A 72,089-nucleotide genomic window follows, 5' to 3' on the forward strand; every position below is an offset into this window, starting at 1 on the left:
ATTGAAACTTCAACCACCTGGCCGGGCTCATTCCCCAACACCAGGTCCAGTATAGCCCCTTCCCGAGTTGGACTATTTACATACTGCTCTAGAAAACCCTCCTGGATGCTCCTTACAAATTCTGCTCCATCTGGACCTCTAACACTAAGTGAATCCCAGTCAATGTTGGGAAAATTAAAACCTCCTATAACCACCACCCTGTTGCTCCTACATCTTTCCATAATCTGTTTACATATTTGTACCTCTATCTCACACTCGCTGTTGGGAGGCCTGTAGTACAGCCCCAACATTGTTACCGCACCCTTCCTATTTCTGAGTTCTGCCCATATTGCCTCACTGCTCGAGTCCTCCATAGTGCCTTCCTTCAGCACAGCTGTGATATCCTCTTTGACCAGTAATGCAACTCCTCCACCCCTTTTACCTCCCTCTCTATCCTGCCTGAAGCATCGATATCCTGGGATATTTAGTTGCCAATCGTGCCCTTCCCTCAACCAAGTCTCAGTAATAGCAATAATATCATACTCCCAGGTACTAATCCAAGTCCTAAGTTCATCTGCCTTACCTACTACACTTCTTGCATTAAAACAAATGCGCCTCAGACCACCAGTCCCTTTGCTTTCATCATCTGCTCCCTGTCTACTCTTCCCCTTAGTCACACTGACTTCATTATCTAGTTCCTTACAGGCTTTAGTTACTACCTCCTTACTGTCCACTGACCTCCTCATTTGGTTCCCATCCCCCTGCCACATTAGTTTAAACCCTCCCCAACAGCGTTAGCAAAAGCACCCCCAAGGACATTGGTTCCAGTCCGGCCCAGGTGTAGACCGTCCAAATTGTAATCGTCCCACCTCCCCCAGTACCGGTCCCAATGTCCCAAAAATCTGAACCCCTCCCTCCTGCACCATCTCTCAAGCCACGCATTCATCCTGACTATTCTTTCATTTCTACTCTGACTAGCACGTGGCACTGATAGCAATCCTGAGATTACTACCTCTGAGGTCCTACTTTTTAACTTGGCTCCTAACTCCCTAAATTCTGCTTGTAGGACCTCATCCTATTTTTTACCTATATCATTGGTGCCTATGTGCACAATGACAACTGGCTGTTCACCCTCCTCCTTCAGAATGTTCTGCAGCCGATCTGAGACATCCCTGACCCGTGCACCTGGGAGGCAACATACCATTCGGGAGTCTCGTTTTCGACCACAGAACCGCCTATCTACTCCCCTTACAATCGAATCCCCTATGACTATAGCCCTTCCACTCTTTTTCCCGCCCTTCTGAACAGCAGAGCCAGCCACGGTGCCATGAACCTGGCTACTCCTGCCTTCCCCTGATGAGCCATCTCACTCAACAGTATCCAAAACGGTATACCTGTTTTGGAGGGAGATGGCCGCAGGGGACACCTACGCTGCCTTCCTGCTCTTTCTCTGCCTTTTGGTCACCCATTTTCTTTCTCCCTCAGCAATCCTAATCTGCGGTGTGACCAATTCGCTAAACGTGCTATCCACGACCTCCTCAGCGTCGCGGATGCTCCAAAGTGAGTCCATCCGCAGCTCTAGAGCCGTCATGCGGTCTAACAAGAGCTGCAGCTGGACACACTTCCAGCACGTGAAGGAGTCAGGGACATCAGCCGTGTCCCTGAGCTCCCACATTGAGCAAGCGGAGCATAACACGGGTCTGAGATCTCCTGCCATTTTTAATCTTAAGCTTAACTTAGTCTTAACTTAGATAAATGAAAAAGGAACGAAAAGTTTTTACCAATCACTGAAAGCAGCCAGAAGCGCTGCGCAAATAACTGCTGGCAACACCTATGCAGTCATATTCAGCTGGCCTCTGACACCGGAAACATCAGAGGAATGTATGATGGCATTAAGAGAGCTTTTGGGCCAACCATCAGGAAGATCGCCTCCCTCAAGTCTAAATCAGGGGACACAATCACTGACCAACACAAGCAAATGGACTGCTGGGTGGAGCACTACCTAGAACTGTACTCCAGGGAGAATGTTGTCACTGAGACCGCCCTCAATGCAGCCCAGTCTCTGCCAGTCATGGATGAGTTGGACGAACAGTCAACAAAATCGGAACTCAGTGATGCCATTGATTCTCTAGCCAGTGGAAAGCCCCTGGGAAGGACGTCATTAACCCTGAAATAGTCAACAGTGCCAAGCCTGCTATACTTTCAGTACTCTACAAACTGCTTTGTCTGTGCTGGGATGAGGGAGCAGTACCACAGGACATGCGCGATGCCAATATCATCACCCTCCATAAGAACGTGGGTAACCGCGGTGACTGCAACAACTACCGTGGAATCTCCCTGCTCAGCATAGTGGGGAAAGTCTTCGCTCGAGTCGCTTTAAACAGGCTCCAGAAGCTGGCCGAGCACGTCTACCCTGAGGCACAGTGTGGCCTTCGAGCAGAGAAATCGACCATTGACATGCTGTTCTCCCTTCGCCAGCTACAGGAGAAATGCCATGAATAACAGATGCCCCTCTACGTTGCTTTCATTGATCTCACCAAAGCCTTTGACCTCGTCAGCAGACGTGGTCTCTTCAGACTACTAGCAAAGATCGGATGTCCACCAAAACTACTAAGTATCATCACCTCATTCCATGACAATATGAAAGGCACAATTCAGCATAGCGGTGCCTCATCAGACCCCTTTCCTATCCTGAGTGGCGTGAAACAGGGCTGTGTTCTTGCACCTACACTGTTTGGGATCTTCTTCTCCCTGCTGCTCTCACATGCATTCAAGTCTTCAGAAGAAGGAATTTTCCTCCACACAAGATCAGATGGCAGGTTGTTCAACCTTGCCCGTCTTGGAGCGAAGACCAAAGTATGGAAAGTCCTCTTCAGGGAACTCCTCTTTGCTGAGGAGGCTGCATTAACATCTCACACTGAAGAGTGTCTGCAGAGACTCATCAACAGGATTGTGGCTGCCTGCAATGAATTTGGCCTAACCATCAGCCTCAAGAAAACAAACATCATGGGACAGGACGTCAGAAATGCTCCATCCATCAATATCGGCGACCACGCTCTGGAAGTGGTTCAAGAGTTCACCTACCTAGGCTCAACTATCACCAGTAACCTGTCTCTCAATGCAGAAATCAACAAGCGCATGGGAAAGGCTTCCACTGCTATGTCCAGACTGGCCAAGAGAGTGTGGGAAAATGGTGCACTGACACGGAACACAAACGTCCGAATGTATCAAGCCTGTGTCCTCAGTAGCTTGCTCTACGGCAGCGAGGCCTGGACAACGTATGTCAGCCAAGAGCCACGTCTCAATTCATTCCATCTTCGCAACCTCCGGAGAATCCTTGGTATCAGTTAGCAGGACCGTATCTCCAACACAGAAATCCTCGAGGCGGCCAACATCCCCAGCATATACACCCTACTGAGCCAACGGCGCTTGAGATGGCTTGGCCATGTGAGCCGCATGGAAGATGGCAGGATCCCCAAGGACACATTGTAGAGCGAGCTCGCCACTGGTACCAGACTCACCGGCCGTCCATGTCTCCACTTTAAAGACGTCTGCAAACGCGACATGAAGTCCTGTGACGTTGATCACAAGTCGTGGGAGTCAGTTGCCAGTGATCACCAGAGCTAGCGGACAGCCATAAAGGTGGGGCTAAAGTGTGGCGAGTCGAAGAGACTTAGCTGTTGGCAGTAAAAAAGACAGAAGCGCAAGGAGAGAGCCAACTGTGTAACAGCCCCGACAACCAATTTTATCCGCAGCACCTGTGGAAGAGTCTGTCACTCTAGAATTGGTCTTTATAGCCACTCCAGGTGCTGCTTCACAAACCACTAACCACCTCTCGCCATTTACCCATTGTCTCTCGAGACAAGGAGGCCAAAGAAGAAGAAGAAGTCACTTTACAGCCAACAAAGTAATTTGACGGGTAGAAAATACAGAAACCAATTTGAGCACAGTAAAATCCCACTTTATAATTGCAAGTTCAAATCTGGAACACTCTCCCTCAAAAAGATTGTGGATGCTAGGGGATAGTTGGAGCTTCCAATTAAGAGATCGATAGAAGGGGCTGAGAAAGAGTTGATAGATAAGGACCTATTTCCCTTAGCACAGAGGTCAAAACCGGGGGTCATAGATTTAAATTGGTAGAAGGATTAGAGTGGAGTTGAGGAAAAACTTTTCACCCAGAGGGTGGTGGGCATCTGGATCTCACTATCTGAAAGAGTGCTAGAGACAGAAACCCTAATCGCATCTAAAAAATACTTGGATATGCACTTGAGATGTCATAACCTATAGGGCTACAGACCAAGAGCTGGAAGGTGGGATTAGGTTGGATAGCTCCTTTCTGGCCAGCATGGATACAATGGGCTGAATGGTCTCCTTCTGTGGTGTAACTCTTTCTATGTTTCTAAGTTGCTGTGGTCTGGAATGCACTGCCTGTAAGGCTGGTGGAAGCAGATTCAATAGTAACTTTCAAAGGGGATTGGATATATATAAGGCGGTGGGGTGGGGTGGGGAGGTGACGGGGAGGGGGGGAGGTGACGGGGAGGGGGGGAGGTGACGGGGGTGGGGGGGAGGTGACGGGGAGGGGGGGAGGTGACGGGGAGGGGGGGAGGGTGGGGGAGGTGACGGGGAGGGGGGGAGGTGACGGGGAGGTGATGGGGTAATTTCTAAGCTTGTTCAGGAGAATTTTCTTGATTAGTATGTTTCCAGCCCAATGAGGAAGGAGGCATTGCTGGATCTGGTCTGGAGATTGAGGTGGGTCAAGTGGATCAAGTGTCAGTAGGGGAACATTTAGGGAACAATGATCATAGTATTATAAAATTTAGGCTAGCCACGGGAGAGGACAAGGAACAATCTAGACTAAAAATACTTAATTGGAGGAGAGCCAGTTGCAGTGGGGTGAGATTGGAGCTGGCCCAGATGAATCGGGATCAAAGATTGTCAGGTAAAACTGTAATAGGACAATGGGCTTCCTTTAAAGAGGAGAAAGTTCGGGTACAGTCGAGGTACATTTCCAAGAGAGGGAAATGTGTGGCTGTCAAGCCAGAACTGTCTGAATGATGAAAGAGATAGAGAGTAAGGTGAAGCAGAAAAGGGTGCACATGACAGATGTCATGTTGCTAATACAATGAGAGCCAGGTTGAAAAGAGAAAGTTCAAAGGGGAAGTGTAAAAGTAAATAAGAGAGTCAAAGAGAGAGTATGAGAAGAGACTGGCAGCCAACATAAAAGGAAATCTTAGAGACTTATATTGGAATATAAATAGTAAGAGGAGAGGTGGGACTGATTAGGGACCAAAAAGGAATCTACGTGTTGAGGCAGAGGATTTGGCTGAGGTACTAAATATACATGAAAAGAAATAAGTGACAGGAGTATGGGGAAAGAGCTGGGGGTATGGAACAAATTGGCTAGCTCCTTTGAAGAGCTGGCACAGGCATGAAAGGCTGAATGGCCTGCTTTGGTGCTGTATGATTCTATCAGTGGTTTAAGGAAAGGGGGACAAAGGGATACGGCAACAGGATGGGATTAGATCTACATCTTATGTGGAGAACAAATCGCAAATTTTAAAAATTAATTCATGTGTTGTGAGTATTGCTGGCAATGTCAATATTTATTGCCCATCCCTAATTGCCCTTGAGAAGGTGGTGGTGAGCTGTCTTCTTGAACCACTGCAGTCCATGTGAGCTAGGTACACCCACAGTGCTGTTAGGAAGGGAATTCCAGGATTTTGACCCAGCGACAGTGAAGGAACGGCGATATAGTTCCAAGTCAGGATGGTGTGTGACTTGGACGGGAACTTGCAGGTGGTGGTGTTCCCATGCATCTGCTGCTCTTGTCCTTCGTGGTGGTAGAGGTCATGGGTTTGGAAGGTGCTGTCTAAGGAGTCTTGGTGCATTGTTGCAGTGCATCTTGTAGATGGTACACTCTGCTGCCACTGTGTGTCGGTGGTGGAGGGAGTGAATGTTTGTGGATGGGGTACTAATCAAGCGGGCTGCTTTGTCCTAGATGGTGTCGAGCTTCTTGAATGTTGTTGGAGCTGCACCCATCCAGGCAAGTGGAGAATATTCCATCACACTCCTGACCTGTGCCTTGTAGATGGTGGGCAGGCTTTGGGGAGTCAGGAGGTGAGTTACTTGCTGCAGAATTCCCAGCATCTGACCTGCTCTTGTAGCTACAGTATTTATATGGCTACTCTGGTTCAGTTTCTGGTTAATGGTAACTCCCAGGATGTTGATAGTGAGGAATTCAGTGATGGTAATGCCATTGAACACCAAGGGGAGATTTGATTCTCTCTTGTTGCAGATGGTCATTGCCTGGCACTTGTGTGGCACGAATGTTACTTGCCGCTTATAAGCTCAAGCCTGAATGTTGTCCAGGTCTTTCTGCATGCATGCGTGGACTGCTCAGTATCTGAGGAATCGCAAATGGTACTGATCACTGTGCAATCATCAGCAAACATCTCTACTTCTGCCCTTATGTTGGAGGGAAGGTCTTTGATGAAGCAGCTGTAATGGTTGGGCCTAGGACACTACCCTGAGGAATTCCTGCAGTGATGTCCTGGGGCTGAGATACTGGGTCTCCAATAACCACAACCACATTTCTTTGTGCTCGATATGACTCCAACCAGCGGAGCGTTTTCCCCCTGATTCCCATTGACTTCAGTCCTGCTAGGTCTCCTTGTTACCATACTCGGTCAAATGCTGACTGGATGGGCTGAGATTTATGGTGCCTCTGCTGTAATCGACTGTGGACGTAAACAATCGTGTTCTGTCCTTGTGAACCGCATGTTGTGGAGCCACCGCGTTATTCAGAGCGGCGACTCATTTAAATGGCCGGGCAGACAGCTCACCCCGATGACATGGAGGGGGTGAGCTGTCCGACCCGCCAATGGTATCAGCAGCCTTTGCCCAGGCACTGATGCTATTTTTAAAGGGCTTCGAGCCCTTCCATTTTATGTAAATATTTAAAGAGGTTACAAAAAATGTTAAAAACATTTAATTTGCCCCTCTCCCACCCTCCCAATAACCATGCAATGCGTTACTTGCCCTCTCCCCGCCCCCCCCAAAACACTTTCCCTGCCCACCTGACCTTCCCTGCCCAAAGTTCATAAACTGTGCACTGTAACCCCTACACCAATCAGATAAGTTTGACCCCGCTCCCCCCATACCTGCACAGGCAAACGTACCTGCTCCCCCCTCCCCATCAGTGTTCTGCCCCAGATCCCCGGACTGAAATCCGAAGGCACAGGAGTGCCAGCCACCGGCACCAATATCACTCCGGGAATGACGGCGGGGGTGTGACATGCATTAATTTGGGTATTTAAATTAATTTTTATATATAGAAATTGGGCTCCCGTCGCCAAGTGGCAGGTGGGGGGGGGGGGGGGGTTGCGGTTGGTGGGGGGGCTGCCACCACAAGGCCTAGCTGATGCCACCAATATGGGGCTGGGCCTTCTCGGCATCGAGGTCCATGGCGGGCCTCTCCAGGACACATTTTCCGCCTCCCCCCCCCCCCACAACTGCCGTGACCCCCAATGTCAGGGGTCTGTAAAATTCAGCCCGATGACACAGGCAGTCACTCTCACCTCACCCCTGGAATTCAGCTCTTTTGTCCATGTTTGGAACAAGGCTGTTTCCAATCCAACAAGTAAGCTAGACCTGTTTCTTGGGAATGAGGTGGGCCAAGTGGATCAAATTTCAGTAGGGCAACATTTTGGGAACAGTGATCATTGTATCATAAGGTTTAGATTGGCTACAGAAGAGGACAAGGAACAATCCAGAGTAAGAAGAGTTAACTGGGAGAAAGCCAAGTTCAATGGGGTAAGAATGGATCTGACCCAGATGAACTGGAATCAAATGTTGACAGGAAAAACAGAACAGAACAATGGGCTGCCTTTAAACAAGAGATCCTCGGGCACAGTACAGCTATATTTCCACAAAGGGGAACAGTAGGGCAAACAAATCCAGATCTCCCTGGATGACGAAAGAGATTAAGATGAAGATGAATAAAAGCGTGTTTACGACAGATGTCAGGTGGCTAATAGAACCAAGAACCAGGCTGAATATTGAAGGTTCAGAGGGGAAGTGAAAAAGCAAATAAGAGAAGCAAAGAAAGAAAATGAAAAGAGACTGGCAGCTAACATAAAAGTGAATCCCAAAGTCTTCTATAGGCATATAAATAATAAAAGGGTGGTAAAAGGAGGACTGGGGCCGATTAGGGACCAAAAAGGGGATTTACGCATGGAGTCAGGGGGTATGGCTGAGATACAATGAATACTTTGCATCTGTCTTTACCGAGGAAGAAGACGCTCTGCAGGTCAAGGTGAAAGAGGAGGTAGTTCAGACACTTGAAAGGTTTAAAACTGATAAGGAGAAGGTATTGGATAGGCTGTCTGCACTTAAAGCTGATAAGGCACTTAGACTAGATGAGATGCATCCAAGGATACTGAGGGAAGTGAGAGTGGAAATTGCAGAGGCACTGGCCATAATTTTCCAGTCTTCCTTAAACTCAGGGTGGTGCCAGAGGACTGGAGAATTGCAAATGTTACACTCTTGTTCAAAAATCGGTGTAAAGATAAGCTCAGCAAACTATAGGCCAGTCAGTTTAACCTCGGTGGTGGGGAAGCTTCTGGAAATTATAATTTGGGACAAGATTAATAGTCACTTGGGCAAATGTGAGTTAATTAAGAAAATCCAGCACAAATTTTTTAAGGGCAAATTGTGTTCAATTAACATGCTAGAGTTTTTTGATCAGGTAACAGAGAGGGTTGATGAGGGCAATGCTGTTGATGTGGTGTACATGGACTTCCAAAAGACATTTGATACAGTGCCACACAACAGACTTGTGAGCAAAGTTATAGCTTATGGAAATAAAAGGTACAGTAGCAACATGGATTGACTGAGTGACAGGAAACAGAGAGTAGTGGGTAATGCATGTTTTTCAGACTGGAAGCAGCCTTACGGTGGAGTTCTCCAGGGGTCACAGAGTCATAGAGTTTTACAGCACAGAAACAAGCCCTTCAGCCCAATGCGCCTGCACCGACTATCAAGCACCCGTCCTAACGTCCCGCACTTGGCCCGTAGCCTTGTATGTTATGGCGTTTCAAGTGCTCATCTAAATACGTCTTGAATGTCGTGAGGGTTCCTGCCTCTACCACCCCTTCAGGCAGTGCGTTCCAGATTCCAACCACCCTCTGTGTGAAAAAATATTTTCCTCGACTCCCCTCTAAACCTCCTGCCCCTCACCTTAAATCCATGCCCCCTGGTTATTGACCCCTCTGCTAAGGGAAAAAGTTTTTTCCTATCTATCCTATCAATGCCCCTCATAATTTTGTATACCTCAATCAGGTCCCCCCTCAGCCTTCTCTGCTCTAAGGAAAACAACCTCAGCCTTTCTAGTCTCTCTTCATAACTGAAATGCTCCAGCCCAGGCAACATCCTGGTGAATCTCCTCTGCACCCTCTCCATTGCAATCACATCCTTCCTATAGTGTGGTGATCAGAACTGTACACAGTACTCCAGCTGCGGCCTAACCAGCATTTTATACAGCTCCATCATAACCTCCCTGCTCTTATATTCTATGCCTCGGCTAATGAAGACAAGTATCCCATATGCCTTCCTAACCAACTTATCTACCTGTGCTACTGCCTTCAGTGATCTATGGACAAACACCCCAAGGTCCCTCTGACCCTCTGTACTCCCTAGGGTCCTACCATCCAGTGTATGTTCCCTTGCCTTGTTAGTCCTCCCAAAGTGCACCACCTCACAATTCTCAGGATTAAATTCCATTTGCCACTGCTCCACCCATCTTACCAGCCCATCTATATCGTCCTGTAATCTAAGGCTTTCCTCCTCACTATTTATGACACCACCAATTTTCGTGTCATCTGCGAACTTACTGATCATACCTCCTATATTCACGTCTAAATCATTAATGTACACTACAAACAGTAAGGGTTCCAGCACCGATCCCTGTGGTACACCACTGGTCACAGGCTTCCATTCACAAAAACAACCCTCGAGCATCACCCTCTGCCTCCTTCCACTAAGCCAATTTTGGATCCAATTTGCCAAATGACCCTGGATCCCATGGGCTCTTACCTTCGTAACCAATCTCCCATGCGGGACCTTATCAAAAGCTTTACTGAAGTTCATGTAGACAACATCAACTGCTTTACCCTCATCTACACATCTAGTCACCTCCTTGAAAAATTCAATCAAATTTGTTAGACATGATCTCCCCCTGACAAATTCATGCTGACTATCCCTGATTAATCCCTGCCTCTCCAAGTGGAGAGTAATCCTGTCTCGCAGAATTTTTTCCAATAATTTCCCTACCACTGCCATTAGTCTAACAGGCTTATAATTACCTGGTTTATCCCTGCTACCCTTCTTGAATAATGGTACCACATTCGCTGTCCTCCAGTCCTCTGGTACCTCTCCTGTGGTCAGAGAGGATTTGAAAATTTGTGTCAGAGCCCCTGTTATCTCCTCCCTTGCCTCACATAACAGCCTGGGCTACATCTCATCTGGGCCCAGGGATTTATCCACTTTTAAGCCCACTAAAACTGCTAATACTTCCTCCCTTTCAATGCTACTTTGATCATGTATATCACAATCCCCCTCCCTGATCACTACACCTACATCGCCCCTCTCCATAGTGAACACAGATGAAAAGTAATCAATCAAAACCTCACCGATGTCCCCCGGCTCCACACACAGATTGCCTCTTTCATCCCTAATGGGCCCCAGTTTTTCCCTGGTTATCCTCTTGCCCTTAACATACTCATAAAAGTGTAGGACAATTGCTTTTTGTGACATATATTAATGGCCTCCTAGACCTTGGTGAACAGGGAACAATTTCAAAATTTGTGAATGATATGAAACTTGGAAGCATTGTGACATGTGAGGAGGATAGTGTAGAACTTCAGCAGGACATAGACATGTTAGTGGAATGGGCAGACATGTGGCAGATGAAATCGCATGCAGAGAAGTGTGAAGTAATTCATTTTGGGGATCTCATAGAAACCTATAAAATTCTAACAGGACTTGACAGGGTAGATGCAGGAAGGATGTTCCCGATGGTGGGGGAGTCCAGAACCAGGGGTCATAGTCTAAGGATATGGGGTAAACCTTTCAGGACTGAGATGAGGAGAAATCTCTTCACCCAGAGAGTGGTGAGCCTGTGGAATTCGCTACCACAGAAAGCAGTTGAGGCCAAAACATTGTATGTTTTCAAGAAGGAGTTAGATATAGTTCTTGGGGCGAAAGGGATCAAAGGATATGGGGGGAAAGCGGGAACAGGTTACTGAGTTGGATGATCAGCCATGATCATAATGAAAGGCTGAGCAGGTTTGGCCGAATGGCCTACTCCTGCTCCTATTTTCTATGTTTCTATGTTTACGAACGCAGAGAGACAATATAAAATACAATTCTAAAGGGGGTGCAGGAGCAGAGGGACCTGGGTGTATATGTGCATAAATCATTGAAGGTGGCAAGACAGGTTGAGAGTGTGGTTAATAAAGCATACAGCATCCTAGGCTTTATTAATAGGGGCATAGAGTACAAGAGCAAGGCAGTTATGTTAAACTTGTATAGAATACTTGTTCAGCCTCAACTGGGGTATTGCGTTCAGTTCTGGGGGCCACACTTTCGGAAAGATGTGAAGGCATTAGGGAGAGTGCAGAAGAAAATCCAGGAGAATGGTAAAAGCAAAATACTGCAGATGCTGGAAATCTGAAATAAAAAACAAAAATTGCTGGAAATACTCAGCAGGTCTGGCAGCATCTGTGGAGAGAGAAGCAGAGTTAACGTTTCAGGTCAGTGACCTTTCATCAGAACTGGCAAAGGTTAGAAATGTAATAGGTTTTAAGCAAATAAAGCGGAGGTGGGGCAAAAGATAACAAAAGGGAAGGTGTTGATAGGACAGAGAATAACTGACCAGAAGGTCATGGAACAAAGGGTGTGTTAATGGTGTGCTGAAAGACAAAGCGTTAGTGCAGAGAGGGTGTTAAATGACAGAATAATGAACAGCCCTGGCCAAAAGCACAATCATGGGAAAAAAACAGTGGGCAGGCACATGGTAAAAAAAAGTGAATGATGAAGAAAACTAAACTAAAATAAAAAATAAATAAATAAATAAAAAAGGGGGGCCAGTCATGCTCTGAAACTATTGAACTCAGTGTTCAGTCCGGTAGGCTGTAGTGTGCCTAATTGGTAAATGAGATGCTGTTCCTTGAGCTTGATGTTCACTGGAACACTGCAGCAATCCCGGACAAGAGATGTGGGCATGAGAGTGGGAGGTGGGTGGGGAGGGGGGTGTTGAAATGGCCAGCAACCGGAAGCTCGGGGTCATGCTTACGGACTGAGCGGAGGTGTTCCGCAAAGCGGTCACCCAGTCTGCGTTTGGTCTCCCCAGTGTAGCGGAGACCACATTGTGAGCAGCGAATACAGTATACTAAATTGAAAGAAGTACAAGTAAATCGCTGCTTCACCTGAAAGGAGTGTTTGTGGCCTTGAATAGTAAGGAGACAGGAGGTAAACAGGCCGGTATTACACATCCTGCTATTGCAAGGGAAGGTGCCATGGGAAGGGGATGAGGTGTCTGGGGTAATAGAGGAGTGGACCAGGGTATCGCGGAGAGAACAGTCCCTTCGGAATGCTGACGGGAGGGGAGAGGAAGATGTGTTTGGTAGTGGCATCATGCTGGACGTGGCAGAAATGGTGGAGGATGATCATTTGGATGTGGAGGCAGGTGGGGTGGAAAGTGAGGACAGGGGAAACCCTGTCGCGGTTCTGGGAGGGAGTGGAAGGGGTGAGATGAGGTGCGGGAAATGAGCCGGACATGGTTCAGGCTAACTAATTTGATTGAGTTTTTTGAGGAAGTGACAAAGATGATTGATGAAGGAAGGGCAGTGGATGTTACCTATATGGACTTCAGTAAAGCCTTTGACGGTCCCTCATGGCAGACTGGTACAAAAGGTGAAGTCACACGGGATCAGTGGTGAGCTGGCAAGATGGATACAGAACTGGCTCGGTCATAGAAGACAGAGGGTAGCAGTGGAAGGGTGCTTTTCTGAATGGAGGGATGTGACTAGTAGTGTTCCGCAGGGATCAGTGCTGGGACCTTTGCTGTTTGTAGTATATATATGTGATTTGGAGGAAAATGTAGCTGGTCTGATTAGTAAGTTTGCGGACGACACAAAGGTTGGTGGAGTTGCGGATAGTGATGAAGATTGTCAAAGGATACAGCAGGATATAGATCGGTTGGAGACTTGGGCACAGAAATGGCAGATGGAGTTTAATCCAGACAAATGTGAGGTAATGCATTTTGGAAGGTCTAATGCAGGTGGGAAGTATACAGTAAATGGCAGAACCCTTCGGAGTATTAACAGGCAGAGGGATCTGGGCGTACAGGTCCACAGGTCACTGAAAGTGGCAACGCAGGTGGATAAGGGAGTCAAGAAGGCATACGGCCTGCTTGCCTTCATCGGTCGGGGCATAGAGTATAAAAATTGGCAAGTCAAGCTGCAGCTGTATGGAACTTTAGTTAGGCCACACTTAGAATATTGCGTACAATTCTGGTTGCCACACTACCAGAAGGACGTGGAGGCTTTGGAGAGGGTACAAAAGAGGTTTACCAGGATGTTGCCTGGTCTGGAGGGCATTAGCTATGAGGAGAGGTTGGATAAACTCGGATTGTTTTCACTGGAACGACGGAGGTGGAGGGGCGACATGATAGAGGTTTACAAAGTTATGAGCGGCATGGACAGAGTGGATAGTCAGAAGCTTTTTCCCAGGGTGACATAGGTTTAAGGTGAGAGGGGCAAAGTTTAGAGAGGATGTGCGAGGAAAGTTCTTTACACAGAGGGTGGTGAGTGCCTGGAACTTGCTGCCGGGGGAGGTGGTGGAAGCAGGTACAATAGTAACGTTTAAGAGGCATCTTGACAAATACATGAATAGGATGGGGATAGAGGGATACGGTCCCTGGAAGTGCACAAGGTTTTAGTTTAGGCAGGCATCAAGATCGGCGCAGGCTTGGAGGGCCGAATGGCCTGTTCCTGTGCTGTATTGTTCTTTGTTCTTGAGGGCCCTGTCAACCACAGGGGGTGCAATCCTCGGTTAACGAAAAAGGAAGACTTCTCAAAAGCGCTGTTTGTTTCATCATTCATTTTGTTACCATGTGCCCGTCCACTGTTTTTTTTCATGTTTGTGCTTTTGGCCAGGGCTGTTCATTATTCCATCATTTACCACCTTCTCTGCACTAATGCTTTGTCTTTCATCACACCATTAACACACCCTTTGCCTTTGCTCCATGACCTTCTGGTCAGTTATTCTCTGTGACCTTGTCCTATCAACACCATCTCTTTTGTTATCTTTTGCCCCATCCCTGTTTTATTTGCTTCAAACCTATTACATTTCTAACCTTTGCCAGTTCTGATGAAGGGTCACTGACCTGAAACGTTTACTCTGCTTCTCTCTCCACAGATGCTGCCAGACCTACTGGGTATTTCCAGCATGTTTTGTTTTTATTCCATGAGAATGGTTCCAGGGATGAGGAACTTTCATCACGTTGATGGATTGGAGAAGTTGGGACTGTTTTCTATAGAGAACAGAAGGTTGAGAGGAGATTTGATAGAGGTATTCAAAATCATGAAGGGGTCTGGGCAGAGTAGAAAAGGAAAAACTGTTCCCATTGGTGGAAGGATTAAGAACAAAAGGGCACAAATTTAAGGTTAATTGTACAAATGGCGACATGAGGAAAAACATTTTTACTCAGCAAACGGTTCGGATTGGGAATGCATTGCCTGAGAGTGTGGTGGAGGCAGATTCAATCCAGGCATTCAAGAGGGAATTGGATTATATCTGAAAAGGAAGAATGTGCAGGACAACAGGGAGAAGGCGGGGGAGTGGCACGAGGTAAATTGCTCTTTCAGAGTGCCAGCACAAACAGGACGGGCCGAAAGGCCTCCTTCTATGCTGTTATGTCTGGAGCCGAGTGGCATGGGCAGGACACAGAAGCCAGAAGGGTCTCAAGTCAGCCAGAAGCTGTAATAATGCAGCAGTTCCCGGAAGTGCGGGTGGGGGCAGCAGAGAGCACGGGGGGGGGGGGGGGGGGGGGAGCTACCCCTATTACGTCTGTCTGATGTGATTGACGTTTATCCCAGCCATACAAAGCCTCGGTTGGGCGCACGGTCACCCAATGGTGGCGTTTCGGAGGCGGGACCCTGTCGGAAGAGGGCGGGGCGAGGGTTGGGCCTTGCGAGGGGTCCCCGCCCTATCCTGTCAGCTGTTGGCTTGGAGAGGTGGGCTTAGCGGGGGAGAGGGAGCGAGAGATCGGCGGGGGGTACGATGTTGTGATCGTGGGTCTTGTCGAGATATTAATCGGGTGGCGGGGCCGTGTGCTTCCCTCCCGGGGGTTTATGAAGGGAGAATAGGCGGAGGCCTCAGGCGGACATGGAGCCGCTGGAGAGCCAGGCCTGGGGCCGCCTCAGCCGCATCGATAGGGAGAGCGAGAGCCACATCCTCCTGGTGAACAGCGAGTGGACCATCGGCAGGAAAAAGGGTGAGTAGGCCTCGGAGAATGGGGCTGGAGGCAGGCCGGCCCACAGCAGCTGCTCCCTGGGGGGAGGTTTGGATCTGGACTCGGGGAGGCTGGAAGTGGCTTCATTGTCCCCCCTGGCAAAGGGAGGAGTGGGGAAAGAGTTCATTTGAAGTGATTACTGACTAAGTTCTGTGAAGAAAAATTCCCCAAATTACAGAAGTTTGTTTTTAAATTACATATTTTTTCAATTAAAAATCTACTTTAAGTTTCAGTTGTTCCTCTGTTACTGTTCAGAGGGAAAGAGGAAATATATTTCTACAGTACTCTGGGTAAGGAGAGTAAGATTTCAGTTTTCCTATTGTTACCTCCTTTTAAAGACAATACATTACTTTGTTTGCTGGGTAGGGTTTTTGCAGCTTCTCATTTCTCTCTTGTTATCTTGTTGAAGACTTGTGTGAGTTTAGATGGTGAACTGCTCAATGTTTGCTCAACTATGTCTTCCTTTTTCCTCAACCGAGGATCTTCCCCCCCCCCCCCCTTCCTCCACACTATGGTTGACAGGGCCCTCAACTGTGTCCGGCCCGTTTCCCGCACCTCTACCCTCACCCTTTCCCCTCCCTCCCAGAACCGCGACACAGTTCCCCTTGTGCTCACTTTCCACTCCACCAGCCTCCGCATCCAAAGGATCATCCACTGCCACTTCCGCCATGTGCAGCGTGATGCCACTACCAAAAGCATCTTCCCCCTCCCCTGCCCTGTCCGAAGGGATCGTTCCCTCCACAACCTCCAACGCCTCGTTCCCCTTCCCACAGCACCTTCCCTTGCAATCATCGGATGTGTAATACCCGCCCTTTTACCTCCTCTCTCCTCACTATTCAAGGCCCGTAACACTCCTTTCAGGTGAAGGAACAATTTACTTGTACTTCTTTCACTATAGTATACTGTAGAGTCGTAGAGTCATACAGCGCAGAAGCAGGCCCTTCGGCCTATCGTGTCTGTGCCGGCTATCAAGCACCTACTTATTCTAATCCCATTTTCCAGCACTTGGCCCGTAGCCTTGTATGCTATGGCATTTCAAGTGCTCATTTAAATACTTCTTAAATGTTGTGATGGTTCCTGCCTCTACCACCTCTTCAGGCAGTGCATTCCAGATTCCAACCAGCCTCTGGGTGAAAATATTTTTCCTCAAATCCCCTCCAAACCTCCTGCCCCTTACCTTAAATCTATGCCCCCTGGTTATTGACCCCTCCTCTAAGGGAAAACGTTTCTTCCTATCTAATCTATCAATGCCCCTCATAATTTTGTATACCTCAAACATGTCCCCCCTCAGCCTTCTCTGCTCTAAGGAAAACAACCGTAGCCTTTTCAGTCTGTCTTCATAGCTGAAACGCTCCAGCCCAGGCAACATCCTGGTGAATCTCCTCTGCACCCTCTCCAGTGCAATCTCATCCTTTATTGTGGTGCCCAGAACCATACACAGTACACCTGCTGTGGCCTAACTAGCGTTTTATACAGCTCTATCATAACCTCCCCGCTTTTCTATTCGCCGCTCACAATGCGGTCTCTACATTGGGAGATCAAACGCGGATTGGGTGACAGCTTTGCAGAACACCTCTGCTCAGTCCGCAAACATGACCCCGAGCTTCCTGTCACTTGCGACTTCAACACATCCCCCTGCTCTCATGCCCACGTATGTGTCCTGATATTGCTGAAATGTTCCAGTGAACATCAACGCAAGCTCGAGAAACAGCACCTCATTTACCAAATAGGCACGCTACAGCCTACTGGATTGAACATGGAGTTCAGTAATTTCAGAGCTTGACTGTCCCCCTTTTTTTAGTTTTACTTTGTATTTTTTATTTGTATTTTATTTTGTTTCATCATAACACTTTTTTATAACCATGTGCCTGCCCACTTTATTTTTTTTTCATGGTTTTGCTTGTGGCTGGGGCTTTCATTATTCGGTCATTTAACACCCTCTTAGCACTAACGCTTTGTATTTCACCACACCATTAACACATTCTTTGTCTTTGCCCCATGACCTCCTTGTCAGTTATTCTCTGTGACCCTCTGTCCTATCACCACCTTCCCATTTATTCTCTTTTTTCCCCCACCCACTTTATTTGCTTAAAACCTATTACATTTCTAACCTTTGCCAGTTCTGATGACAGGTCTGACTCTGCTTCTCTCTCCACAGATGCAGCCAGACCTGCTGAGTATTTCCATCACTTCTTTGGTTTTATTTCAACCTCTGGGGTCTTGGACACAGCTGAGCCTGATCCTGTAAATAAAGAAAGAACTTGCATTTCTATAGTGCCTTTCATGACCTCAGGATGTACCAAAGCACTTCACAACCAATGACATACTTTTTCTGAAGTGCAGTCAGCATTGGAATGTAGGAAGCGTTGCTAACAGTTTGCACACCAGGAAGCTCCCAGAAACAACAATGTGATAATGACGAATTAATCGTTTTTTATTGATGTTGATTCAGGGATAAATATTAGCCAGGACACTAGGGAGAACCCCTCTCTCCTTCAGATAGTGCGATGGGATCTTTTACGTCCACCTGAAGGATAGATCGTGCCTTGGTTTAGCATCTCATCCATAAGACGGCACTTCTGACAGTGTAGCACTCTCTCAGTACTGTAGTGCCCAGTCTTTGGTCTGAGGCCTGAAGCCACAACCTTCTAACTAGGACAAGAATGCTTCCATTGATGCTTGTTGGAAGAATTTCTTCATGGTATGTTTAACATGTACAGCTGTGCTAATTCCTGCTTCCACATTGTTCCTCTGACTGTTAGTTCCTGTATTCTTCTCAATGACCTCGTTCCCCCACTTCATGAAAATTTTAAAATTTCTTTTGCTTCCATGCATCCCTTGAGATTTTCTTGTTGATCTGTTTTGCAGCTACTTGGCAATCCTCAAGTTGTATCTTTGCTGTATCTTCAAAATGGTTTTTAGTTGGGTACATTAAGTTAGTGTTCATGGTGTTGGACTAGCAGAGGTCAGTAGTTCAAACTCCACCATTGAGCCTGCTCCGCCATTCAGTACGATCATGGCTGATTTGGGCTTCACCTCCACTTTCCTGTCCATTCACCATATCCCTTGATTCCCTGAGATACCAAAAATCTGTCTATCCCAACCTTAAATATATTCAATGCTGGTGCATCCACAGCCCTCTGGGGTAAACAGTTCAAAAGATTCACAACCCTTCTCCTCATCTCAGTCCTAAAGGATCAGCCCCTAATCCTGAGACTGTGCCGCTGTGTTTTAGATTCCTTGACCGGCGGAAACAATCTCTGTGTCTACCCTATCCAGCCCCTTCAGAATCTTGTATGTTTCAATGAGATCACCTCTCATTCTTCTAAACTCCAGAGAATATAGGCCTAATTTACTCAGCCTCTCATCGTAGGACAACTCCCTCATCCCGGGGATCAATTTAGTGATCCTTCGCTATGCTGCCACCAATGCAAGTATATTCTTTCTTAAATGTGGAGACCAAAACCGCACACAGTATTCCAGATGTGGTTTCACCAAACCGCTGTACAATTCTAGCAAGACTTCTTTATTCCTTTACTCCAATCCCCTTGAAATAAAGGCTAACATGCCATTTGCCTTCCTAATTGCTTGCTGTACCTGCATTCTAACTTTCTGCATTCCTTGTACTAGCACACCCAAGTCTCCATGCTGCAATGACATGTTGTGAAATGGGATTCAATAAATCTGTTCCTGGATGAGCTCGCATCAGACAAAAATAATCAGAAAAGCTGTTGGACTGTCCTAAAAACCTAACTGGTTCACTAGTGTCTGTTAGGGAAGGGAATGTACCATCACTACTTGGTCTGACTTATATGTTTAGTCCCATAATACATTACTGACTCATGATGCCTTTGGGCAATTATGGATGTGCCTTAAACACTCTGGGGGTTGGGAAATTTAGAACATGGGGTCACAGTCTCAGCATAGGGAGTTGGCATTTAGGACTGAGATGAGGAACAATTTCTTCATGCAAAGGGTTGTGAATCTTTGGAATTCTGTACCCCAGACAGCTGTGGATGCTCAGTTGTTGAGTATATTCAAGACTGAGGTCGATAGATTTTTGGGCACTAAGGGAAATGGGGATAGTGCGGGAAGGTGGAGTTGAGATGGAAAATCAGCACTGAGGGAGTGCTGCATTGTCAGAGGTGTCGTTTTTCGGATGAGACATTAAACCAAGGCCCCGTATGCCCCCTCAGGTGGACGTAAGGTATCCCATGGCACCAGTGAGAAGAGCAGGGGAGTTATCCCTGGTGTCCTGAGCAATATTTATCCCTCAATTAACATCACAAAAAATAGATTATATGGTCATTATTCCATTGCTGTTTGTGGGAGCTTGCTGTGTGCAAATTGGCTGTCACGTTTCCTACATCCTAACAGTGACTACACTAGGCTTCACTGTAAAGTGCTGAGATATTAGGTGGTCACGAAAGGTGCTATAAAAATGCATGTCTTTTTCTTTTGGTTCTTGCATCCCAGGAACAAATGAAGTAAAACAATTTTTGACCTGCACTTAACTGAGGTGCTGTTATTCTTCTCCACTTCTATCCCACCGCTGTCCCACCCCTCAGTACATTTGTTTTAAAGCCATTCACCTTTTTAGAATTATTGCATAACTAATCGTACAGAATTTGATTATGTCCTTGAGCTGTCAATAGGAGTGCCACAGCCTCCAGTCTCTGATCATTAGCAGGTCGAGGTGTGAGTTGTCATTTGTGCCTCCCTGAAGGAATCATGAAATTATAAAATCAGTATTGAAACCACTTGGGCATTCTCAGTTCAGATTAAGTTGGTTGAAATATATCATCAACTTAGTCTTCTGTTTGCACTTAATCTTGTATCTCTGATTAAAATAGGCTGTCCTTTTTAACCTGTTGGTCTGTGGGAAACCCTTAGTGCTAACTTTGCTAAGCTTAAGCTAAAAATGTCCAGCCAGAGTAGTTTCTAATTTACCAAAAGATCATCTTCCTTATTCTCTTGGCTGTGCGTGGCATAGAAGCAAATCAGTTCCTCTCCTGTGTACCTTTACTGAAACCCTTGTCTGTTGTTTTCATCTCCATCTTCCAGGGTTAGATATTCCTATAACTTTGTAGTAGTTCATGTTACAACAGTCTCAAGCACAGGCATCTCATCACGTGCCTGTAGTGTTCATATACATATACTTCCATCTAGACCTGCCATTGCTTTGGTTTCACTGGCTGCTTGTTATTGAGAGTTGGATCCAATATTTCTCCCTTGTCACCATCTGATGCCTGTCAGTCATTCACAGGTCAGTTTTGTGTAAGATTCAATTTCCCATCTTGCCTTCTCTTTCCCCTTCTCCCCCTCTCTCCACCTGCCCCATCTAGTCTAAAAAGATTGTTAGTAGCTGCTTTAATGTTCCTTAAAAGTCTGTTGGTTCTTCTTTTGTTTAGGTGTAGCCCATCTCTCTTGTACTTTTTTTTAATTTCCAAAATATACTTTATTCATAAAAATCTGTAAAAATTACATTTCCAGTTTCAAACAACACCAAGTCAAAAAATACAAACAGTGCAAAGGAGATCCGTTTGCTTCATTACAATCGTGAGTTGCCTCACAACCCTTCCATTTCACATTTGTCATGCCAATTACATTTTAACATTTTACAGCAAATGAAAATTTTCCTGATACAGTTCGAGGGGTTTCCCATGGATCCAGCCCCTCAGTTCAGCTTGGTGGGGGGACCTTACACTGTGGTCTTTCCCCATTGAGCCCATCTCTCTTGTACGAGACCTTTTTGTGCCCCAACTGTTACTTGTAATGCTGTTTCTTTACCAAACGCAGGAAATATAGTGGGACACATTTACTATCATTAAGGTTAAAGTGGCAGTCACCGCTCAGCCCGATCCTATCCTCATAACTCATAATGTTTGTTTCATTTGACATGCAAACTCCTGGTAGATGTTTGTTTATTACGACCTTTAAATGTTAATGTAGCTGCAAAACAACTGTTATCCCTTCTCCCCCAAACGCATGCAACACCCAGAGCAAATCATTGCATCAGTTGTGCCACCTCACTGAGTTTGCATTGAGGCTGTGTTCTGTTAATTCTAACAGTAAATTGAGCTTATCTGTGTCCTGTGCTGCTGATGGTGCCAATGCCAGCTGTCACTTTGTCCCAAATTTGAGAATATTCAAATTTCTGTGACCTTCCTCGGCTCTGAAGATAATGAGAAGAACAAAAGTGCCCATTACTAAGAGATTCAAGTACCCAGCTCTTTATGTCACCATGCTTGTTTGGAACTGTGTATAAAAGCAGTGCTCAATGCATACATTATTCTGTTAGCGAGTAGCAGTTCTACCAGATGTAAATTTGAATTTTAGTGCAACTTGATTTTTTCAGCCGGAGGAAATTGTCAAACCATGGTTAATTAGTTGGGTGAAGGAGCGTGTAACAGCCCAAAGAGGTTCAGATGCAGCAAGGATGAGAAAGAAATAATGAAGCTTTGGAGCTACTGGGACTGACATGCAGCTATCATTTGAAAGGCTGGGGAATTGCTTTGCTTTTCAGTTCAGTTGAAGCTAGAAAGTAATTTGCTTTGAGCCAGGTGGGTGGAATTCCCACTCTTGTCGGGAAAGTAACTGGGAGGAGCGCTCCTTGTCCAATTTCATTGGTGCAGACACTCAGTAAGCTTTCTGTTATTTTATTCGGAATGTTTGGAAAGCCTGCCCTTTTATTTATGTCAGCGGGAAAGTTTTCCAGGACAGTGATTGCTGATTCTTGTGTGCCGCTTACACATGTATATGGCACAATTTGAACAGAGTTTTTATAGTGTTGTTCATATGTTTGAGCTGGCCTTCAAACAAAAAGACCCATGCTTAGCATTATCGTTTGCAGTAAAAGACCTTTCCTGAACTTCAGTGGGTGGTTGACTGGTGTTTAATGGACTGCTGTGCTTCAGGGATGTATTTTATGATCACTCAACCCTTTTTTGTTCTATAAGCCTATTGTAAATGATGTCTTTATGTAGAGTTGCTCAGGTGTTGGCCTCTACTTTTTATGGAAACCAGTTGTTAAAGTTAATGGAGTGTTCTTCCCCTCCCTGGGGAAATGTTTGTGCTGCAGCATTTAATCTGCTGATTGCAGCACACACATCCCCAGAGTGAGTCATCAGGATTTGTGATGCATGTTGTTTCCTGGCTGCACAATACCAAGATTATTCAGCTCCTTTTCAATGTGTAACTTCTGAATTAATTCTTTAAAAGATATTTTTTCCGCCCCTGACTTCCCCCCCCCCCATCCCCCCCCCACCATTGTTTGTCTCCTCCCTTCCCTGAAGGGGCTTGATCCTTGATGGGGACCAGTTAATGGTATTTGCACAGCACCAGAACAAGTCCTCTGGATGTCCCAATGAATGAATGACTATTGTTAGTCGATTATCTCAGATAACCTCGCCCAACTTGCTGCCTTTCGTGTGTGAACCAAGGCAATGAGTGTTGGTAAACAATTCAACTAATCAGTCACACATGTGCTTGTGCAGCTTGACGGCAATCAGGAGCAGGAACCTTTGCTTGTTCTTTGCCTTTTCCCCAAGCTAAGGTGTTGAGACCCATTATATGGCCCTTTATTATCTGTTTTTGGGATATATGGGTGTGGGGAGGGTCACTCACAATGCTAGATTTATTGGCTATCTCCCAGTTGGCCTGGGAAGTTGGTATGTCATTTGTAGCAGTTGTGCAAATGGCATTAAAGAGTTAACCATAGCTGTGTAGTGTAGCTTTTCCCTTTCACAATGACTCCTGACAACACAAAGCATGCACAGAGCCATCACGGACGTCATCAGTGCATGCAAACATTTGCCAGCTTGCCAGTATATGGATGTGTGCGCTGCCGTCCTCACCCCTCCATTCCCCCAAACAGTACCCTGCTCCCTCCTGCCATCCCTGCTTCAATCACTGCTTTCAGTTTCCCACTGTCTTCCCTCAGCCGTTCGCTCCTGCCCTTGCTGCTTCCCCCTCGGCTGCTTGCTTCCCACCTTGCTGCTTTCCCCACCCCCCCCACCATCCCCAATTGGCCGATTGGTCCCAGGCCTTCTGTTACCTTCCCTCAGCCGCTCACTCCCGTCCTCGTCGCTTCCCCCTTCATCAAATTGCTCCCCACCCCGCTGCCCGAAGAAGGGGCAGGCAATGAGCTGCCAAAGTGACCGGGCGGGGAGCAAGGGGTGACAAGGTGACATGGGAGCGAGTGGCTGAGAGGGGGGACACAGTGAGGCCTGGAGCAAGCCCCTGGGTGGGGTGGGGGGGGGGGTGGTGAAGAGGGAGCAGAGAGCGGCTGGCTGATGGAGGGGGATGTGGTTCTATAGTTCTTCTTCAGACGGGCGTGTGAGGGACTGGCGAAGAGAAGCATGATGGCAGGAGGGAGCGGGGTACTGTTGGGGGTGGGATGGAGATGGCGATCGCAGCAATTGAGGGGATTTGGGTTTGATTTATTTTTTGTGATAAATTGAGCAATGCCATCTTTATTACATGCAACTGCCTGAGACATCTCAGGCAGTGGCGTTTCAGTGAGTGAGGCTGTATTTGCGCATATGTCAGTACTGCACCATCTAGTGGTTGCATTGTCAGCAAATGCAACCTTTCCCTTTCCCGATGGCAGTTGGGGGAGTGGCACAAGGTAAATTGCTCTTTCAGAGAGCCAGCACAGACAGGACTGCCCGAATAGCCGCCTTCTGTGCTGTAACAATTCTGTGTTCTGTCTGGTTCATTTTTAATCTGGGGATCTCCAGGTGTTCAGCAGCAATGATGTCGTCAAGCAGGGTAAGCAGCCAGTCACATTGAAGTATTCTCACAGACAGCAAAGCAGGAAGTTGCCAGCACTGATTATCCTTCACTTTTAATGTAATTTTCCAGATAGTAAAATAAATGATTATGATTAGAAGCTAAAATATCAAAAGCTTTTAAAATGTTTTTAAAAATATGTTCAATTTCTTTATCATAATGGAGAAATTTGACATTCCATAAATATAAACTTAGTTTTTCAGGATGAGTGAGCCTGTTTAGCAGTAATTCTGGTTAGTACAGCTTTTAAAAACCCAGTTACACCTTATTCAATAAGGTGAACTTTTTCAAGGTTTTGTATAGAGAGACTAATAGTGTAAAATTTGACAGTGATTTCTGCATTGTTCTGTGCAGACTCCCAAAGTTGCTGTCAGTTTCAGTGTAGTAATGAAGGCGATTGCTGACTGTTTTGCTGTTGTTACCACTGAAAAATCACCTATAGTCTAGACCTGGTTTGGATGGACAGGAGAGGGGATAGTTTGCCACCCGTTAACAACTTGGACTTGTTTTTTTTTAATGGCAATGCAGGAACTTTCATGTCCCACAATTGACCAGATTTATTGAATTCAGTTTCACAGCTTGTGATAGTGGCATTTCAATTCCTGAACTTGGGGGTAGCCAGTTCATTATCATAACTGTTATTGTGCCTGTACTACTGAGAGATGGATCAAGAGCCATAACTTGTCACAGATTGCAGATTGAACGTGACACCTTTATGGGTCAGCTCCTCACTGCATTAGCTAGATGGTTTGTCGAGGGAGGTTTTTTTAAGTTCATGCTTGAGATGTGAGCGTCGCGAGAACTTGACTTCCGAGGGAATTCAACAGGCTTACTGCGACCCCTGATACCTACCCACTTAAATCCACTTACCCCTTTTCCTCTCTATCTGCCTCTTCTTGCGTGTGTGTATATGTATGAACGCATGAGTGGATGCGGTTGCAACTATTTCCGGATAAGGTATATTGATCAATAAATAACTGATTTTCTGTTTTAAACCTACCACTGTTTATTTGACAAATAAAACACAAAGGGGTTAAATCCTAATAACAAAACACACTTAGTGCAGTCAGGTGGGAGTTGAACAGTGGGAACCACCCAAACCTCTCACCACATGGCTGTAACATTGAACACAGGCAGTTTTGCTCATTACAAGCATTGGGAAACACCGTGTAGCAGGTTGCACCATTAAACAAGCAGGATGAACACAGACGTGATGGATTTTTCTCCTATTTTGTATGTTGACAATAACCCCTCTGGTAAGCCTGGTTTTAAATCATTAAAGTACAACCTTCACCGGCTGGAACTCCCTCCCTAACAGCACTGTGGGTGTACCTACAACAGATGGACTGCAGCGGTTCAAGAAGGCAGCTCACCACCACCTTCTCAAGGACAGCTAGGGATGGGCAACAAATGCTGGCTTTGCCCGCGACGCTCACATCTCAAGCATGAACTTAAAAAAAACCTCCCTCGACAAACCATCTAGCTAATGCAGTGAGGAGCTGACCCATAAAGGTGTCACGTTCAATCTGCAATCTGTGACAAGTTATGGCTCTTGATCCATCTCTCAGTCGTACAGGCACAATAACAGTTATGATAATGAACTGGCTACCCCCAAGTTCAGGAATTGAAATGCCACCATCACAAGCTGTGAAACTGAATTCAATAAATCTGGTCAATTGGTTGCAGGCCTGAGGTATTTGTAGGTTTCTCTCTTGGTTGAAAGTTCAGTTGAAGACAGTGGATTACTTCTAACTCACTGCTGCATAAGTAAAGATGTAGAATTCTATAGCAGGCCACTTCCCTTCTGGCTTGCTGGATTTCTCCCAGCCCCTTAGCGGCTTCTTGGTGAGGCTTCTTTCTGGGTGTCTGTCTGTCTGTCTCTCTCTCTCTCTCTCTCTTCAGAGAGCTACCTTTAAGGTCAAAAATGGTTTCTTGCCTTTGTTTCTGTTGGGCGATGTGGATCTCCCTTCCTCTGGTGACCAACAATGTTCTAGAATGTGGCTTCTTCACACCTTTTGTTTCGGAAGAACCCATTCAATTCAAAGGTGTCTCTTGATGAGTTCAGGATGAGAATAATCTGGTTATGATGTTTCCACTTTATACGTTCTTTGTTTCAGAAGAACCCATTCAATTCAGGAATGTTTCAGGATGGGTGTAATTGACCCCTTCCAGCTCAAAAGGTATTCCCTTGTCCCTGTCAGAGAGTTTGAATATCTAAAGGCCAGGTCATTTACCTTCAGCGGCCATTTTCAGCAGAATTGTCCTTTTTTTAAAAAAAAAAAGATAAAGTCAATTTTTATAACTCTTCAGTTTTAGTCTGGATTTTTTCATCATCTTACTTCCTGTATGCTTGACATCAACTTCCAGAAAATCTCAAGAAATTCCTGCCCGATTCCCTGAGGTAATCAAGCAAGTTCCAAGAGACCATAACCTGTCCCTACAACAACAATTTGCATTTAAAAAGCATCTTTAATGTAATAAAATGTAACTACACATCATTAATAAGTTTGACTTTTCCCACCTACTGTCTTTCCCTCACTCTGCTTGGAAACATGCAGCTGTATAGAACCAGAATAGAATGTTTTTATGCACCGAGATCGCCGATTCATACTCCATCATATCCCATACCATTCATTAACCCTACTGTCAGCCTATTCATCACTTTAAACCTAGAACATCCTGTGGTTTCCCTCGCACCATGTTTAGTTTAGTTTAGTTTAGAGATACAGCACTGAAACAGGCCCTTCGGCCCACCGAGTCTGTGCCGACCATCAACCACCCATTTATACTAATCCTACACTAATTCCATATTCCTACCGCATCCCCACCTGTCCCTATATTTCCCTACCACCTACCTATACTAGGGGCAATTTATAATGGCCAATTTACCTACCAACCTGCAAGTCTTTGGCATGTGGGAGGAAACCGGAGCACCCGGAGGAAACCCACACAGTCAGTACCCAGAATTGAACCCGGGTCGCTGGAGCTGTGAGGCTGCAGTGCTGACCACTGTGCCGCCATGTGTAGGCTGTTACATATATACAACACCCTCAGTGTGAAGAAGTTACATCTTCCCTGTATATTCCCCTTTTCTCTCAACTTGAATCTCTGTCTCTTTGTCCTGTGCGTTCTGTTAATTTTGTCCATCTCGCTAGGATCCTTTTTCCTATAAGATTGTAAACATCTCAAGGTCACCTCTAAAGAACCTTTTCCGATGTAGCTTTACCCTATAGCATAGCTGCCCGAATGCCATTTATCAATTTGGGTTTCTTTTTGCTACCTCCAAACATTCAATGTTGTGACTTCCAAACACGGTTGTCCAATTTGAAATATTCAGCACTTTGGGCTTAAAAGTATGGGTTTGTCATTCTGGGGATCCTTGTAAATTTCTCTCTGGCCCTAAGAGAAGCACATCCTTTCCATGATGTTAGAGACGGAGTACTTACTGTGTGTGAATTTATGGTTCAAATTCATTAGTGATTATTTCATGGCTGACAATCACAAAAGAATTGAAAAATGTTATTCAGGTACAGCACGTAATTAGGAAAGTTAATAGAATGTTATAGTTTATCGTGAGGGGAATTGAATACAAAAGTAGGGAAGTTATGCTTCAGCTATACAAGGCATTGGTGAGATCGCGTCTGGAGTACTGTGTACAGTACTGGTCTCTTTATTTAAGGAAGGATGTAAATGCTTTGGAGGCAGTAAAGAGGTTTACTAGACTAATACCTGGAATGGGCGGGCTATCTTATGAGGAAAGATTGGACAGGCTAGGCTTGTATCTGCTGGATTTTAGAAGAGTAAGAGGCAACTTGATTGAAACATGTAAGATCCTGAGGGGTCTTGACAGGGTGGATGTGGAAAGGATGTTTCCCCTTGTGGGAGAATCTAGAACGAGGGGTCACTGTCTTAAATGGGCGGCCCCTTATTTATAAACAGAAATGAGGAGAAATTTCTCTGAGGGTCATGAGTCTTTGGAATTCTCTTCCTCAAAAGGCAGTGGAAGCAAAGTCTTTGCATATTTTTAAGGCCGAGGTAGGTAGATTCTTGATAAGCAAGGGGGTGGAAGGTTAGTGGGGGTAGGTGGAAATGTGGAGTAATCAGTTCAGCCATGAACTTATTGAATGGCGAAGCAGGCTCAAAGGGCCGAGTGGCCTACTCCTGCTCCTAATTTGAATGTTTGTATTTCAAAACGAAAGGCTTGCATTTCTGTAGCGCCTTCCACAACTTCAGGCCATCTCAAATTGCATTTGAAGTGTGGTCACTGCTATAATGTAAGAAACACAATAGCTAATTTGTGCACAGCAAGCTCCCACAAACAACAATGTGATAATGGCCAGATAATCTGTTTTTGTGATTTTGACTGAGGGATAAATATTGGTCACGACATTGGGGTAAACTCCCCTACTCCTCTGAGACATACTGCCATTATATATTATACATTCACCTGAGAGGGCAGATGGCGCCTCGGTTTAATGTCTCATCCAAAAGGCGGCACCTCCGGCTATGCAGCACTCCCCCAGTACTACACTGGAATGTCAACCTAGAGTGCTCGACTCCCTGGAATTGGACTTGAACCCACAACTTCCTTACTCGAAGATGAGAGCACTAGCAACTGAGCTCTTCTGTGCCAACCGATGCGCAATTTAGTATTCTGCTGAAGTGAAGTTGTCATTGAGTCTCATTGTTGAGTAAATGGAGGCTGATTACAGTAGGGATGTGTTGGTCTGTTTCAGGTCGGAGGTCAGAATCAAGATTGCTTTGCATCTGTAATGGAGTTTGACATCTGAGGTGGTTAGACGTATTAACATTTAGATATTTGTGTAAAAGCACAGCACCTAAAATTAAATTTGATTAATTCCTGAGTTAGCATAGAGGAGAGAGTTGGTTGGGTAAAAGACCTTTTCTAACTTGTAGCTCATGTATCACATCTCTTTGGAAACCCAATATTTGATTGGTGTGATCCCATTTCTGATTAGTTGGTACCAGAGATTAATTCGGTTAGAGATAGGGACCAGTATCCTTTTGTTCCTGGGTCCAGGCCAGAATGGAGATTATTTGCATACCCGCTAATAACCAGTTGCTCATCTGTGCTGTTGATGAAATTAATTTGTTCTTTGAATTGGGTTAAAGGAGGTGAAGGATGTAAATTTCTTCAGTGAAGCTTCTTGGTGACAGAGCCTGTCTAAACATCAGCTAGGCCTGAATTGGGTTTTCCATGGCATTGACCATAGTAATACTGTATTGGGAGCTTCTGCTTCCTTCTATATAAAGAACAACTGTAACAGGGTTTTACATAAAATATACATATCCTAATACTATTTAAGTTGTCGCTGAGATGCAATGTTGGAAACTAGATCATCTCCATAAAATAATTTAAAATAATCATGGAATGATACATCACAGAAGGAGGCCATTCGGCCCATTGTGCCTATGCCAGCTGCTTCATAGAACAACCCAGTTAGTCCCACTCCCCAGCTCTTTCCCCATAGCCATGTAATTTTTTTCCCTTCAAGTAATTATCCAGTTCTCTTTTTGACTCTTACGATTGAATCTGCTTCCACCACCCTTTCGGGCAACGCATTGTATAATGAAAGTTGATTGATGCTGGAAGATATTATCATTTATGAAGAGAAGAGTGTTGTACCTAACTAACTAAGTGATATAATAAATTACCTTTTATATTAGAAATCAACCTCTGTCTCTTGTTTTGTAGGTTGTGATTTGTCATTTCCCGGCAATAAGCTTGTTTCTGGAGACCACTGTAAAATAATTCGAGAGAAAACTGGACAGGTGTGGTTAGAGGACACAAGGTAAGTCATATATATTTTCTAGATTGAACATTTTTTTTTTTTAACATGTTCGGCTTGTGGTGGTGCCACTATCTCCAGGAAACACTGACTGCTTTCACTGATGGTGTTTATTTGAGAATTTCAGCTGTTTCTGGAGTGGAGGAGCAGTGGTTTAGTATGCTGCCCTCTTACTTTTGGGACATACATTCAAATCCTGTCTCTGAAAGTCTCCCCCTCTTTTTGCCTGTGAGGGGCCTGCCTGAAATGAATTGGGTAACTTTCAATCCCATTCTTATCAGACTTTATAAACACAACTGCCAGTAACTTAGTATAATTTGCCAACAAAGTGGCATTCTCACTCAGAGGCAAAAAGAACGACTAGAATGGAAGATAGAATAATTCATATTATGGAATAGAAGATGCTGCACTGAGATTAGTGTTAAGGTACTTCACTGGCATAGAGTAAAGGGAGCTTTGATATACTTCTGGTCGTTCTTTATCTTTACAGACTACCCTGGTGGTGGTGATACTGGATGAGCAATCCAGAGGTTGCGAGCTTACACCCACCAAATAAGAAAATTGAATTCAGTCAGTCTGCTTGTGAAAGCTGTAAAAATCCAACCAGTTCACTAATAGCCTTCAGGGAAAGTAACCTGCCACCGAGCCCTGGTTTGGCCTACCTGTGACTCCAGCTGACTGTTCATGCCTTCAGGGCAACTCGGGAATGGCAATAAATGTCAGCGTTGCCCACATTCTGAGAACTATGTGGGGAAAGCAGAGTCTGACCTGGGAATGCTCAGATGTGATCTAGATGATTAAGTAGAAAAAGCAGTCAGACGTTCCTCACCTTGATGAATGCAGAATTAAGCGAAGGAAAATACTGTGAAGTCCATGTGAGTGGTTTGTGTCAGCTTTCTACTGTCATGATAAATCCATCCTTAAGAACTGTGATCACTGGGGAAATAGCAGTGTGTATTTTATAAACCTTAATGTGCAAACTGTATTTACATAAATTTAAGATGTAAAATATTAAATGGCAAAAAAGCTGAACCACTATTTTCAAGTAATTTATAGGTTAGATGTACTGTCATTTTTGAAACTATTTTTCTTTCTACATTATGTTCTATATAAGGTTGAGAGAACAGGCAATACAGCTGTATGTCTGACCCTGAGAAAGTGTGCAATTGCTATCCAAGATTATTCTTGTGCCAGTTGAAGAATGTGGGTTTGATCCCCCTTCTCTCTGGTTGAATAGTCCAGTTGCCACAAACTCTCAATGAGGGAGGAGGACATCAGCATGGCAGCATCTTCAGGGGAAGAGGGAAACAGGAGCATTAAGCAACTGGCACATTGCAGATGAATGAATCTGTGATCTAGTGCTGGAAAGACGTTTCGGAGCAGGTTGGGTGGGAGGTCGGAGGGGCGGGGGGGGGGGGTGTTGCTATGTGTTGAAATTTGATGCAGCTGCACTCTGCCTTATTGTTGACAATACTCCACATATTTTACAGAACGTGTTAATTTATTTGGAGTGGCAGATTGGTGTTAAATGCAGCTTTGAGTTTATAAAGACTCTTAAGGTTACTTATAATTTAAAAAATTATGCAAAAATTTAAAGCCGAAACCCCTGAATTAGCTGTATTCCAATTAACTAATTAAAAAAAAAAGTCTAGCCATTGTTGGGAAGATTGAAAAGAAAACACAATCTGTGTGGTTGCTTGTGTAAACCACAGCATCTGATCGATCCCAAATCTGAAAGCTAAGCTCCTTGACTAACTAGCCTGTTTAAAGTCTATTTTGTGCTGCAGACTTTTCTTTGTTGCAATTGTTACATTTGCCAGTAGATGGCTGCAGAGTGCATAAACTTTACAGGTGAATTTATGGTGCAGCTAGTGACAGAACTTGGTAGCATTTGCCTGGCTGAAACCTCAACATTCTGCCCAGGAAAGAGCCCGGTACATTAACTGGATACGTGCATGTGCTGTCTTCCAACAATTAGAAATATAAATGTTTGGAGAGTGGAGAAGCCCTACCCTAAACATTTAAATTAAAGCCAGCTAGGTTTAAAAAGTGCTTGGTAGATCCTCCTGAGTATTTTGTAAACAACTCTTGACACCAACTGGATTTACACTCTGTACAGTATCAAATCCAAGCTGCATGAAATTCCCTCCTCCAGACAGACTTGCTTTGCTTAGCTCTGGAATCAAGTTTTAGGCTCATTATAAATCACTTTGTAAATTTCTAAACTTGCTGAACCCGAACTGGTGAAATCCTCGGAGCCTAGAGTCTTTATTGTTTGGTTTGTGCAGGATTGGATCCATGATTAGGCCATTCAAAAGTGCTCTTGTTCTCCAGTCACAAGCTGCAACCTTTCCCCCCAGGCACTAATACCTTCCTGTGGCTAGGAGGTTGTTTACAAGTCATTGGCAATGAAACAACATTGCTGCTCTGTGCAGGCTGGGTTTGAGCACCTCATCGCCTCAGCCTGCCGTGGCCAAATATACACAGGTGTTCTGCTGGCAGGCATTCTGTTGCTGTTGGAAACACAAGTTAACAATGGTGGCACCTTGTTTTATTTTGCATTTGACTTTGGCCATCTGATTTGCTGGGTATAATATCACCATAATGTCAACTCATTCATTACAATATTTTAAATTGTAGCATGGTATGATCTCCAGCTGATACTGTTGAAAGCCCTGAGCTTTGATATGATATCACGAGTGTAGGGTTTATGCATTTCCAGCATTTGTTTACTGCGCTAAGAAGGAAGCAGTCTGACTTGTGTTCTTGTGTTATTTTATGCTTTCAGCACTAACGGAACAGTCATCAACAAATCCAAAGTAGTGAAAAAACAGACCTATCCATTGCAGAATGGAGATGCGATTTACGTTGTCTACAGGAAGAATGAGCCAGATCAGAGTAAGGATAGTACGATCGAATGTACTACACATGGTTTGAAATATCCCATTTCTGATTCTTAAACTAAGTTGTTGGGATGGTGTTGGATTGCAAGTGAATGGCTCGGTGATAAACCGGCTCTTGTACTTTGCAGTTAGTACTTGGCTTGTTCTTGTACACTAAGTATGAATTGTTGCTAAATTATCAGACTGCTTATCTGACATCCAGTGCTGGATAAACAGAAATTTCCTCCAATTAAATATTGGGAAGACTGAATCTACTGTTTTCGGCCCCTGCTCCAAACTACGTACCCTAGCTGCTGACTCCATCCCTCTCCCTGGCAGCTGTCTGAGAGTAAACCAGTCTGTTCACAACTTTGATGTCCTAGTTGACCCCTAATTGAGCTTCTGACTACATATTCGTGCCTTCACTAAAACTGCCTATTTCCATTGCCTGACTTCACCCCTGCTTCAGCTCATCTGCTGAAGCCCTCGTTCATGCCTTTGTTACCTCTAGACTTGACTATTCCAATGCACTCCTGGCTGATCTTTCATATTCTACCCTCTGTAAACTTGAGGTTATCCAAAACTCTGCTGCCTGTGTCCTAACTTGTACCAAGTCCCATTTACCTATCACACCTGTGCTCACTGACCTACATTCGCTCCCGGTCAAGCAACATCTTGATTTTAAAATTCTCATTCTTGTTTTCAATCCCCTCCATGGCCTCGCCCCTCCCTATCTCTCTAATTTCCTCCAGCCCCACAACCCTCTGAGATATCTGTACTCTATTTCTGGCCTCTTGTGTATCCCCGATTTTAATCGCTCCACCATTGGCGATTGTGCCTTCAGTTGCCTGGGCCCTAAGCTCTGGAATACCCTCCCTGCACCTCTCTGCCTCTCTACCTCACTTTCCTCCTTTAAGAGCCTCCTTAAAACCTATGTCTTTGGTCAAGCTTTTGTTCATCTCACCTAATATCTTCTTATGTGGTTCAGTGTCATATTTTGTTTTATAATGCTCCTGTGAAACGCTGTGGGATGTTTTATACGTCAAAGGCGCTATATAAATATAAGTTGCTGTGTGGAGCGTTTGTTTCTTTGTGGCTGAAAAATACTGGAAGTGTACTGTGGGTTGTACTGCAGTAGGAATCTAATGCCTTCAGAAGGGGAAGAAACTGGCAAGCACTTCTGAAATGTGAGGTTTGATATTACATTGTACAGGTTAGAGAATTGCACAGTCAGGCTAATCTTTGAATTACAAGAATAAATCTACTGACACTCTTAACGATTGCATGGTTACTCTGTGACCATTGAGAAAAACAGGCTGTATTTCCATGTAATTTATTTGCATTAGATAAACACCCCAACACATTTTATTTCCTTCTAAAGCACAGTTCTACAGATGCCAGCCAACCCTTGGTTCCAAATAGCTCTCCGATGTGGTTGCAGACTCGAGTGTATGCAGGTCATTTGCTTATGGAGAGAGATTGTAGCTGAGCTTTGCCTTGTTGGCACCTGCACACACATTTCTAGCGCATAGTAATTAAAAATGAGATATTTGACTGACTCATTTTCCCCTCGCAGTCCCCTGCTCATTCAAACCCCCCTACACCAGCCAGGTGATGGTTCCTGAAGCATACTGCACCCCTGCCAACCAACTGAAGGATCTCCTGCATTTTAAAATTTTTGCACTGTTTCCTCTGGTTAGGAGTGAGGTGGTAACTTAAGTAAAAAAAGTAGCTTTTTTCCCATTTTATTCTTGATTTATTTTTTAGATGTTGCCTATTTGTATAAAGCACTGAATTCTGAGGAAGAAAACATGGAAGACCTAATGGGTAATTAAGAATTGCTTCTGATTGGATTTGAATGATAATGCAATAATACATGTGAACTGTATCTAGTTCTAGCAATGGATGAAGGAAAATGTGAACAGAAGCAAGCTTCTGTCTAATGCTATAACGTTTAATTCCATGTAATATATAGGGGTGGGAGAAGGCTTGTGCAGAGCATAAGCACCAGCATAGAGCAGTTGGGCCAAAAGGCCTGTTTCTGTGCTGTAAATCTTATGAATCCAGTGAGCGCTACAATATTGTTTAAAATGAACAGAACATTACTTGTGAAACTGGAGCTGTTTTCATTAGAACATGGGGTTAAAAGGAGATCTAATCAAGATGTTCTGAATTGAATTTGACAAAAGTAAATTGGGGAAAAGTATTTTTGCTGGTCAGTGAGCAACTAAAGGACATAAATTTATGGTTTAACCAAAAGAACAGGAAAGATTTGTGGGGTTTTTTTCGCCCAGAGAGTTGGTAGGGCATGGAATGCAATGGCAGGATCAAAATCCATAATAGCTTGTAGAAGGGAAGTGGATAAATATTAGAGAAAAAAAATTAAGAGTGGGAAAAGGGCTAAGGAATTGGACTTGATGGTTAGCTTGTTCAGAGAGCCAGCACAGATGTGATGGGCTGAATGGCTGCCTTCTGTACTGTAACATTCTAGTTCTCTCTTCTATTTTGTTCATGTTGCTTCAGCACAGTTCATAAAATTACACGTAATTAGTATTCCATAAACTAGAAAGCCTTGCAATGGGATGAATTGACTCGTTGTCTGTCTGAAAATAGATTAAACAAATGTTTTTTGTGTACAGGATCCTCATGCAGTACAGTTGAGCAGATTATTAAAGAAACCTTGAGCTTAGACAACAGCTCCGACCAAACAGCAGTCACCTCCCCACTTTGTTCAAAACAAGTTGAGCACTCTTCCCTAGAGGAGCCACAGCCATGCACGTCTTACTACGATCCATTCTGTACCTCAACAGCAAATTCTGACACTGTTCAGCCAACTGCTTCCACCATGGAGCCGTGCACTTCCTCAACAGGACCCGTGCCCACTACTGCTGGACCTTCAGTGTTCGCACATGGACCTAGTTGCTTGGCAACATTTTGGACTTCATGTCCAAAGCCCCCTAGTCCTGCTTTATCACCTTCAAGGACTTGGGTGAATATAGAAAGCACACCAGGACCTGAAGCCACAAAGTCATCTGTTTTAGACATCTTGGCCAAAGAGGAGGACCTAGAACCAACCAAAAAAAAGCAGAAAAGGGGTAAGTATTTACCTTGCATGTTTGTTTAACAGGGATTTTATTTCCAGAGTTGACTAATTTAGGCATACAATATTGCTCTGGCTGCTCCACCACCCCTTAAGAATTTCGGCCCCAAACCACCTCCTTAAGGCAGCTGGGACCCATTCCCTGGTCTCTCCAGATTTTCATTGTCCAATTCCAGTCTCAGCTAGGGAGGGAGAATATGACAGGGTTTCAACTTCTGATTGCTCTCCTGTCACCCCTGTATATCTGTGGACATCAAGTGAGGATTGTGATACCTGCTGCTAGAGGAGAACAGTCCACCAGCTATTACTTATGTAGGTTTGCATGAAGAATTGACCTTTGAGAGTACAAGAGGAATAGTGGAATTGTGCCCTACCCCTGCACAAGTGACTGATTTACAGACAGTAAAGAGCAGGAAGGTGGGTGGTGGGGGCGGGGGAAGAGAGGGAGTAAAGAATTGTCCCACATTAAAATGAAGAGAAATCATTTTTTTAAACTGGAGCAAAAACATATTGGGTGTGTCCTTATCTGAAGAGAGAAAATGCAGTTTAATTTTTCAGTTCTAATAATTCTATCAGCACTGCTGAAGGCCCAGACCTCAAGCATTAACATAAAATCATACAGGACAAAAGGAGGTCATTTGGCCCATTGTACCTGTGCTGGACCTTTCACTATTCAGATGCTGACTGACCTATTGTATATTTCCAGCATTTTTTTTAACTCAAAGATTAGATTATGTTTTTCTTTTGTCCAACCTGACAGATAAGTGTGTGAGTTTTAATATTTACATCTGCTATAAAATTACTTTTTTTATAAAAAATATTTTAACAGAGAATGATGGAATTCCAGATCCGTTTCTTCTCAGTGAAGGTCAAAGTTCAAACTTCAGACATGAAGATCAAGGGACCTCAGAAGGAAAGCAACCGGACAAAATGGAGGAAACACTCACCTGTATCATCTGTCAAGACTTGTTGCATGATTGCGTCAGGTACAATGAGATGTGAATGCTTTACAAACAGCCCTTTATGTGAGACCAAACTGCACTTTCAAACACTTGACTCCCTTTAAAATAATAGTTGTTTTAAATTCTTTGCAAACACTTCAAGACTGCAACATGACCATATTTGTAATTGTCTATCTCCGGTGACAACTCGTACGGTAAGTCTTCGACTCAGGTGTGATCTCCAGGTGAAGTGGGATTTTGGGGGGTGGGGAATACAAAAATTGACAGGAAAAGACCAGCTGGTGTATTAACATACAAACATACGAATTAGGAGCAAAAGTAGGCCATTCGGCCCCTTGAGTCTGCTCTGCCATTCAAGAAGATCATGGCTGATCTGTTTGTGTTTCAAACTCCACACTCTCCTCTACCCCTGATACCCCTTGATTCCCTTGCCTAACCAGAATCTATCTACTTCTGCCTTAAAAATATTCAATGTCCCTGCTTCCACCACCTTCTGAGGCAGAGAGTTCCAAAGTCACAACCCTCTGAGAGAAAAAAATTCTCCTCATCTCTGTCTTAAAAGGGCGTCCCCTAATTTTAAAACCGTGCCCCTTAGTTCTGGACTTATCCGTAAGAAGAAACATCCTTTCTACATCCACCTTGTCAAGACTGTTCAGGATTTTATATACTTCAATCAAGTCTCCTCTCACTCTTCTAAACTCCAGTGAAAACAAGCCCAGTCTGTCCAACCTTTCCTCATAACATAACCCACTCATTCTAGGTATCAATCTAGTAAATCTCCTCTCAACAGCCTCCAATGCATTTACATCCTTCCTTAAATAAAGAGACCAAAACTGCACACAGTATTCAAGATGTGGTCTCACCAATGCCCTGTATAATTGAAGCATAACATCCTTACCTTTATTTTCAACTCTTCTTGTAGTAAAGGATAGCATTCTATTAGCCTTCTTTATTACCTGCTGTACCTGCACTAGAACACGTAGATTCCTTTGCACCTTGGAATTCTGCAATCGTTCTCCGTTTAAGTAATACTCCGCTTTTTTTATTCTTCCTGCCAGAGTGAACAACTTCACATTTTCCCACATTATACTCCATCTGCCAGATTTTTGCCCACTCACTCAACCTATCTATATCGGTCTGCAGCCTCCTTATGTCCTTTTCACAACATACTTTCCTACCTATCTTTGTGTCATTTGCAAATTTAGCTACCATGCCATCGCTCCCCTCATCTAAGTCATTGATATAAATTGTAAAAAGTTGAGGCCCCAGCACAGACCTCTGTGGGACTCCACTTGTCACATCCTGTCAATCAGAAAAGGACCCATTTATGCATACTCTCTGTTTTCTGCCAGCCGGCCAATCTTCTGTCCATGCTAATATGTTACCTCTTACACCATGAGCTCCTACTTCGCGCAATAATCTTTTACGTGGCACCTTGTCAAATGCCTTCTGGAAATCCAAGTACAGTACGTCAACGGGCTCCCCTTTATCCACAGCACATGTCACTCCTTCAAAGAATTCCAACAAATTGGTTAAATATGATTTCCCTTTCACAAAATCATGCTGACTATTCCCGATTACCTTGGGTTTTTCTAAGTGCCCAGCTACAACCTCCTTAATGATTTGATTCTAACACCTTCCCCACGACAGACATCAAGTTAAGTGGCCTATAGTTACCGGTTTTCTGCCTCCCCCACCCCCTTTTCGTGAATAGAGGGGTTATATTTGCTACTTTCCAGTATGATGGAACCTTTCCAGCATCTAGCGAAATTTGAAAAATTAACACCAACGCACCTACTACCTCATTAGCCACTTCTTTTAAGACCCTAGGATGAAGTCCGTCAGGACCTGGGGACTTGTCAGCCCACCGGCTTCCCAGGTGATTGTAATTTCACCAAGTTCCTCTCTTCCTTCCACTTCCTGATTTACAGCTATTGCTGGAATGTTTTTTGTATCCTCTACAGTGAAGACAGAAGCAAAATATTTGTTCATTGCACTGCCATTTCCTTATTATACACTATTAGCTTCCCATTCTCACTCTAGAGGACCAACACTCACTTTACTTACTCTTTTCCTTTTTAAATACCTGTAGAAACTCTTGCTATCTGTTTTTACATTTCTAGCTACCTTCCTCTCGTACTCTAATTTCTTTCTCCTGATTAACCTTTTAGTCATTCTCTGCTGTTCTTTATATTCTGACCAATCATCTGAACTGCCACTCACCTTTGCGCAATTTGCCTTCACCTTAAGTTTGATGCTTTCCTGAACTTCTTTAGTTAACCACGGATGGTGGGTCCTCTCTTTGGAATATTTCTTTATAGTAGGAATAAACTTATTCTGAGTATTCTGAAATATCCCCTTAAATGTCTGCCACTGCTTCTCTATTGACCTATCTCCAAGCTTAGTAACCCAGTTTACTTCAGCTAGCTCAGTTTTCATGTCCACATAGTTGCACTTATTCAAGTTTAAAATAGTCTTAGTCTTAGAAGCCTTAAGCCTTTCCCATCCCGATAATGTGGAAACTACATGCAACATTGCTCCCAGGGATAGTGTATTTAGGATAGAATTGGTGGTGGTTCATGATTAATAAATCTCATTTTAGAATGTGCTTGTTTGGTCATTCCTGCAAATTTATTGGTTCAGAAATGGTAACTCTTAGAAATGAGCGATTGGATAATTGCTCGAGCTTTTCAACACAAGATGTAAAAGTTTCAGGGCATCAATAAACCTCATCATGGGTCTAATTTCATTTCATTTCTTTTCCCCTTCTTGCTCAGCCTTCAACCATGTATGCACACTTTCTGTGCAGCATGTTACTCGGGCTGGATGGAGCGATCATCACTCTGCCCAACCTGCCGCTGTCCTGTTGAACGCATCAGCAAGAACCACATGGTGAATAATCTGGTGGAGGCTTATCTACTGCAACACCCAGGCAAGTAATTGCAGTATTAAACTCGTGTGCACTCATTTATTTGGATAAGAAGGGGTTATGTATTGTGTATTGATATATTCTGTATTTCAAGTGTTTAATATTATGTGGTTTTGGGAGATGGGAAGAATGTCAGGGCATTAAGATCAGTGGATAGCACAACTATGAATCCACACCTTGCTCTTGGTTATCTGCTGTTGAAATCAGCAACTACTTGCTTGAATTTTCCCTGAGTTTTAGACAATATTTTGCCTCTGGAGTCTATCTAGAAGAAACTTGTGTTTCAATTGGGAGCCCTGTCGATAACTAGGAAGTGGTACTATGTGTGAGTTCACGATCTGTCCTTTCGAGTAAGATTGAGGCAAATGGACAAGACGGATCTGGGGAGGAGGAGAGGGATCAAGTTGGAAACATTGTTGAATGTTGTAGGAACATTGGTAGCTTCACAAGTGTAGTTTCCAGTTACTGGCTTAGAATGTAATTCTGTGAGAAAGATGCATCCTAACATATTAGGGAGTGACAGTGCAATGAACAGGAGGAAATACAATTATAAAATCTCAAATAGAGGAAATTACTACATTGTCACAAAATGTGTTGAGTGTGATAAATCTCATGATAGAGATGGGTAAACTTGCTGTCCCAAACCATGGTTCTTGCTTGAATTGTCATAAAATTTCATTGCTTGTCCAAGTGGGAGAGGAAAGGAAATTCATTGGAATACCAGACATCAGTCTAAACTGTGGCTACATTATGACACTGATTTGATGCTTTGTTTTGGTCACATTTGTGCGTGATTTACTATTTCAGACAAGTGTCGGAGTGGCGATGAACTGCAAAGTATGGATGCCAGAAATAAAATCACACATGACATGTTACAGCCTAAGATTAAACGGTCATTCTCCGATGAAGAGGTCAGCTCTGAGGATTTTCTGGAACTGTCCGATGTTGACAGTGAGTCTTCTGATTTTAGGTGGGTTTTTGAAAGTTCTGCTTTTATTTGTGCAGGAAGAAACACATGAGGAGCAGACAGTCCTTGTTTCTATTGTGAAAGTATGTGATTATTGGTTACAATACATGCATCAGGTTTGTGCAGTCCTGAGAAAATCAGAACAGTAGGAAAAGTGACTGAACAGCAGCAAGTGGATTGCTTTGTAATGAATTATCGTTTACTGAGCTGTGGGCATCTTTAGAAGGTGGGCAGACAGAAAATTGAGTTAACACATAGCAGAACTTTAACCAAACATAATTCTGGTCACATTCTTGTAATACTTCAACTGTAGTATCATGAATATTGACTTCTAAGTGCATATTAATAGTGGAGGGAGAAACCTATATCCACTCCCTTCCTGTCCTCTCCTGAAGGTGTTGCTTCCTTGCTAGGACAGCTCATGGATGCTGGCTATATAACCTGACCCAACATGCATAACCTGTAGACTATCGTAGCATAAGGGGTGATTTGATTGAGGTTTTTAGGATTTTGAAACAGATTTATAGGATAAATAGAGAAAAGTTATTACTGCTGCTCGGAGGAAGCCAACGACAAGGGCATACAACCTGAAAGTTGGAGCTAGACCATTCAAGAGAGAAGTTAGGAAACACTTCTTCATGCAGAGGGTGGTAGAAGTGTGGAACACATTCCCACAAAAAGCAATGGATGCTGGGCTCAATTAATCATTTTAAACCTGAGGTTGATAGATTTTTGCTAGCCAATACGGTTGGATGGAGTTAAAATTGAATGGTGAAACGGGTTTGAGGGGCTGAATGGCCTCCTCTTGTTTCAATGTAAGCATCAATGTGTCATCGGGCTACTTAGTCATAGGAGCCTGTTCTTGCCCAATGTACACACAGTGCACTAACACTGGTGACAAGGGAGATGCGGCAGGGGTCACAATAGCAATGAGAAAGAGAAATCTTGGATCATTTTTCTTTTCATCATTCTACCCACTCTTCACCCTTCACCCACCTCTCTTATCCAGAGTTGTGAAGTTGGTTGTATTGCCCCAGTTTCTGCCTTGGATGAGATCCACTAATTTGTACAGATTAAGGGATCCTGGGATGAATGGCTCAGCTGCTTAATGAACAAATTTACTGAGCTACTGAAAGTTGAAAGAAGGAACTTGCATTTATATAGCACCTTTCACACTCTCAGAACATCCCAAAGCGCTAGGATAATTTGTTATAGTGATGTTGATTGAGAGACAAAAGTTGGTCAAGACAGCATGGCGAACTCCCCTGCTCTTCAAGTAGTGCCATGGGATCTTTTACCTCTACCTGAGAGGGCAGACAGGATTTTGGTTTATTGTCTCTTCCAAAGGGCAGCACTTCTAACAGTACAGCACTCCCTCAGTACTACATTGGAGGGTCAGCCTGTGCTGTGGTCTCTGGAGTGGGTCGTGAACCTTCTGATTCAGAGGCAAGACTGCTACTGTGGATGTGCCTATTCTGTTTGAATAAAATGTGTAAAGAGGTTGCTGTACTGCTTTAGTGTATTTTGAGCATGTGATGGTTCAGTACAGCCTTCTAACAGAGAAAGATAGCAATATGTGTGGTGCAGAATAGGAAATGGAGATATAAATACAATGGGAAGTAATTTCTGATTGGATTAGTAGGGTATAACAAGTTGTTTCTTTGCTTTTATTTTTTTTCCTGGTCTTTACCAAGTTACACAAATTTTAGAGTAAGGTTTAAATACAGTTTGCTGTCTCCATGGTTGACTGCATTTTAGATTTTATATCCATTTTCAGTCAGCCTCATATTGTATGCAGACAGTGTCCTGGATATCGGTCCGAGAGCAATCAGTCTACTTTCTTGCCAGGTTTCAGAATGACGAGTGATGCCCCGTCAACTTCTACCAGTATCCCTGAGGGTAAGTGTCCATAGACCATAATGGACAATGGTGCTACTACAGGTGCATATCTCTTAGCATAACTTGCTTATCTAAACAGTTAAAGTTTGAAAAATGAACAATCTGACCTTGAGGATGAGGTGAAAGAAGGTAACTTCATGGTGGTGGTGATGGAAGTTTGCATTTAAGGGGAGTGACGATAAGTACATGTTGGAGAAAGGACTAGAACGATATGCTGATGGGGGTGAGATTAAGTGGGATGGGAGGAGGCTCGTGTGGAGCATGAACAGCGACATAGCGCAGTTGAGCCGAATGGTCTGTTTCTGTGCTATACATTTGATGTAATGTAATTCCTTAGAGAGGCTGGGAAATGAAACACCTCGTCTGATCTTATATCTTTTTGTGATTAGTTAGAAAACAATCTTGTGAGAGAAAGTCAGCCATCTATTGGCAGTTGAAAAATAGTGTGAGTAAATGCCAGAGATCTAAACAAAGAGGAGAAATCAAATGTTACATTTTGGAGAATATTGTGGTGTAAATGTGATGTGAAAGGAGAGGATGGAGCTTGATTATGTTTGGCAAGCCAAACTGTGCCATGGAGTGATGGGATGAAGGTTGTGTGTCACAGAGTGGCTGTAGGTTGCATTCCCAGCTGGGAATTAGCCATTTAAAATATCAGACTGTTAAGTTTTCAGAAACCAGGGAAAGCAGAGGGAGGAGTTTTGAGGGGAGATATGGTCTCAATGTGTGGAAGACTGCTTAGATGCTTTATGAACAAGATTAAAATTTACAATGTGGGTTGCACAAAGCAGAATGAGAAAAAGAGGTATAGCATGTTTTCCAGAAAACACGATGTAGAAATAAGAGAGATGATGTAGATAGTAAGGTGAGTGGTGCTGGGTACTAACGTAGTAAAGTGAGTCAACCTTTAGTGCTCTTGTTTATTTTAAGAACTGTATTTTCAAAGATCTCAAGAACGGGCCTGCTGTTTTCCTGGGTAATAATGCACGGTTGATAGCAGTACAAGCAGTATATCCAAAGATCTAACTATACCTTAAGTGTTAATCATTGCAAAAACTAAGTTACTTAACTGATTGAATTATTTTAGCTTTTTGAAAACTTGTTTGTCTGTCATCTGTTGTAGGTGAGTAATTGCCAGCTCCAGCCCAATACTGCTTTTAACTGGAGATCTGAAAGTCACAATAGGAACTGGCCATATTGAAATGTCAAACTTGAAAAGTCATGAAAACTACAGCACAGAAGGAACCCATTTATTCCATCATACCTGTGTCCAAGCTAGCTACTCTAATCCCATTTCGCAGCATCCTTTTAAAATGTTTATCAATTGTATTAGAAATGTTATAGTCCCCTGTCTCAATAGCCACTTGTGGTAAAGCATTCCATGTTCTGATACTGCTGTGTGATAAACTTTATTTCCTGGTGATTATCCTCAGTCTAAAGCCCCTTCTGGCTGATTCGTCAACCTGTGGAAACAGTCTTTCATTGTTTATTGGTTCAAACCCATCAATCATTTTGCATAAGTCTGTTGGAGCTATAGAAGTGTTGATTATAAATGACATTTAATGAGCACTCCAGTTTTGGTTGGCAATCTGATTTATGATACTGCTTAATATATATGTAATTATAATTATTAATACTCTACCAATCTTTTATAGCACTTGTGAATGAACTGTCTTAAATTCAACAACCTGCTCACCATTTTGCTTTCTACTTTAATTAAGAATAGCGATTGCTCAGTTTATGAACAGTGATCATTCATTTCACAGTGTAATAATGGAAGTAACCAGATCCTCATTCATGTCTTAGATTCAATGTTTTTACTGCTAAATACAATTTACAAATTCTATAACTTTTCTGATCTCTGTCAAATGAATTACTTTGTACATGTCCTGAGCTTGCTAACTGTATTTTTTTTCTGTCCTTTTTTTAAAATGTTTTTTAAGCTGTCCAAGAGTACACCTGCCCTACTCGAGGTCCTCACATGATTTGCACTTGCTGTTTTCAGCCAATGCCTGACCGGAGGGCGGAACGTGAGCAGAACCCAACCATTACACCTCAGCAATGTATGTGGCCAGGTTGCAGCATCCTAAGTTTTTGTTAATTGGTCTCCTATCTATCTGCTTTGGAATGGGAATTGAGTTGGGCTTCAGTGACTATAATCTCTGACTCAGCTTCCTTGCCACAAGAATGCTGGGTCTTGTCTGGGGTCCCAGGACTTGAGCATGCACAAGAACTTCAGTTTGCTTAAAACTTTAGTTTGAAGTTGAATTTTAAAGATGTAGTTAGTGCATTTCAGCTCGGTTACGCTTTCAGATCAGGTAAATCGGTGTTTTTGTTCTAGAATGTAATTGCTGAGCCTGTTTGGTCCCCATTAATCATGTGACCAGCTGTGTCATGTGGTTAACATGGGCCAGTTGAATTCAGGAGAAACTCTTAATTGGATGTTCACTCACAGATGCAGAACTTAATAAGTAATTGTAAAGTAAAAACAAGGTTAAAAACAAGCTGTCTAAAGCCATATCCAAAAATTATTTGTACTTGCACTTTTTGAGGTTTAGCATTTACTGTTGACAGTACTCACAAAAGCGTTTATTTATTGCCTTTCATGGTCTCAGGATGTCACAAAGTGCTTCATAGCAAATTAATTGTTTTTAAAGTGTAGTCACAGTTAAGTGCTAATTTCGCTTTTTCTTTATCGAGTCAGAATAGTACAGTGTAAAAGGAGGCCATTTGACCCCTTGTACCTGTGCTATCTCTTTTAATGAGCAATCCAATTAGTCCCTGATCTTTGTCCATAACCTTGCAAATTTTTACTCTTCAGATATTTATGCCATTTTTGAAATTTATTGTTGAATCTGCTTCCACCACCCTTTCAGGCAGTGCATTCTAGATCATATCAACTCACTGTGTGAAAACACATCTCCACATCTCACTTGATTTTGCCAGTTACCAGGATAGTAAAAGTCTAAATCTAGTTTGAAGAAGTTTGGGTGTTGCGCAGTTAAATAGTTATAACAAGGTATGAAAAAATGAACATATGAATTAGGACTTGGAGTGGGCCATTCCCCCCCCTATGAACCTGCTCTGCCATTTAATAAGATCGTGCCTGATCTGATTGTGACCTCAACTCCAGTTTCCTACCTACCCCGATACCCTTTGACACCCTTGCTAGTCGAGAAGTTATCAACCTCTGCCTTAAAAATATTCAATGACCCTGCCTCCCTCAGAAAAGAAATTTCTCCTCATCTCCATCTTAAATGGGTGACTCCTTATTTTTAAATTGTGTCCCCTAGTTCTAGTCTCTCCCACAAATGGAAACATCCTTTCAGCATCCACCCTGTAGAGTCCCCTCAGGATCTTACATGTTTCAATAAGATCACCTCTCAGTCTTCTAAACACCAATGGATACAGACTCAACCTGTCCAACCTTTCTTCATAAGATAACCCCTCCCATCCTAAGTATCAGTCGAGTGAACCTTCTCTGAGCTGCCTCTAATGCATTTATATCCTTTCTTAAATAAGGAGACCAAAACTGTACACAGTACTGCAGATGTGGTCTCACCAATATCCTATACAACTGTAGCAAAACATCTCTACTTTTATATTCCATTCCTTTTGCAATAAACGACAACATTCCATTTGCCTTCCTAATCACTTGCTGTATCTACATATCAACCTTTTATGATTCATGTACCAGGACATCCAGATACCTCTGTACCTCACAGTTCTGCAGTCTCTCTCCATTTAAATAATATGCTGCTTTACTATTCTTCCTCCCAAAGTGGATAAGTTCACATTTTCCCACATTATACTCCGTTTGCCAAATTTTTGCCCACTCACTTAACCTATCTATATCCCTTTGCAGACTCCTCAAGTCCTCTTCACAACTTATTTTTCTACCTATCTTTGTGTCATCAGCAAATTTAGCAACCATGCATTCTGTCCTTTCATCCAAGTCATTGATATAAATTGTAAATAGGTATTAAAATTAACATTCAATCTAAATGTGTATTCCAAGCAATTCCCATTTAAAACCTTTAGAAACTTGCAATTTCTAGCAGTGAGAACAATCAGATCAGCCTTTTTCTTTAAAAAAAAGAGGTGCAAAACTACATTAAAATGTCAGTATGTGTAGAACCTTTCTCTGAAATCTGTTTTCAAAGCAAACATGAGCCTTGCTCCCGCAGCTGCATTCTTAGCCTAAACAAATGCTCTGTTCAGCCTGCATATTGTGACTAACCTATCCTGTATATAGATAACAGTCAAGTAATTCTGAAAATGTGTTCTTCCAGGCACGATTTGTTTACGGACCTTCTGCCACATGTATTGGGGCTGCTCACGAGTGGGATGCTCTGGCTGCTTGGCGAGATTTTGTGGTAGATATATTTTCTATCAAACATTATATGCTCTAAAAGGGCCTCCTTGAATAATAAGACAGTAAAGTGGTCATTTTAGGTGATGATAATGCTTAGTTGATTAGGTTGATGTGATTGGTTTCTCAGTAAATTCTACAGTTCCATGAGAGCACTTTAGACTGCTGCTTTTTCCTGACTGTTGGGATTATGGTTTTCTTACATTTGTAACTGTGGTGAGGGATATCCATGCTGATGAATGGAACACTTTATCCACTTTTTAAGCATCATATAAGTTTACAGTGTAACAGAAGTCTCACTGTCCTGCTTGCTCCCCAAAGTCCTGTAATCCTAGTTAGTTTTTCCAGGGACCTGGTGCGGGGCCACTGTACTCATTCCAGTCTCTAAAGAGCAACCCTATGTGAATATCATCTTCAGTGGTTCTTCTGAATTCTAAATCTAAGCTTTAAGAGATGGTTCTAACTGGATAATATATTTTTGACAGATATAAATTTTGGAGAAAAATGTTTGGATGGAATATTAAATAACAACAGCTATGAATCGGATATCCTGAAGGTAAGATGCCCTCTAAACATTAATGGAAATCTTTTCTGTGTGCTTTATTGCAACCCTTCCATTTTTTTTAATGCATTAGTTTTCTGTGCCTGTCCTTGGTTGATCCTGGAATGCGTTTTCTCCACTGTCCAGTCAGGCAGGTGTACTGCTGTTTCACATATCTTTATTGATGGTGCTGTGGAGAGGTGTGTAAGAGCGACCTGTAGTGGTTCTGATATTTCCCCTTCAATTAGGGGGAAGAGTAACTCTTTGTCATGAGGAATCCATAATGTAGTGAAGTACTATACTTAGCCACTCCATGATTTGGAGATTTATCACCCGGGGGTAGGGAGATGAAAGATAGGTACATTGGGCCTGATCAAATATCTGAAAGCACTTCAGAAGGCATTTATTGTTTGTAGCTAAAAGCAGCAGCATTTTGTGCAGAGTGTGGTCTCCCAGTCAATGATGAGACAAACAGCCAGGTAATCTGTTCATGATGTTGGTTGAGAGAATAATGTTGACCAAGACACTAGGAGAACTCACGACTCTTCCAATAGAACCGCGGGATCTTTTAACATCCTCAGTAGGAATTGAATCCATCAGACTTGAGAAGTGAGACTGCTACCAACTGAGCCAGGCTGCTAGCTCAATTAGACGAAAGTTGCCTTTTTGGTAGGTGCTCTGGGTTTTCTCCTGGAACCACGCACACCTATCTGGCTGACAACACAGACAGGTTACCTATTCCCAAGCCTCTTTATACTGCTGTGTATTTGTATTCCCTCAATGGTGCAAAAGCCTGCCTGATCACATCAGCTCCTCTTGTCGGCTGCACAAACAAACCTGCCTTTTTTAAAATGCACTTAACCTTCTCTTTAGTTTATCCTTCACTTAATGAGTTAGATTCATCATCCAGTTCGTGCCGAACCATAGCATCTCTTCAACAGATTTTGGTAGCCGAATTAGAGTTACTTGACTTCTTTTAACTCCCATCATCAAAACACAGCTTTCCTTTTTAAAGAATTGCTCTTTGGTTCAGCACAGACCAGGAAACAATGAAAAGTTTGACTTGATATTGACTTTAGGAGCAGGATTTGAAGTTCGAAGCTGGATGTCACACATGCTCTTGTATGTAATAATACTTGATTTAATCATAATCTTGTATGGCTTGGTGTTACCTTTCAGAATTACCTTGCATCTAGAGGCCTTACTTGGAAAGAGATGTTGCAGGAAAGTCTTTTGGCTCTTCAGAGAGGAAAATTTGTTCTGACGGGTATGTGTAATTTGAACTCGCAATTACAACTCAAATGTAGATGGCTTGTTATAAAAATGAACACTTAAAGAAAGATTTGCATTTATATAGCACCTTTCATGACCTCAGGAAATCCCAAAGTGCTTTACAGCCAATGAAGTACTTGATGTTTAACCAAATATGGCAGTCAATTTGTGCATAAGATCCCACAAACAACAATGTGATGATCACCAGATCATCTGTTTTACTCATCTTGGTTGACACATGGATATTTGCCAGAACACTGGGAGAACTCCCCTGCTCTTCGAAACAGTGCTGTGGGATCTTATACATTCACCTCACAGGGTGGACTGGACCTCAGTTTAACGACAAAGCAATATTACACTTGAGTATCTGCCTGCATTTTGTGGTCGAGACTCGAGTGGGACTTGAACCCAAAAGCTTCTAGTAATGTAATCCTACAGTGTTATTACCTCAATAAGGGTTAGTATAAATGGGTGGTTGTTGGTCGGCACAGACTCGGTGGGCCGAAGGGCCTGTTTCAGTGCTGTATCTCTAAATAAAAAAAAAATAAAATAAAAATAAATAAGTGACTACACTCACATTTTATATGATATTTCATATTAGAATGCATATTTTCCATTGATTTTTTTTTTTAAGTGCTGTTTTTCTGTGCTGTCTGTATGACAGTCATGTTGTGTATTGGATAAAAAAGCAATCATAGCCATCATATGTCATCTAAGTGAGATGTAGTGACACAATGGGAACTTTTAGTTCGAGAAAAGTGCTAATAGCTAATGCTTGACTCTTCTGAGTTTGACATTTTCTAGTGTTTAATAAATTAGAATAATTGGTGATTGTACAAGCTTACCTTGTAAACGGAAGACTTGGGGGTTTAATTCTGTCAACAGGTGCTATCTGCATTACTTTTTTCTTTTTAATTTTTTCAAAACAGATTATCATGTTACGACAAATGTTGTGCTTTGTTACTGTTGTGGACTACATAACTTCCGAGAGTTGGCCTATCAGTACAGGCAGAACATTCCTGCTGCAGAACTTCCAGGTAGTTCCATTTAACGATTGGTTAGCAGTTTTTAAGAAAGCAGTCACTTGCATTTATGTCGTTCCTAGTTGTATCCTCAGGATAGCCTAGAGTGCTTGAGGGCCAATGGAAATTTTGAAGTTCAGCCACTATTGTTATGTGAGCAAAATTTTAAGGAAGATAAATTATAGTTAAATGTGAGAATTGAGGAATACCATCAATAACTGAATAGGTGTCTCTCTAAACACCTTCAGGATTATGTGGCAAATCAGACATATTAATGTAGTGGTTCCCTTTTGTCTAAATTGAACTTATTTTTAAACCACTTTTCCTAGAAAATAGAGTACTGGCTGAATAAATCCTGTACATTATTAGGATTACATAGAAGCTAATGAAGAGAAAATTTATCTTCAAAAAGAAGCCTCGCTTCTCAACACATAAACACATATCCGCAATGACTAAATGTTCTTTTGAGTCAAATATGCAGAGATTATAGAAGTATGCATCCCGAAATTTAGAAGTGAATTGTACTACATTTAATTTGAGTCCCAGTGTATTATAGTTCAATATGTGCATCTACATGTGTGTATTAAAAAGCGCACTGGTTTTTAGCAGGACACCTGTATAGGCCTGACCATTTCTCATGTTATGTTGTGTCCTGTGCAGCGAAAAGAGCTGTAGAGTTCTTTCAGAATAATCTTGTCTAGTCTTTCGTTTAAATTGCAACTAATTAACCTTACAGGGTCTGTAACTGCACGTCCAGATTGCTACTGGGGTCGAAACTGTCGCACACAGGTTAAAGCACATCATGCCATGTAAGTACCATACACAGGTTAATTCATTCTTCTCTAGTGTTGAGAAAGTTTTGAACATTTTCCCTGTCACTTTCCAGTTTGCCTTAATGCCTTGCTAGAATTCAATGAAATTTGCTACCCTCATTTAGTAATTTGAACAATAAAGGGTAAAGGTTACAGAGTTAGTGGATGTCCCATGACATTGCTCATAGTAAGTCAGAGGATGTGTTCTGACAAAAGGATCATTGTGCTTTGTACCCGTCAATATATTATACAATGACAAATGGGATGTTTGTCTTGATAGCACTTAACTCAGTTCCTTTATGCCTATGAGGAGCGAAAAGCTGTTTGTAGCTGTGGAGAAGCTGCGTTTAATGGCCTGTCCATTTAGGACCACAGAGTTTCACCGAACCAGAGCAGAAATCTCTTCATCTATTGGCTTGCTGCAAGGAATAGTCCAAAATGGGCTAATTGCTTTTGCTGAGGACTGTTTGTTTTAAAAATGATTTTGAAGCAGCAGTGTTACTGCTTAATCTAATCCAAAAGGTATGATTAGATTAGATTAGATTAGAGATACAGCACTGAAACAGGCCCTTCGGCCCACCGAGTCTGTGCCGAACATCAACCACCCATTTATACTAATCCTACACTAATCCCATATTCCGACCAAACATCCCCACCTGCCCCTATATTTCCCTACCACCTACCTATACTAGTGACAATTTATAATGGCCAATTTACCTATCAACCTGCAAGTCTTTTGGCTTGTGGGAGGAAACCGGAGCACCCGGAGAAAACCCACGCAGACACAGGGAGAACTTGCAAACTCCACACAGGCAGTACCCGGAATCGAACCCGGGTCCCTGGAGCTGTGAGGCTGCAGTGCTAACCACTGCGCCACTGTGCCGCCCCTATATGGTTAATTGGAATTCGTTCTGACTGGGAAATATTTTGTTTTAAAGTGAGTTGTTAAGCCAGTGTGCTTTGTTGAATGATAATTTTCTATAATCCACTGACTGGAGATTTGAATCTATATTTTTTTTAAAAGACAAGCTACAAGCAAAGTTTCAGCTTAAGATGATCACCTAGTTTACAGCACTGTATCCTACATTGCAAAGGACTGAGAGAAGGTCTGTGCATTTCCCAGCAAGAACCAAGACCCAGGAAGTTTAAAAGAACTGTCTGTTCTCTCAGCAAGCAGAGAAATACTGCTAACTGCTTTGTTTGAATCACTGAGTGACTGTCGTGTGACAAGCCCCTCGCCATCTGTGGTTTTAAGCTGATGATGTTCTCTGCAGCAAAGGAGAAGCTTTTGGACTCTGACATGTGCAGACCCTAAGTAGGGGTCACCCCCCCCCCCCCCCCCCCTCTCCATTCCAACTTGAAAACTTGCAAATCCTGCTGTTGACTGAGGACCTTTGCAGTCTTTGGATGCAGTCAGAAACCTCATTGGAGGAAATCATCTGCATTGCTATCTCCAAGAGACTCATTGAACAAGTCATCTACCTCTTCAAATTAAAAGCCTCAGGACCACTGAATTCAGCAAGAAGCCAGCCAAATCACCAAATTTCACAGACTGTATACCTTTTTTCTTTGGACTCTAACTCAACCAATCTACCTTTCCTCACTCTAACCTATTTGTGTGTTAACCTCAAGTATGTGTGAGTGAAAGTTGGCACATTGTTTATTATTTTATAAGTTTAGTTTAGGTACAATAAAGTTGTTAACTGAAGTAAGCCTGTCCTAATTGGTTCTTGTTATGATTATAGCAAGTACGTAATCAAACACCGACTGAATTGGCCAGTACATCCACTTTAAGAAAGAATTAAACCTGTTGTGGTTAAACAGGAGGAGGGAAAAGAGGAAAGCCCTTTGACTCCTCCTCACTTGACCGTAACAGTCAAGTTAGGGAAATTCTGCCACTTTTTTAAAAAAAAAAACCTTTTGTCCTTTTTCTTCTAGGAAATTTAACCACATCTGTGAACAAACACGTTTCAAGAACTGAGGCCCGTGGAGATGAAGATGGAGTGAATTTGAACTTTTAAAGTTGTCTTTAGGAATCTTTTTATACAATCAACCTCTGAGGCTATGGGTCATTGTAAAATTTATTATACTTAAAAGATGAGAGCAAGATCAACCGACTGGCAGAGGGTTCATCCATTTTTCTGCCCGTGGTAGGAATCTTGTGCTTCAACATTTAAAAAAAAAGTTCTATATTAAAAAGTGCACACAGTTTCAGAGCAAGGCCTGCAAATGTTTACTCTGCTGTTTACTACTGTAATATCACGTTTTCCACATAAAATTAATGATTCTCTATGTTCTTTTGTTACTGCTGTGCAGTCAATGTAGGAGTATATTTTTTTTAAATTTAAACTTAGAACAACTGGAGCAGAAATGTTGCTTTTATTGGACAGTTGTCTAAGGAAACTCAATGACTTGACCGTAGGTAAAGCACTGAGTTGCAATGTACGATTTCTTGCTTTCTGAAGCATTCTCTGCTGAGGTGACCGCTGAAAGTATTTGGACAATGCCTTTTGTAGAAGCTAAGCATTGTACAAGTTTAAATTTACTGTAGAAACATTTTAATTGAAAGATTCCCTTTAATCTATATTGAAGACCTGCCCTTACCTTTTAACCAGACACTTCCTCCTAGTACAAATATTGACTGAAAGGGTCTAATTCCAGCAGCTTTGTGACTCGGGTAAAGGCGGTGTTTGCTGCTTTAGAGCATGTTGGCTGCCAGTAATTACCAATAATAAGACAGAATCTTCTTGTCCACAAGAAGGTCATTCCAAATTGTTTGAAGTAATTTTTTAAAAAAAATTTCTTCATGATCTTATCCAGAGTTTGGAGGCTTTTCTCGGATTTTCTTCCCTCCTCACTTGAGGTTCCTTGCTTGAGTTACAGTCCTTTTAGACATTGGGCTCCCTATGCTATCTTAGTCAAGGAATCGTTCTTCATTTAAGGAGCCATATTAGTGTCAATAGGATATTTGACTGTGGGAGCTTTGCAGCCAACCCTGAACTGCTCTTTGTCCAATTTCCGCACATAAACCCTTATTGGTTGGAGGAACCCTGGCTGACTCCTCCTCTTCCCCTTATCTGAGTCCATGGCGTTAAGAATATTTAGGAATGGAGGAGAACCATTCAGCCCATCAAGCATGCTGTTTCATTCAGTGAGATCATGGCTGATCTGAAGCTTAGTTCCATTTACCTGACTTTGCTTCATATGCTTGATACCTTTACCCAACAAAAATCAATTTCAGACCTAAATTCTATTGTCCCAGCATCCACAGCCTTTTAGAGCAGAGACGTCTAGATTTATACTACTGTTTGTGTGGAAAAACCCTTCTTAATTTCATTCCTGAATGTTCAGAGTCTAAGATTGTACCAACCCAGAAACTTTTGGTGTGACGACACTTTTCTGGTTTATATGGCTCAGCTACTCTTGGGTAAACTTAACATCAGGCTCTTTGATGGGAGGTGTTTAAGATAAACTTTCATTTTTTTAGTGGAGAGAAATCTTCAATGTGGGTGAAGTCTTTGTAGTTAGAGCTAAAATTACAGCAGTTGAGCTGCCACAAAGACTGTAAAGTCCCAAGCTTGATTTCCAATTCATTGTGTTCGCTGATCTCAGCCAGAGACTCGGGGGGCAGGGTGCTGCACTTGGCTTCAAAATTCCTGGAAAAGGGAACAATCAGTCAGATATCCTGCTGTCCAGTAACCTCCTGCTGGAATGTAGACATGTGAAGACAATATTGGGCTTGGTTACGATCCACTCCATGCGGGCCAACCTGATAATACTCAATGTCTAGTCTTCAATTTAAAAGTCGTCACCTGGGTGAGCTATCTGAGACTGCCTGTGGATCTGTGTCCCAGCAAGGAGTTTTCAGTATCAGGAGGGATGAGGAGGAAATTGAGGTGGAGCAAGGAAATTGCATTTAGGCTACTTCTGATTTTGTATTACCTGTCAAGGTGTGCATTTATAACTTCCACCTGCCATCTTTACCCAGAGAGTGGTGAGAATGTAGAGCTTGTTACCATGTGGAGTAGTTGAGGCAAATAGCATAGATGCATTTAAGATGAAGCAATTATAAGTATATGAGGAGGAAAGGAATACAAGGTTATGATAGGGTAGGAGGAGGCTTTTGTGGAGCATAAACACTGGCATAGACCAGTGGGGCTGATTGGCCTGTTTCTGTGCTGTAATTTCTAAGTAAATATTCAACATTTTCATTCCGAAGTGCTAGTCACAATTTGCAAAACAAAAAGTCACTCCAGTGCTTCTGTCTCTTAAATCCAGGGCCAGCATTTATGGATCAGGGAATAAAGACTCATTGATTTATTTTAACATAATGTAAAATACAATTCCAGTTGTAAATTCTTATTGGGAGAAATAAATGCTTTATCCAAGGAAGAAAAAGCTAGCAAATAAAATGGGTTCACACCTGGAGTTAGCCTGGGTCCTCCTATATGAGCACTTTATTTGGATAAATTGGAATTCCCATTCAGTATTTTATAGATCATCATTTGAGATGAACAAATGTTTTAACACTGGAACAATCCATTTTGCATGAACATTTATAGCTGTTTTATAACTTGAGCTGAGGCTACAGTGATTTTAGGCAAGAATTTAAGGAACCTACAATTACTATTTTGTGGTTGTGATGTATAATTTAACTGCATTTTAAAAATAAGTTTCATTTCCCCCAATTGGTCATCTCTGGCATGCGTTGTCATTGGTCAGAGATATAGAGATCCATTCTGTTCCCTTAGAAACTGGGCAGCTGGAATGAGTTGCACACAGATGGGCTACAGGCAACACTCCCTCTGATTTCTGATTTGTGCATCATAGAATCATGCCACACAGAAGGAGGCTATTCAGTCCATGTGTCTCTTTCTTGCTCTTTGAAAGAACTATCCAATATGTCCCACTCCCTTGCTTCTTTCCCCATAGCCCTATGAATATTTCCTTTTCAAATTTTTACCCAGTTCCCTTTTCAAAGTTACTGTTGAATCTGCTTCACTCACCCTTTCAGGCAGTATTCCAGATCATCACAACTTGCTGTGTTTTTTTTAAAATTCTAATCTCACCTCTGCTTTATCCAGTTATCTTAATATCTATATGCTCTGGATATTTACCCTCTTGCTAGTGGAAACAGTTTCTCCTTATCAGCTCTATCAAAATCCTTCATAACTTTGAACAGCTGTATTAAATCTCTTCTAACCTTCTGTGCTGGAAGTAGAACAATCCCAACTTGTCTAGTTTCTCCACATAACTGAAGTTCCTTAACCCCAGTACCATTCTAGTAAATCTCCTCAGCACCCTCTCCAAGGCTTTGATGCCCTTCCTAAACTGCGGTGCCCAGAACTGGACACTACTCCAGCTGAGGCTTTATAAAGATTTAGCATAACTTCCTTGCTTTTTTGTACTCTATGCCTTTATAAAGCCCAGGATCGTATGTGCATTTTTAACAGCCTTCTCAACTTGTCCTGCCCCCCCCTTCAACAATTTGTGTATATATCAATCTCCAGATTTCTGTTCCTGCATCCCCTTTAATGTTGTCCAATTTTGTTTACATTGTCTCTCATTCTTCCTTCCAAAATGCATTATTGCACACTTTTCAGCACCAGTCTATGTCCTCCAGAAGTCTGCTATACTATCCTCCTCACTGTTTACTATTGTGTATGTTCTTTGCCAATGTTCCCATTAATCGAGGACACCTTAGCCTTCCTGGCCTGAAGACTGCAATTCAAGCTAGCTTATGATTCCATGAACTCATTTATTTCACTTGCATGAATTTGAGCTGGTGCTCACCTTGTGCATTTCCAATAGGGTTTTCCAGATGTCTTCCCATTGAGGCCATCACCAAACACCCTAGCTGACCTAACTCTGCACGCACTGGGGATTGTAGCTGACACCTTCCTCATTTCTATTGTTCAGTGGCATCCTGTTCATTTACCCACTCAGGTTTCTGGGGCTGGGTTTGATTTTGAGTTCTGGATAACTATGTTGATTCTATGGCAGGACTCTGCATCGCAAATCTCAGTGTGATATCTCCTCAGTGCTTTACAAACACTGCTAAACTGGCAGCTGGAAAAATTGTGTTATATATTGATTTAAAAGCCGTTTACTGAGCTCACTCACTGAGTCCCAGTAATAGCTGCCATTGAAATGCAGATCTGTCCCATTTGATTTAAGAAGATGTTGAGTGACAGTAAATGTTAGGTCTGGTGTTCTGATTCGGAATTTACATCAATCTTCTCATCCCCATTGAGTTGCGGGTTTAATCCTCCTCCATTTCACACCGTGCATATTTACACAAAACTGATTTCAGAGCCTTTGCAAAACCATCTGATTGAAGAGCTAGAGATTAATGAGTAAATTCAAAAGGAAAAAATGAAAAGCTGCGATACAAACAAATGCTGAAAGTACACAGCATTCTGGGGAAGGGTACATATCTGCAACTTAATAACTTACCTCAATGAAAGCAAAATACTGGGAGTCTGAAATAAAAGCAGAAAATGTTGAAAACATTCAGCAATAAAAGTTACTTGAAGGGTCATCAACCTGAAGTATTAACTCTGTTTCTCTTTCCACAAATGCTGCCTGACCTGCTGAGTGCTTGCCTTTTTATGCATATTTCTAACATTCCATTTCTTATTTTAGCAATCAGTGAAGTTAAATAATAGATGTGCATTTCAAACTTTACATACTCAATTTGGAAGTGAGATAAAAGCAAAATACTGCGGATGCTGGAAATCTGAAATAAAAACAAGAAATGCTGGAACCACTCAGCAGGTCTGGCAGCATCTGTGGAAAGAGAAGCAGAGTTAACGTTTCGGGTCAGTGACCCTTCATCGGAACTGGGGAAGTGAGATTCCTGGGTTGAAGGAGCTGTTTTTGATTATGGGTTAGATTAGTGTAATCAAACCCTATGGGAAGACCAAGCGAATGCACCAATTTTCAAAATGTAATTTTGTTAAATATCTAGAAATGTCTCTGAACATGACAATTTTTGGGTAGTATGCAAATTTTCTTCCTCTTGTGGTTTATGCAGCATTTGTTCCCAGAATGTCCAAGTTGCTTCACACCGATGCACAACATTTCAGTGTGGCCATTGTTAAGTAGACAAACTTGATTGCAGACAGAAAGATCCCACAAACCACAGAGATGCATGACCAGTTAGTCTGCTTTTGGATGGTGTTTGAAGGGATGTAAACCAACACAGCAGGAGATATCCCAACAGTGAAAGATTGCCATTTCTAACAATGCAGCACCCCTTGAATATTGCACTGAAGTACAGGACTAGACTATGGGTTGAGTGCTGGAGTAGGGTTGAGCATTAATCTTAAAAGTTCCAGTATGAATACAGCCATACTCCTGCTGTTACAAGCAGCTTTATGTAAAGTAGGTATTGTAACCAACAGCTCAGGTTGTACAATGTTGTATTTCATTTTTTCTGTATCTTTTTTTTAAAAATGCTGAATGAACACTTCCGTGCGGTGAATTCTCTCTGCTGGTTTATGGGAATCCACGGTGGTATTGAAAATAAAAAAAATGTGTAGTACACAGAAGACTACAGTACTTAGTTCCTGGCAACAACTGACTTTTCCTTTATAGTAATTGTCTCTTTCTCTGGTGTCTCAGTACCAGGCACCAGCTATGCCTGAGATCTGCTCCCAACGCATCTCCAGTACCAGCAGTCAGCAACAGCTGTTTGCATTTATATTGTCTTAAACTTGGAAAAACATCCCAAGGGATTAAAAGTGCATCGCTGAGTTGCTAAGGGTTTAGTCTCTCATTTCCTACATTGCAATAGTGACAACACTCCAAAAATTCTTTATTGGTTGTGGTGCACTTTGAGACAGCCTGAGATTGTAAAGTTGTTGAGATCAGGAATTCTGTAGGATCATAAGATTGATTTGGCATCTCACAACTGTCATTGGACTCCGTATTAACTTGCTGTGCCACTGTTTTTAAGCAGATAAGAACAAAACTTAATTTCCTATACATTGCATTGTTAGTAGATGATGAAAGTCATTAACCATCCTAACCTCTAGAAAACTAGAACCAACTATGACAGTCTCAGTCAAGAACAAGATTGAACTTTCTAGTTGCTATTTAATCAGATATCTGCACACTGCCCCCGTGCCTTGTGAAAGAAATCTGGTATTTCAAAATCATTTCAGCAGTAACCACCAGAGCAGAAAAAATCAATTTTAAACTTGCTATATTGAAATTAATCAAAATAAATGCAAGAAGCTCTTGGAGTTTTCAGTGTGTTTAAAAACTGTTTAATGAAAAGATTACAGTGTAAACAAAAATGTAATAGGCAGATACTGCAGTTCTATTGACACAAGGTTGTCTAGGCTTGGTATCTGGAGGTGAATAGAGTGCTGATGTAGCTACTTTATATGCCCTCAGTAGGGCATCTGCATCAGAATTGTTCTTTTGCACATAATTCATTTCATTTTTACAAGTCGAGCACCAGCTAAGTGCCTCAGTAATGGCAGTGGATGCTCCTCTGTCACTTGGCCTGGAGCTGTCTGTCAGGTTATACTGACACTTGGTACTATTTCAAGTGCAAACCTTATGGTGTGACTTACTTTAATCTGACTGTCCTGGGTTTGGGACATTCATGTGAGTTGCTGCCCACAATCATTTTGCTTGATGGGGTGACATTGAGTAAAAAAGAATTTTTGCCCAATGGACAACTTCTGCCAATGATGCTGTGACAGTGTTCATTCAGATTTTGCTGGGAATGTATAATGAGTTTACACTGTAATGTAGCTTCTGTTTTCTATTCAGTTTAGAGAAGCTTTTATGGTTGGCATTGTGTGTGGTAGAATTGCTGATATTGTAATCCTACTAATTGACATGTTCTTGGGCTGTCATTTCGGAGGAGACTATGCCTTTATCTTTCTGACTGGGTTTCTATTCCAACCTACTTGGTTGAAAGAGAAGTTACAAAATAATTACAGCACAGAAACAGGCCATTCAGCCCAACGGGTCCGTGCCAATGTTTATGCTCCACACTAGTCTCCTCCCACCCTCCTTCATCTAACCTCTTCAGCATAGTCTTCTATTCCTTTTCTCCTTCATGTGCTTATCTAGATTCCCCTTAAATGCATCTATGGTATTCATCTGAACTCCTTGTGATAGCGAGGTCCACATTTTAAAAACACTCTGGGTTAAAAAAAAAAATCCCCTGAATTCCCTATTGGATTTATTATGGCCCCTAGTTTTGGATCTAGAAGTGGAAAAATCCTCTTTACATCTACCCTATCAAAGCTTTTCATAATCTTAAAGAACTCTATCAGGTCACCCCTCAACCGTCTCTTTTCTAGAGAAAAGAGCCCTGGCCTGTTCAATCTTTCCTCAAAGGTATAATCTCTCAGTTCTGGTATTCCAGTAATTCTCTCTTGCCCCTTCTCCATTGCCTCTTTATCTTTTTTTGGGTGGGTTGTCTTATGAGGAAAGGTTGGACAGGGTAGGCTTGTATCCACGAGTTTAGAAGAGTAAGAGGCGACTTGATTGAAACATATAAGATCCTGAGGAGTCTTGACAGGGTGGATGTGGAAAGGATGTTTCCCCTTGTGGGAGAATCTAGAACTAGGGGTCACTGTTTAAAAATAAGGAGTCACCCATTTAAGATGAGAATTTTTTTTCTCTGAGATTCATGAGTCTTTGGAACTCTCTTCCTCAAAAGGCAGTGGGAGCAGAGTCTTTAAATATTTTAAAGTCAGAAATAGATAGATTATTGATAAGCAAGGGGGTGAAAGGCTATCGGATTGGCAGGAATGTGGAGTCAGGATTACAGTCAGATCAGCCATGATCTTATTCAATGGCAGAGCATGCTCGAGGGGCCGAGTGGCCTACTCATGCTCCTAATTCATGTGTTCACATAATATGGAGACCAGAACTGTCCACAGTACTTCAGGTGTGGTCTAACCAAGGTTCTATGCAAGTTTAACATAACTTACCTGCTTTTCAATTCTGTCCATTTAGAAATGAACCAGATTGCTTTGTTTGCTTTTTATTATGGCTTTATTAACCTGCATCACTACCTTTAGTGGTTTGTGCATCTGTAATCCCCCCCCCCCCCCCCCTCACCCCTCCAAACAGTGTTTCTCTCTGCTCCTCTACCCCATTTGGTCACTTATTTTTCAAATAATATGTGGTCTTTATCTTCAAGATGTACCATTTACCAATTACATGCCCATCCAGCATTTTATAAACGTCTTTCTGTATTTTGTTGCAGTCCTCCTGTGTATGAACTGCACCCCCCAAAATGGCACTCTGTTCAAATTTTGAAGTTGATCAGTGTGCTAAAATTGCCATGAGATGCCAGTTGAGAATTCGTGGGTAATTGTTCTGGAATAAATGCTGATTTTGAGGGAGATTGTTTTTGTTTTTATTCATTTGTGGGATACTGGTACTAGCAAGGCCAGCATTTATTGCCCATCCTTAAGTGCCCTTGAGAAGGTGGTGGTGAGTTGCCTTCTTGAAATGTTGCAGTTCATCTGATGTTGGTATGCCCACATTGCTGTTCGAGAGGGAGTTCTGGATTTTGACCCAGAAACAGTGATGAAGTTCCAAGTGAGGTTGGTGAGTGTATCTGCATGAGCCCAACTTAAAGTGTATGTGGACTAGAGAAGGTATGAGCTGAATATTTTGCATTAATTTTCTCATCCTTTCATGTCCCAGTTTTAAAAAAATTTAATTCTCTCAACATAGCTGACTACTTTTTTTTGTTTAGTTCACATAATTAAACTGGTTAATGTGTGTTTTTGGCAATGGGTACTCTTTTTAACTAGTACATAGGGATCTGTAATTAAACCTATTTGCATGTGTGTACAGGCACTTATTGCAATTTTCAAGTCCCTCTTTGAACTGGGAGTTAAATCAATCGGTTAAATGAGCCAAGTTGTGCACTTATTTGCACTGTATCTATTTTACCAATAAGATGCACTGGTTAGTAATGTGGGGCAGGAGTTCCATGGTGACTTAGATCTTGGTTTATTCCAATCTGATTAAGATCCAGACGCATTCTATAAATTTGCACTATATTGCTGCTTGATCTTTCTTTCCTCCTGAGCCCAAATTAAACTCTGGTTTATTTCAGACAGTCTTGGAAATGGGAACATATAGATGAATTTAAGCTTCTGTCTGTAGGTTTTTCTAACTGCAAATCAAAGAATTGCTGCTTCTGTGCTAATCCTGTGTTGCAGCTTCCCTATGATGTAGCGTTTTAACTTGAATCAGCTGACTCATACTGAGGGAAATCAGAGCAATACATCATGTTGGTACAAACAATAGTGTTAAGATTAGCAACATGTGATCCAAGATGTTTCTGGATTAGCTTCTCGCAATAGGAAATGTTTTATTTTAATTCTGACCAAAGGAAGTAGTTTTGGACATTTTGTTGGATGTCTTTACCTCTGGACGTGCTACTGGAATCTCTCTGGAAGCCCTTTCGAATGCTCTGCTACTGGTTCAAGAAAGCATCTCCGGACAGTCAGTGTAACTGTTTCAAAGGCATGTTAATGTTTTCTATTGGGCAAGGTTGTAGAGCATTTAAAAATGCTGGGCTGCTGCATCCTGCATGGAAATAAGAACTGTACACACCTCTGTAAAAGCAAAGTCGGGCGGGCATTCAGGCAAAAAGTGATGCACTGATCCTCTCAGCAGTGTCGAAATGATGAACTCAAAGACTTCAAAGCTTAAATTGAACTAGAAAAATAGCTGTTAATTATCTGCAATAAAAAATAGTGCGTCACTATGTAAGTTTAGTTAAAAGCACAGGGTGGAAGTTAGAGCACTGGTTTCAGACTGGGATAAGTTGGACGTTGACTTTTGGTAGTAAACTAAACCATTCCAGAATAATGAATCCTGGACAGAATGATTGATTTTGTGTTGATTTTTCTTTAAAAGTTAAACTGCGTGTTTTTTAAATGTGTAGGTCCAGAATTTGCTGATTATTCTGAATTGGTTCAACATTAGTGTTGTGACAATTAACTCTTTTTCCTATTTTTTGAAACTTGTGAAATGTGTTCAGTGTGTGGGTGAACATTTAAAGACAAAATTGTTCTTTTTACTGCACTATTTCAACTGGCAAGTGTCAGTGACTTCTGTTTCTGTAGACACCCATGAAACGGACAATCCTCAATACTGGAATTTATAAAATAAAGGCAGCGAGCTTCATGTGACAGATTTTGGACATGTCTTTACTTCAGTGTGTGTATGAGGGAGGGTGCTTTATTCCAAATGTTGATTTGATGAATTGTATATTAGATTCTGCATTTGACTTTTTAAATAAAAAATTATAGTTTCTATGCCCTTTAACAAGAACAATGAATTTTATGACAGCACAATCATGTAGTACTAAGGCACCTAGGTTGTTGCACTGTCTGAGAAAGGAATAACGAACTCCATATTAAACAGAAAATTCATCCAGTAAATTTGACCCTATTGAAATACCAAACAGTAGTACCAATGTTGTGACCTCTGCCACTGTCTTCATTATAGAGTTGGCATTATCAACAGAAGGAGGCCATTCGGCTCACCATGCCTGTGCTGCCTCTTTGACAGCAATATCCAATTAAGCCCACTCCCCTGCTTTTTCCCCACAGGCCTGCAATTTTTTTCCCCTTCAAGTGTATATTAAATTTCCTTTTTGAAAGTTATTATTGAAACTACTTCCATTGCCCTTTCAGGCAGCATGTAGTCTATTCTGAGAGATGTTCTGCAACAGTGGCCACTGACATTCACATCTTATGGGATAAGGTGGCCCAAGATTGGGCTGTGCCTGCTTCTCATACCATCTTAGCACTGTCACAGCGTTCAGGTGGTGATCCTTCACGTAAAATATCCTGTGCAAATACACATGAAATGTTGGTCTCCCTTTTTGAATTGATTGATTAATGCTTCCTTTATGGGTAGGTTTTGGGGTCTCCAAATCCTACACAAATGGAAACCAGGACGATGGACTTTGATTTCAAATAGGATGTAGTCAAGCTGGGACTTCAGGCTGTACAGAATCCATTGCAGGTGTTCCAGAATACAACATGTAACCAAGCTCGTGGTGAACAGACATCATCATTAAACTTGTGAGAAGAGAAGGCTGAGAAATGACCAGATATAGGTTTTGAACATTGTGGAGGGGTTTTGTAGGGTAGACATGGAAAAGATGTTTACACTTGTGGGGAAGACCAGATCTAGGGACCATAAATATAAGGTAGTCGCTAATAAATCCAATAGGGAATGCAGGAGAAACATCTTTACCTAGAGAGTGGTTTGAATGTAATGAAACTGGCAAATAACTGGCTTCAGTTTATTGGAAATGTGACACAGTGGTGAATTGAGAGAGGCAAAGCACAATAGATCCACTCCTCACTCCGTCTTCTCAATGACCAAAGACTTAACTGTCGAGCTACAATGGGCAGCATGTAACACTGCTTCTGGTTAAGGAGATGGGACCATTGAGTAGTGAGAGGATGAGAGCCCTCACGGAGGTGCAAGAGGGAAGTTTCTAAGTGCCTTCCCTGTGCTGCTCTATCTTTGGAGGATGTGGATAGAGGAAATTAATAGTAAACCCTTCTTGGCTCTTGGAGCACATTTCAAGATGGTATTCTTCCCTTCCCAAATTGCTAGATTGTGGCATCATTTTTTAGTCAGCCTCCCTTTCCTGGCTCAGCTATCCAAATGATAAAGCTGTTAGTAAGACAAGATACTGTTGATCTTGGAACCACTCAGCAGGTCTGGCAGCATCTGTGGAAAGAGAAGCAGAGTTAACGTTTCGGGTCAGTGATTTTTCAGATTTCCAGCATCCGCAGTATTTTGCTTTTATTATACTGTTGATCTTGATGGTCAGAATGATTTCCACTACCAAGAAGGCCCAAGAACAGCAAGTAGAAGAAATGTGCACAGTGCATCACAATAAAAGCTGAACCTAGGTCAAACATTGCAACCGTATGTATCTCTATAGGGGAATATTTATTTAAAATGCTTCACCTCCACTTTCACGGAGATTCACAGATTACCCATTTTTTACAGAACAACAAAAGATCACAAGTAATCATCATTGTCTTCAACTCTCCACATGTCAGGAGGGAGGGGTACAGGGAACATTACCTAATTGTTTTGTCTACTGCTGGTACTCCCAGGTTAGCTCTTTATTTGAGTGGACCAATGCCTCAACTGGTTCTTTGGATAATGCTGCTTGGAAGGCTGCTATCCAAAGCAATCCAAAACTTTAAAGCTATTTTGGGGATTTATCAACAAGCAGAAGTTGTTTGGTCGAACAGCGCAGAATACAGGAGGTTTGAGTGAACTAGTAGAAGCATTTTTCCTTTTGAAATGTGGAAAGTAACATGAATTGAGGGATGAGAATGACCCTACTCAGGTTTGGTAATCGACTTAGTAGATCAATTTCAAATGATTTTTAGAAGCCCATCAACTAGCACCAACAGCACCAATTTGCAGTGCCATTGTGAAAGGTCTTCCCACAATTTAACTTGGGAAAGCAATTTATGATGCATTCATAGCTGAGTGTAAATTAAGTTATTTAATTATCTTTAAGACTTAGACTCATAATTAGACGCAAGCAAATTGTATAAAAACTCTTTTGTTTAGATTGTAAATTATGATTCATTTAAGGGACTGATGAACAAATTGGTTATAATGTGGCCTCAATTTAATAACAGAATCGTCCTTGTTCATTGTAGTCATGAATTACTTAGAGGTCACAGAGATAATAGAATTCTAACTGGGTCTCCAGCCTGAACAAATGGGCCTATTACCATTAGGCTGTTAGCACAGAACAATCACTTGTTATGAAGAACATGATTTGGGTTTGTTTACTTCATTAGCATTCAAATGAGGTTGCAAAATTGTGTACACCGTTGTGTTTTACTGCCCTTTTCGACTACATCGTCTCCTGCAGCCATAAAGGCGGGGCTAAAGTGTGGCGAGTCGAAGAGAGGTAGTAGTTGGCAGGAAAAAAGACACAGGCGCAAGGGGAGAGCCAATTGTGTAACAGCCCCGACAAACAAATATTTCTGCAGCACCTGTGGAAGAGTCTGTCACTCTAGAATTGGCCTTTATAGCCACTCCAGGCGCTGCTCCACACACCACTGACCACCTCCAGGCGCTTATCCATTGTCTCTTGAGATAAGGAGGCCAAAGAACATTGTCTCCTGCAGCCTTGCGTGTGTCTATTAGGGGCAGTGGCAGCTTCTAACCTTGTTTTCAGGTGAGGCACAAGTGCTTGGGTAATGCTCCCTGTGAAATTTCACCACCAATCTTGAAAAAAAACCCAGTGTCCAGTTTTATTTTGAAACTTGTTGACAAGTGGACATATCATTTATAAAATAGCTCCAGGCCCTGTGAGTTGGTGACTTTGTCCTGCCAAGAGGTACCAGGGATATGTCTGAGACAGTGAAGGGGGAAAACTGTTCAGCCTTTTCTCCAGCCTAGCAAATGTTGTCCAGGTCTCTCTACTGTCGAGGAGTGCACTGAGGACATAGGCTTGGTAGACTCACAGTTTGGTGTTCTCCATCAGGTCATTGTTGTTCCGCACACTCTTACACAGCTTGGACACAACAGCTGCAGCTTTTGCAATGTGTGTGTTGATTTCAGCATCAAGTGACAGATTGCTGGTGATTGTGGAGCCTAGATATGTGAAGCTATCAACAACCTCCAGCGTTACATTGTCAATGCTGATTGGCAGTTTGACAATATTCTGGACCATTACATTCATCCTGCTGATGGTCAGACCAAACTCTTCACAGGGGGTGAGAGTCTGTCCATCTGCTCCTGATGGTGTTCCTCAGTATGGAATGCTAGTGTGGCATCACTGGCATAGAGTATCTCTCTGAGGACTTGGTGCACTTTTGTCTTCGAGCTTAGGCAGGTAAGGCTGAACAGCTTTCCAGCAGTTCTGGTATGTAAGTGGACACCCTCTTTGGATGAACTAAATGCATATGATGGCAGCAAGAAAATATGCCCAAACGTGTCAGTGTCAGAACACAATCCTGTTTGACCTCACTGCAGATCTCAAAGGGTTCTAATGTTGCCCCCGTCATAGCTGCCCTTACCCCCTCATTTGTCGTGAAAGGAGATCTTCAGCTTAAATAGACCATCTCTGCTCGCATGATCACATGCCTTGGTGAGGTCGATGAAGACACTATATAGTGGTCGTCTTTCTTCACGGTATTCCTTCACTGAGTTCCTCAGGGTAGTGTCCTAGGCCCAACTATCTTCAGCTGCTTCATCAATGACCTTCCTTCAATCATCAGGTCAGAAATGGGGATGTTTGCTGATGATTGCACAATGTTCAGCACCATTCGCGACTCCTCAGATACTGAAGCAGTCCGTGTAGAAATGCAAAAAGACCTGGACAATATCCAGGCTTGGGCTGAAAAGTGACCAGTAACATTCGCGCCACACAAGTGCCAGGCAATGACCATCTGCAATAAGTGAGAATCTAACCATCTCCCCATGACATTTAATGGCATTACCATCACTGAATCTCCCACTGTCAAAATCTTAGGGGCTACCATTGACCAGAAACTGAACTGGAGTAGCCATTTAAATACCATGGCTACAAGAGCAAGTCAGAGGCTAGGAATCCTGTGGCGTGTAACACCTTCTGACTCCCCAAAGCCTGTCCACCACCTAAGGAATGCCATGAAGAAAGACGACCACTCTACAGTGTCTTCATTGACCTCACCGAGGTATGTGAGCAGAGGCAGTCTATTTAAGCTGAAGAAAATTGTAGAATTGTTGGAATGCACTCCACCTGGCTGGATGGGTGCAGCTCGAACAACACTCCAGAAGCTCAACACCATCCAGGACAAAGCAGTTCACCTGATTGTTTGTTGATGGGGTGCCATTCACTCCCTCCATCACTGCCACACAGTGGCAGCAGTGTGTACCATTTACAAGATTCACTGCAGCAACGACCAAGGCTCCTTAGACAGCACCTTCCAAACCAGCAACCTCAACCAACTAGAAGGACAAGGGCAGCAGCTGCATGGGAACACCACCACCTGCAAGTTCCCCTCCAAGCCACACACCATCCTGTCTTGGAATTATATCATTGTTTCTTCACTGTTGCTGGGTCAAAATCCTGGAATTCCCTTCCTAACAGCACTGTGGGTGTACCTACCCCACATGGACTGCAGCAGTTCAAGAAGGCAGCTCACCACCACCTTCTCAAGGGCAATTAGGGACGGGCAATAGATGCTGCCCCAGCCCGCGATGCCCACATCCCAGGAACGAATAAAAAGAAAATTTTGCTTGTGGCTGCTGGACTGAGACGATCATGTTGATGCTGGATCTTCTAGTTCTGAAATCAAACTGGGATTCAGGATAGTTATGTTCAGCCAAAATCTGAGTCTGATGAGGGCAACAGGAGCAAATACTTATCCCACAATGCTCAAGTACTGAGATGCCTCGATAGTTGTTGCAATTGCTGCAGTCGCCCTTGTTCTTGTACAAGGTCACAATCTTTGCATCACGCATAGCCGATGGGCCACGTGGCCTCTTTCTGTGCCGTAATCTTTCTGTGATTCTGTATCGTGAGGCACTACCCCCACCCTGCCCCCAGCAGAGACAGAGAAGTTAGTGCAGATCCTGAAGGAGTGCTGGTTTTCTGTGCTTGATGAGTTCAGACAGTATAGCATTACTACCTGGAGCTTTGCAAGTGAGCAAGGTGAGTCAAGAGCTTTATGAAGCTCCTCCACTGTGGCTTCGGTATCTAGCTCTTTCATGACAAGCATGCTCATGCAGGTGTCTCCGGCTTCCTTGGTGACAGTGTTTTCCCTGGAGTACAACTCAAGGTAATGTTCCACCCGTCTCTCCATCTGTTTATTGCAGTTGATGACAACCTCCCCTGCCTTTGTTTTCAATGGAGCTGTTTTCTTTGCTGATGGACCTGTTGTTTTTTTGATCCCATCATACATACCCCCAGTGTTCCCTTTTCGGAGGACATCTGGATATTCTAGCAAAGTTATAATCAGTCGTCATTGGCACAGCACCTAGCAGTCTGCTGGACTTTACTTCAAACAGCTCCCATTGCGTTGTCTTCTTGCCTTGATTAATGAGAGCGAATTGCTTCACTTCAATGACAGATTCTATTATAGTGACTTTAGCCTCGAACCAGTCAGCGTTTGTCCAACAGTGCACTGTTGTAAATGGTGTCCCAAAGTATGTGTTATTTCGCTTCTGCACTGTGTGTGGGAATGCTGGATAGTGCCTGGTCAATGGAGTCGAGGAAGTGTTGGTTTTTATCTGGGTAGGCAGGATGGCTGGCGATGATACGATGACAGCCTTTCTGCTTTGAACTGAAAAGCTTCAAGGGTTGCATCCGGACCCTGGTGCCCACCAGGATGTGATCCATGTCGCAGTCAGTGCTACAGTAGCGACATGCGTCAAGGATGCTGCTGAGAGAGTCATGTCCAGCTGGTGTTAATGGCCTGACCTTGGATTTCTCCAGGACATCTTGTGGCACGGTTTGTTCTGAAAAAAAGTGTTACTTACACAAAGGTCATGGTAACAGCAAAGCTGAAGTAGTCTCTGTCCATTTTCATTTATTTTTCCCATGCCGTGATATGTGAGGCAAGTGGGCCACGCCTCATGGTCCACACCCTCTCTAGTGTTGAAATCCCTCAATTGGTAAAGATGTTCTGACTTCAGGATTCTGCTGCTCGTAGTGTCAATCTCCTCATAGAGCTGGTCTTTCATCTCTGTAGTGGAGCACAGTGTTGGAGCATAGATACTAGTGAGGTTAACTGTTCCTGTTTGAGTTGAACACATTCTGAACCAGTTAGCAGGGGGTTTCTTCATTAAGAGCAACGAGTTCCTTACAGCGAAAGCTCACGTTTCCTTTGAACTCTACCCCTGCCAGATGAACATGCAATTATTTTCTTTTGGCGATGCATATCATTTGAATGAGACATGAAATGGTTTGTTCTAATGGTTCATGTGGATAGTAACGATCCAAGCAAACTTTAAGAACAAGGGAGCCAATATTTTCTTCCTCAACCAACATCACATTAAAAGGTAAATTAGCCGGTCCGTCATCTCATCATTATTTGAGATCTTGCTGAAAATGTCTGCCAGATTCACCCACATAACTGGCTGTTCTCACAGTAACTTACTGTCATTCAATGTATGTGAAGTGCTTTGGAATGTTTGAGAGATATGATCAGGTGCTATATTAATGCACGTTCTTCTCTAGGGTTAATATTATTCCAAAAATCAGCTGTTTTGTTGCATCTGTACAAAGATATTCAAGTATGATGTGTAAACAACAGTCTTTAAGGTGCCTTTCTGTCTCTGGGTACTTAATTTAGTGCTAAAAGATTCTTTGCAGCTGGTAACGTACCAGTCCCCACATAATGACAGAAATAGAGCTTCTATTATTTATGACCTCAATAAGCAAATCAAGACCCAAAACTAGTTTGAGTCATTAAATTAAGGGCATGTTACTGTGAAATCTGTTATTTGTTCTCCTCGTTCACCACCTCTTCTGGGGTTGGTGTTGCTTTGATCTACTTTAATGTTCGCAGTTCAGTTATGTGGAAAGACGGGAGAAATTGCGATTGTTCTCAGAGCAGAGAAAGTTCAGGGGAGATTTGATAGAGGTGTTCAAAATCATGAAAGTAAATAATGAGAAACCATCAAAACCTGTGTTCTCACTGGCAGGAGGGTTTATAACCAGAGGACACAGACAAATTAAATAGTAAAAACAGCCAGAGGTGAAATCAGGTGATTTTTTTTTTAAACAAACTGCATTATGAACGCACTGAGAAGATGGTGAATACAGATTCAGTAGTAGCCTTGAAGAGGGAATTGGAGCCTTGGGAGAAAATACAGCAGGGATATGGGGCAAAAGCAGGAGAGTGGGTCTAACTGGATTACTGTTCAAACGATCTGGTATAGGCTTGAAGGGCTGAATGGTCGTCATCTGTGCTAAACTATTCTATGATTCTATGAAGGCATGGATTTCTTTCAGTAAAACCAACTTCATTATTCTACAAACCAAATTGCCTTCAACAGAAATTTAGTAACACTAAAGTTAGTCATACTTGGGAGTATGGATTCGAGTGTAAGATTTTGTGTGTGTGTGTGTGTGTGTGTGTGTGTGTGAGAGAGAAAATAAACTCTTATCACCATACACCTATCAAATGAAAAAAGGACACTGAGCTGTCTGCAGGCCAACAGTATTTATTCTCATTCCATTTTCATCTTTTTGAAAAATTACACAACACTGGAGTTTGACAGTTAACTCAATGGTTTTTGCCCAATAATTTGGGAAGTGCCTTTAGTTTAGATCACTGCTTTTTATGGAGTGACCAGGCTAGGAGTCCAGTCCAGGTCGATGTGTCCATGGGCGGGTGCTCAGTGCCACATGTGAGTTTTCACCATTTCAACGACCAACAGAAGAAAAAACTGTGGAGCCACTAAAGATCCACTGAGCAGGTGGTGAAGCCTCTGCTGAATACAAATGTATAAACTGCGTAAGAGGATATAAAATTCTTGTTTCTGATCTATCATTTCAGTTTTGACATTAAATTTGTTACAGCTTAGTTTATACAAACAAAAAAAAAAGCAATAATAGTTAATTTCAAATATAAATTGCTGAATGAGGACCTTAAATTATTAAAGATAACTTGTGCCCAATTGCTCCATTGCAAGACAGTTTGCACCTTTCACTGGCAGAGACCTGCAAATGCTGGAATAGACAGCAGGGCCCGTCAGCACTGAAAGAATTATATTTCAGTACAGAGCAGGTTGCAGACACTTCTCCAGACAGACTGTAGCAGTTCTGATCAAGGATCACAGTGAAGCATTAAAATCAGTCTTCCTCTTACCAACTGACTGCTCATTGCCATTTCATCTTGGACTCCACCTGTTTCAAGAGTCTTAAACTGATTAACAGTTTAGAAAAAAGCCTCCACTGAAAATTCCAGCCTTTCTCCAGAGCTTTACGGCAGCTCAGAAAACAGATGGAGGAGGACTTTCAGTTTTATGAATCAACATTTGCCACAGACACATTGTACAAATTAATATTCACTGACAATGAGTGACAGAATTGAAGTTGTCTTCACTTATCTTTAAAAATACTTTGGGAATCATCCAAAGGAGCTGTGCTGAACTTGGTAATATAAATAGAGGTGTGCAATTTGCA

General features: G+C 42.7%; 1 protein-coding gene across 1 annotated transcript; it reads left to right on the top strand.

The window, feature by feature from the left end:
* Nucleotides 1-15,272: 15,272 nt before the first annotated feature.
* On the top strand, nucleotides 15,273-53,206 carry chfr (checkpoint with forkhead and ring finger domains, E3 ubiquitin protein ligase). The gene is made up of 16 exons (XM_068054640.1): nucleotides 15,273-15,535; nucleotides 30,063-30,159; nucleotides 32,945-33,054; nucleotides 34,806-34,865; nucleotides 35,678-36,133; nucleotides 36,968-37,124; nucleotides 39,878-40,032; nucleotides 40,837-40,999; nucleotides 42,774-42,895; nucleotides 44,839-44,958; nucleotides 47,188-47,271; nucleotides 47,753-47,823; nucleotides 48,988-49,075; nucleotides 50,010-50,117; nucleotides 50,839-50,911; nucleotides 52,853-53,206. The coding sequence occupies exons 1-16, from the start codon at nucleotides 15,427-15,429 to the stop codon at nucleotides 52,893-52,895; spliced, it is 2,016 nt and encodes a 671-aa protein (XP_067910741.1). The 5' UTR covers nucleotides 15,273-15,426; the 3' UTR covers nucleotides 52,896-53,206.
* The last annotated feature ends 18,883 nt before the right edge of the window (nucleotides 53,207-72,089 follow it).

Source organism: Heterodontus francisci, chromosome 23 (genome assembly GCF_036365525.1).
Source record: "Heterodontus francisci isolate sHetFra1 chromosome 23, sHetFra1.hap1, whole genome shotgun sequence".
Classification (NCBI taxonomy): Eukaryota; Metazoa; Chordata; class Chondrichthyes; order Heterodontiformes; family Heterodontidae; genus Heterodontus; species Heterodontus francisci.

Coding starts and splice junctions, on each gene's coding strand:
- chfr (XM_068054640.1), top strand. CDS start 15,427: ATGGAGCCGCTGGAGAGCCAGGCCTGGGGCCGCCTCAGCCGCATCGAT. Junction 30,160..32,944: donor GTGTGGTTAGAGGACACAAG/GTAAGTCATATA, acceptor TTATGCTTTCAG/CACTAACGGAACAGTCATCA. Junction 42,896..44,838: donor TTCTACCAGTATCCCTGAGG/GTAAGTGTCCAT, acceptor ATGTTTTTTAAG/CTGTCCAAGAGTACACCTGC.